Source organism: Canis lupus, chromosome 21 (genome assembly GCF_048164855.1).
Source record: "Canis lupus baileyi chromosome 21, mCanLup2.hap1, whole genome shotgun sequence".
NCBI lineage: Eukaryota > Metazoa > Chordata > Mammalia > Carnivora > Canidae > Canis > Canis lupus.
In genome coordinates this window covers 1,578,680-1,649,810 of record NC_132858.1, presented here as the reverse complement: position 1 = coordinate 1,649,810, position 71,131 = coordinate 1,578,680, and the positions used below count along the sequence as shown (strand labels likewise).

At 43.2% G+C, this 71,131-nt stretch overlaps 3 protein-coding genes across 6 annotated transcripts in view; all 3 read right to left on the bottom strand.

Moving 5' to 3' along the window:
* The window catches only part of ASRGL1 (asparaginase and isoaspartyl peptidase 1), a 19,953-nt gene extending 7,579 nt beyond the window's left edge, over positions 1 to 12,374 (bottom strand). The window contains exons 1-4 of one of the 3 annotated variants that reach the window (XM_072789471.1): positions 12,215 to 12,374; positions 10,842 to 11,089; positions 4,651 to 4,793; positions 3,908 to 4,065 (exon numbers count right to left, since the gene is read on the bottom strand). In XM_072789471.1, coding sequence (XP_072645572.1) covers positions 3,908 to 4,065; positions 4,651 to 4,793; positions 10,842 to 11,067 — 527 coding nt within the window. In that variant the 5' untranslated portion in view covers positions 11,068 to 11,089; positions 12,215 to 12,374. Of the gene's footprint in view, positions 1 to 3,907; positions 4,066 to 4,650; positions 4,794 to 10,841; positions 11,090 to 11,811; positions 12,064 to 12,214 lie in introns of those variants that run through there. The other 2 variants (XM_072789469.1, XM_072789470.1) reach the window with 2 other exon arrangements.
* A 22,025-nt stretch (positions 12,375 to 34,399) lies between these two features.
* LOC140613283 (secretoglobin family 1D member 2-like) lies at positions 34,400 to 66,873 on the bottom strand. Of its 2 annotated transcripts, none has more exons than XM_072791839.1 (3): positions 66,791 to 66,873; positions 35,657 to 35,847; positions 34,400 to 34,525 (listed from the first exon to the last, which is right to left on the bottom strand). In XM_072791839.1, the coding sequence occupies exons 1-3, from the start codon at positions 66,843 to 66,845 to the stop codon at positions 34,499 to 34,501; spliced, it is 273 nt and encodes a 90-aa protein (XP_072647940.1). In that variant the 5' UTR covers positions 66,846 to 66,873; the 3' UTR covers positions 34,400 to 34,498. The 2 variants fall into 2 exon arrangements, with proteins under 2 accessions (XP_072647940.1, XP_072647939.1); XM_072791838.1 differs by lacking the exon at positions 66,791 to 66,873 and adding an exon at positions 37,526 to 37,685.
* LOC140613282 (mammaglobin-A-like) lies at positions 54,290 to 55,402 on the bottom strand. Its single transcript, XM_072791837.1, has 3 exons — positions 55,291 to 55,402; positions 54,737 to 54,924; positions 54,290 to 54,499 (listed from the first exon to the last, which is right to left on the bottom strand). The coding sequence occupies exons 1-3, from the start codon at positions 55,343 to 55,345 to the stop codon at positions 54,461 to 54,463; spliced, it is 282 nt and encodes a 93-aa protein (XP_072647938.1). The 5' UTR covers positions 55,346 to 55,402; the 3' UTR covers positions 54,290 to 54,460.
* Positions 66,874 to 71,131: the final 4,258 nt, after the last annotated feature.

Genomic DNA, 71,131 nt, shown 5'->3' with positions numbered 1-71,131 from the left:
ATTTTTTAAATTGGTGCCTAAGATGAAAAGCTTTCCCCACATCTTCTCTAAATCCAAAAAGCAGGTGTAAACATTCACTGAGTTAGACTTGTTTTTCTTCTTGGGGTAGTACAGTGATACATACAATAAACGTTAGTTGCTCGACATGTCTTATGATCATGGTACAATCTAGTAGAACAAATATTTTGTTAAAAACATTTTATGTATTTGATTTCATCTCCCCCTTATTACTCACTAAATTAATCTGCCTGAATTCTCTATCCTAGATAGTGATCATTAGTTTCATTATTTTTGTCATTACATATTTTATCGAATTTTGAAATAATTTTTATTAAGCCTAGAAATGTCCCACTGTGTTTTATGAACACAGTGCTGATGATAGGAGTGCCATGAAAAGCATTAGGCTAAACACCAGACGTACTGTATTGTTCTTTCAAGAACATTACATCCCTGTTTCCTGTTGTCTTTTTCTTTTTCCGCTGTTATCAACTGCCTGTTCCCCCAATCCTACTGACTGAATGTGTCCTTTTGGTGTGTGATTCTTCTTGATGAATACTTCGATCTTCCCTTGGTAAAGGATGGAAAATTGCTGGGATTTCACTGGAATAGTTCAAACTGAGGATGTGGCAAAAATGGAATTCTTACTAATTTTCACTTTTCTGACAGGTAAATAAATCTTCACTGGACCAAGAATTTGGAATGTTCCACTTGTGAACTTTAGGTGGATCATCCTGCAAAGAAGACTCCTTACTTTACTGTTGTTTTTTAAAATGCACGTGAACTGCGTCCTGGAAGATTATTTTCCTTCTTTTTTCCTCTCAGCTTTTTATTTCCTTTTGTGAGCTTCACTTTTATATTCTTTTTCTATCAAAATCTTGATTTAACATGAATTTTCAATAATCTAGGGATTAAAAAGTAAGATGTAATTGTCTTGAAAGTGTACAAAATTAGGATATATTTTCACCAAAAATGAAGACCAATTATAACTGAATAAATATAAATGAACTACAGATATAACTTCAAAAAGTTAAGTTTTAACTAAACTTATAAATATACTTATAAATATATTAAAATATACCAAATTATCTATTAATATTAAAGTCAAACATGAATTACAATTAGTGAATATAACATTTTAAAATAAAATTACTTAAAAGTTAAAAATTTTAACATATTTTAACAAATAAAACCATTCATAATTCTAACATTCAGTGTCCATTTAGTTGCCAAATAAAGAGCTGGTTCTTCATGCAGGTTCTGCCTAGACCAACACTGTACAATATGGCAAATAACCTGCACCATTGTCCCCTGGAAGTGTGGGCAGCCTCCAGGAGGTGTGCTGCAAGGGTAGCATATGGGTCAGATGTTGAAGATTTAGTGTGATAGAATGGAAAATACGTCAAGTAATTTCTTTTTTTTTTTTTTAAAGATTTTATTTATTTATTCATGAGAATACACAGAGAGAAAGAGAGGTAGAGACACAGGCAGAGGGAGAAGCAGACTCCACGCAGGAAGCCTGATGTGGGACTCGATCCCAGGACTCCAGGATCACGCCCTGGGCTGAAGTCAGGCGTTAAACCACTGAGAGCCACCCAGGAATCCCTCAAATAATTTCTTATATTGATTACATGTTGAAATGATAATATTTTGGACATACTGGGTAAGATATATTAATTTCACCTGTGTGTGTGTGTGTGTATTCAAACATATTTTAATTTCTTTAATTTTTAATGTTTAAAAAAGATTATTTCAAAAAAAAAAAAAAGATTATTTCAGAGAGAGAGAGTACAAGTGGTGGTGGTGGGGACAGGAAGAGGGAGAGGGAGGCAAATGCCAGACTCAATCCCAGGACCCTGATATTATGACCTAAGCCAATATCGAGAGTCAGGTGATTAACCCACTGAGCCACTCAGGAGCCGCTTACCTATTTCTCTTTAATTTTTTAACGTTGCTACTAGAAAATTTTAAATTACATATGCAGCTCTTGTCTTTCTATTGGGCAGTGCTGGTCTAGACCTATGTATACAAACTTAAGGGTAATGGGCATCAGTCCTTATGTGCAAGTCTTGTAGATACTGTGCTTTCATCCATAGCATAGTACATGCAAGGAGGCAAGAAAATGGGATACTTGGCACTACTGGGAAACAATTACTTTGTTACGTGAGAATTTATTTGACAAGTTATTAATTTGTCCTTTTCTCTTACCTAAGTCCTTCTGCTGTTCAATTCTTCCCCCCACTCTGAAGCAGCGTCCACTTCTGGTATCAGCAGTGGCAGAATCCACAAATCTTTAGATTTAGGTGCCTTTCACTTCCAAGACATAGAGCAAGAGATGCAGAGAAGCATTTCCCTGGGGGCTGAATGGTGTTAATCACAAGAGTGGATGATGAGGGTCACGGGTCATGCTATGCCACTGCTGAGTGACAGAGGTGCCCCAGGTGTCTGTAATAAGCCAACAGTTTTGTGTATTTGTGACCTGGGGGTCTTTTAAAGTATAGGACCCATCGCTTCTTGGCCTTTTGGCTAAGATCAAGTGTAAGTGTAGGACCCAGAGAGGAGCCCCCTCTTACTTATATCTAAGGGCAATTCTGGCTGGTAGAGATATGTGCTGTTGCAGAATTTCTGGAAAGGGATGTGGTAACATCTATTAAAACACTCAAGAAGCATTGATAAAGCAGCCCCATTCCTGTGACTCTGGCCTACAGGTACAACAGCACACCTGGTAAGGTTATCTAAAGCTACCAATACGGGCAGCCCCGGTGGCTCAGCGGTTTAGCGCCGCCTACAGCCCAGGGCGTGATCCTGGAGACCCAGGATCGAGTCCCACATCAGGCTCCCCACATGGAGCCTGCTTCTCCCTCTGCCTATGTCTCTGCCTCTCTCTCTCTCTCCTCTCTGTGTATTCTCATGAATAAATAAATAAAATCTTAAAAAAAAAATAAAAAAATAAAGCTACGAATACATGGCCAATTTTGTAAAACAGATTTTTTAAAAATTTTTTTATTTATTTATGATAGTCACACAGAGAGAGAGAGAGAGAGAGAGGCAGAGACACAGGCAGAGGGAGAAGCAGGCTCCATGCACCGGGAGCCTGACGTGGGACTCGATCCCGGGTCTCCAGGATCACGCCCTGGGCCAAAGGCAGGAGCTAAACCGCTGCGCCACCCAGGGATCCCTGTAAAACAGATTCTTAAGCTGGGGATACATGAGAATTACCTGGGAAACTTTTTCCTAATACACCTGCCAGGACTCCTCACCTCAGATCTAGTAGATTCTTTACAGAAGGGACCAGATGTAGATTTTGAAAAAGCTCCCTAGGTGATATTCAAATATACCATTGGTTAAAAATTACAAATCTTAAAGAGTATGCAGAGTTAATAGATTATTTTCTATTATAAACTCCTAGACCATTCTGCAATTTTATTTTTCAAATTCTGCTTTGAATATGGGGCTTTTATTTGGGATTTTGAAATCTGTAACACAGAAAAATGTAATTCAGAATACAGGATTAATTCAAACTTATAAGAACTGTACTGATTTCTCTGCACTAGGACAGCATGTTCAAGTAACTTCAGAGCATACACTAGATCACAGACAACTTGTTTTATCTGCTTAAGAAAACAAACCGATCAAGAGGCATCTGGTATTTAATCCATTAACACAAGGCACTCGACTATTGGAGAAGGAATTCTTAGCTGAATTTGAGTTGTTAGTATAGGAGTAATAAATGAGGTTAAATGTAAGAAACAAAAAAGCAGTTTTCCCATGAGGTATTATGAATTATTTTGTACAAAAACTGAAACTACCAAGTGATTCTGGACTTTTTTGAGAAACGTAGATAATCAGATATTTGTCACACTTCCATGCCTAAATAAGTCCCCAAGCTGTAAGTCAAGATGATACTTACTTTTGACAGTCTGAGTTCGGAGCACCTTTCTCATGCTTCTCTTTTTCTAGGCGTTTTATGTTTCTCTCTGTCACCAGCTGCTCTTTAGGAATCGTGGGAACCCCCATGGCTGCTGCAAATTTTGCTGCGCCTTGGTCAGTCAGAAAGCAATGTGTTGTCTTGAGCCAGAAAGAAACAGAAACATGGTTAGTTTTTGGAAATAGTTAAAATCTTTTTAACTGCTCCAATTGTGAGGACATAATTACTTCTTTCTAGGTGCAAGGCCTCAAAAATGCAAATTCCACTAGCTTGCTTTTCTGAGTGTTGAATAGGGCTTGGCATCCTGAGATCTTGTATTTTCAAAAAACCCCAAGGTGATAGAATATTACTAGAAAGGTATTTACGTGTGATCTTAAGTTTAGAAACATAAATCATTTTTATTTTACACATGCTACTAATACTAAACACTTGGTCTGTTCAGTTTGTAGGTGTTATGTCAGACATGTTGAGAGAAGACTGAAGAAAATACAGGAAGACAACATGAAAAAACAAAGTAGTCACTAGACCAGGCCTTACCAGTCAAATTCCACTGTTTACAGAATCAGTCTTGGCTTATCTGAGAAATGTAAATAGCAGTGCTTCTGTTCTTTTATATGATTTTAGGAGAACAGCGCCCACAGTGTTTCCCTACAGTTAGACCGCTTTTAGTTGCTAAAGTGCAGTGGTTAACAATTTCTTATGAAAAGGATGCTTTAGTCATATACCTTTTCCATAACAAGCCGTGCAAGTTTAATGGGATTTGCTATGCAACGGACTGCAGACACAGCTCCTGCAGACAAGTCTTTTCCATTCATGATACTAGCATCCATTTCAACATCACCATTTGCATTCAAGACAGATCCACAGCCTAAACCAAAGAGAAGTTGAAAAGCAAGAATTAAGAACTTAGAAATGGCTCCCAAATTTCCTCTAAGCTGCCAACTTTAATTCATCCTCTGTTCCATTGCCAGAGAAACATGTTTGGAAACACAAATCTGGCTTGGCACCCCGTGATCTACAAAAAAAAAAAAGTATGACACTTTTCCCAATCTGGCCTCCTGATCTCCCTTATGAGCTTTATCCCCATTCCGTGGCTCCACTATCCTGAAATACTAGGTTTCCATGCAAGTACCATAAATTCTCATTGCTCTGTGCCCTTATGAATGTTGCTCTCTGTAAAGCACAGCATCCTTTCTCTAACTTCTTTTGTCTAGATGATGCCTGTAAGTCTAGCTATGCTCATCCTTTGTGCCTGTTCCCTCATCTGTAAAATGGGATAAGAACAAAGTTCAAGAATATCTAAAGGATTATAAAACTATCCTGTACCTATCAAGGTAAAATTCACAATGTTTGATATCAAATAAGAAATTTCCAGGCACACAAAGATACAAGAAAATATAACCCATAATAAGGAGGGGAAAAACTGTACTCAATAGTAACATATCATAAATGATATAAACGACAGAATTAGTAGACAAGAATGTTAATAAAACAGCTATTTTAACTATATTCTACATGCACCAGAACATGGAGGAAAACATAAACAGGACCCACACAGAACTTTTAGAGATAAAGAAAAATGTCTGAAGTCGAAAATACACTGGATGGGATTAAAACAAGGTTAGACACTACAGCAGAAAGGATTAATCAACACGAAGATATAGCAATAGAAACTATCCAAAATGAAAAATAAAAAAAGATTAAAAAAACTCCAAATTGGGCACCTGGGTGGCTCAGTTGGTTGAGCATCTGCCTTTGGCTCAGGTCATGATCCCAGGATCCTGGGATTGAGTTCTACATTTGGCTCCCTGCTCAGTGGGGAGTTTCTCCCTCTACCCCTCTTCTCTGCTCATGCTCTCTCTTCCTCTCAAGTAAATAAATAAAATCTTAAAAAAAAAAAAAATTAACAGAGGATCATTGAGCTCAGGGACAATTTCAAGCAACCCAGTCTAGAATGCAATTGGAATCTCTAAAAGGAGATAGGAGACAGAGGGACAATCAAGGATAAAAGGATAAAAAGGATAGCTCAAGAAGAGTAAGACAGAATCATAAAAACACTCAATTATCCCAAAAGATGACAGAAAAAGAGGAAAAAAAGGAACAATGAATGGATTGGACAAATAGAAGACAAAAGGAAAGATGACAGATTTATACCCAACCATATCAGTAATCACATTAAATATAAATGGTAAACACTCCAATAAAAAGCAGAGATGGTTAGATTGTATAAAAAGGAAGATATAACTACATGCTGCCTAAAAGAAATCCACTTTAAATAGAAAGATACAAATAGGTTAAAAGTAAAAGAATAGAAAAAGTTATAACATGCTGAAGTGAATTAAATGAAAGCTGGAACAGCTATATTAGTATCAGGTAAAGTAGACTTCAGAACAAGGAACATTAAATAATAATGACATTACATAATGATAAAGGAGTTGGTTCACACAGAAGACAGCAATCTATGTACCCAACAACAATTTATAAATATACAAAGCAAAACTGATATAAGTCAAAGGAGAAATAGAGACACAGGTACAATTAAGACTTCAACACACTCAGGAATCAACAAATAGAAAATCAAGGTATAAAAGATTTGAACAATATTATCAACTAACTTGACCTTATTGAGATTTATAGAACTTTCCATACAACAATAGCAGAGTACATATTCTTTTTAAATGCAACGAGGATATTTACCTACAGAGACCATATTCTGGGCCAAAATCCAAACCTTACAAAGTTCAAAAGAATGTAAATCACAGAGTATGTCCTTTGATTATAACCGAATTAAAATAAAAATCAGAGATCTTTGGCAAATTCACAAATATTTGGAAATTACTGCACTTCTAAATAGCCCATGGTACAATGAGGAAGTCACAAGTGAAATTATAACATGTTTTGAACAGAATGAAAACAAGAAGACAACATGTTAAAAACTTGTAGGATGCAATCAAAGCAGGGCTTAGAGGAAAATTTAAAGCATTACACGCTTGTATTAGAGAAGACTGGTCTCAAATTAATGATCTAAAAAGAGGGCAGCCCAGGTAGCTCAGTGGTTTAGCACCACCTTTAGCCCAGGGTGTGATCCTGGAGACCCGGGATCGAGCCCCACATCGGGCTCCCTGCATGGAGCCTGCTTCTCCCTCTGCCTGTGTTTCTGCCTCTCTCTCTCTATCTCTCTGTCTCCATGAATAAATAAATAAAATCTTAAAAAAAAAAATCTAAAAAGAATAGTAAGTTATTCCCAAAGTTAAAGAAAGGAAATAATAGAGATAAATCAATGAAATTTAAAAGAGAAAAACAGTAAAAGAAAAAACAAACAAACAAAAAAATCCATAAAACCCTTCTAAAACCAAAAGCTACTATTCTTTGAAATAAAAAAAATCAAACTTGATAAACTATAATTAGGACTGACCAAGAAAAAAAAGGCAGAAATTCAAATATCAATAATGAAAGACGGGACCTCTCTGCAGACTTTACAGACATTAAAAAATAATAAAGAATATATTTTGCAAATAACTTTTTTTTTTTTTTTTTTTTTGCAAATAACTTTTAAGCCAATAAATTCAAGATTTTTTTTTTAAGATTTATTTTAGGGGCACATGAGTGGCTCAGCTGGCTGTGGCTGTCTTTGGCTCAGGTCATGATCTCAGGGTCCTAAGATTGAGCCCCATGTCAGGCTCCCTGCTCAGTGGGGAGTCTGCTTCTTCCTCTCTCTCTGCTGTTCCCCCTGCTTGTGTCCTCTCACTTGTGCTCTCTCTCAAATAAATAAATAAATAAATAAATACATAAAATCTTAAAAAAGTACATTTATTTGAGAGAGAGAGAGTACAGGGGGGAGGAGAGAGGGAGAGAGAAACACAAACAGGCTCTATGCTGAGCACAGAGCCCAAATCGGGGCTTGATCTCATGACCCTGAGATCAGACCTGAGCTAAAAACTCAGGTCTAACTCTAAAAGTTAGAATTGAACATTCAACTATACCACTCAGGTGCCCTTATAAATTCAGCATCTGGGATGCCTGGGTGGTTCAGCCATTAAGTGTCTGCCTTTGGCTCAGGGTGTGATCCTGGAGTCCCCGGATCGAGTCCCACATCGGGCTCACTGCATGGAGCCTGTTTCTCCTCCCTCTGCCCATGTCTCTGCCTCTATTTCTGTGTCTCTAGTGAATAAATAAATAAATCTTTTTTTTAAGAAAAATAAAGTTCCTTACAAAACAATAAATTCAGCATCTTTTCTTTTTATTTATTTATGATAGTCACACACAGAGAGAGAGAGAGGCAGAGACACAGGCAGAGGGAGAAGCAGGCTCCATGCACCGGGAGCCCAACGTGGGATTCGATCCCGGGTCTCCAGGATCGCGCCCTGGGCCAAAGGCAGGCGCTAAACCACTGTGCCACCCAGGGATCCCCAGCATCTTTTCTTAAAAAGATTATTTGTTTGTTTGTTTGTTTGTTTGTTTATTTATTTATTTATTTACAGTCAGTAGGTCAGAAGCACAGGTAACAACCTGGATTTATAGTTGGCATCTGAAGTGGAGGGTAGTCTTGCGGAACTGAGCCCTTCACCTGTGGAATCTGATGCTACCTCCAGGTAAATGGTATCAGAAGTGAGCTAAATTGTAGGACATCCAGTTGGTGTAGGAGAAGTGCTTGGTGTGCAAAAACCTACATATGCACTGGAATTGGGTTCAGAATCTTCAGAGAAAACAACCCAGTGGAGCAAAGTTAAGTCTTTGCAACAAACAGCGCTGAAACAACCGGACCTCCATATGCAGAAAAAAATGAATCTAGACACAGACCATATACCCTTCACAAAAATTAACTCAAAATGGATCACAGACCTAAATGTAAAATGCAAAACTACAAAACTCCTAGAAGATAACATAGGAGAAAATCCAGATGACCTTGGGTTTGGGTTTTTAGATATCACCTGGGGATAGAAGCAAGTCACTTAGAAGGTGCGGGCTCTGGTAGAGAGCAAAGATGGGAACTAGCCACTCCAGTTCTGAGTCCATACTCCCTGGTTCGTGCAGATGACTGATCTCGGTAGTTCAGAGAGGGTGGGAGACCAGAAGGTCTGTTTCAAATCAAAGTCCTTGTGAAGGGATCCCTGGGTGGCGCAGCGGTTTGGCGCCTGCCTTTGGCCCAGGGCGCGATCCTGGAGATCCGGGATCGAATCTCACGTCAGGCTCCCGGTGCATGGAGCCTGCTTCTCCCTCTGCCTGTGTCTCTGCCTCTTTCTCTCTCTCTCTGTGACTATCATAAATTAAAAAAAAAAAAAAGTCCTTGTGAAAAAGTGGGTGTTTGTCAGCCAGAGGGTCCCAACTGCTATCAGCAGGTAACTGAGCAAGTCTCCCACTGAAACAGCAGGCCACCCTCCCTGCTGGCAAGGGGGATCATCTAGTAAATTCTGGCTCAAACAACATAGCACCATAACGATGCACTTCTGCTTCATTCTATGGTCAGCTGACTTTTAAAATTTTGCAGAAGAAAGAGGGCGAAACAAATCCTAAGTATTTCATGACTAATTGGTTCAGATTTCCTGATACTCTTTTCCCTGACAGATGTTGGATGGGTGGTATCATCCCAAGAAGTATTTTAATCCCTAGATTTTAGGTTCTCTATTTTAAAATAAACGAACACAAGAACTACCTAACTCATAATGCAGATTAAATGAGTCAATCATGCAAATTTCTCAGACCACTGCTTGATACATAGTAGATACTCATAGTAGTTATGATTACTCTAAAAAGGATCAATTGAGAGGAAGAAGATAAACACAAAAAAAACTCGACATGATTCCATTTATATGGAATTCTAGAGAATGCAAATTAATCTATAGTGACAGAAGAAGAGCAGTGGATACCTGGTACTGGAGATGAGGGTGCATTAAATGCAAAGAGGCATGAAGGAACTTCTGGGAATGACGGAAATGTTTTAAATACTGTGGTGTGGTCACACAGGTGTATACACTTTTCAGAACTTAAAATGGGTGCACTTTATAGTATATAGTCTGCCCCCACACCTCCGCAAAAAGATGTAATAAAAAATCCTCTTGGTATGTGAATTCTAGGAAGCAAGTTAAAAAAGGTGAACCAATGGATTTAAAAATTCTTTTTTTTTTTTTTTAAGATTTTATTTATTTATTCATGAGAGACACAGAGAGAGAGGCAGAGACACAGGCAGAGGGAGAAGCAGGCTCCATGCAGGGAGCCTGAGGTGGGACTCAATCCCAGGTCTCCAGGATCAGGCCCTGGGCCGAAGGTCGCACTAAACCGCTGAGTCACCCGGGCTGCCCGGATTTAAAAATTCTTTTCTCTTTTTATTTTTTTTTTAAGATTTATTTATTTATTTATTCATGATAGACACAGAGAGAGAGAGAGGCAGAGACACAGAAGGAGGGAAAAGCAGGCTCCATGCCGGGAGCCCGACGCGGAACTCGATCCCGGGACTCCAGGATCGCACTCTGGGCCAAAGGCAGGCGCCAAACCACTGAGCCACCCAGGGATTCCCCCCGGATTTAAAAATTCTTAAAGCGGGATCCCTGGGTGGCGCAGCGGTTTGGCGCCTGCCTTTGGCCCAGGGTGCGATCCTGGAGACCCGGGATCGAATCCCACGTTGGGCTCCCGGTGCATGGAGCCTGCTTCTCCCTCTGCCTATGTCTCTGCCTCTCTCTCTCTCTGTGTGACTATCATAAATAAATAAATTATTAAAAAAAAAAAATTAAAAAAATAAAAATTCTTAAAGCCACCTGGTCAACAGGTAAAAAGAAAAGTTAAATCTTTTTAGGATATTAAGTTTTACAAAAAAAAAGCTTACTAGATTCATGGACATTCATTCATCCATTCTATTTGTTTCAATTTCAGTAAGTTTAACCTGATTTGGCATCAGATATTAACTGCACTGCAAACATACCTGCGTTGAACTCAGGATGATCTTCCAGGATGGTCACAGCTCCTTCCACAGCGTCAACTGCGCTCCCTCCCTCTGTTAGGATTTTGTAACCTGCTTGGGCGGCTTTCATGATGCCCTGGCGCACGCGCTCTTTCCGGTCTTTAGAGATCTTGCTGGCTCCGCCACCGTGGACCACGATGACCGGATTCACGTCGGGATTCACGTCGGGATTCACGTCGGGATTCATGTCACAGTTCAAGGCGACGGATCTTAGGGATCAGGAAGATGAAAGTGTCACTTCCAACAGGCCCAAGAACACTACCCTGGGCACAATCGCCTGGGGGAGATTTCACCGTTGGGAGACTAGGTCCCCGGGAGGGAGGCAAAGGTTACAGCCTCAAGAAATGTCCTGACACGGAGGAGAGTGGAAGGCAGACACAGATCCGTCTGAACTTTGCACGGATGCCCAGAGTGTCCCCTGGCCTTCCGCCTTCCCCGTTTCCCACCCACCCTCACCTCCCCGCACTTTTGGGCCTTGGGGCGGGGCTTCGTGACCCAGAGCCCGCGCCGCCTCCCCACTGGGCAGGGGTGGGAACTGTCTCCAGGGCCAGAGATGGGGCCCTCCGCCTTGGCTCTCTCTGGCCTTGGGTTTCCCCTGCGATGGTCCCTTTTCCAAGCCTGTAGGTCCTGGATCTCTGAAGGCAGGCACCACACTGACTAGGCATCCAGGATCCCTGGTATTGAATGCTCCGGGGTCCGGCCCAGGCAGGGAGAGCACACTCTGCTTGGTAAACAGATAGTCCCGGACACAGGTGGGGCCTCTGGGAAGGACACCAGGCTCCTGGGGTCCATTCAGCTTCAAAGCAGTTACTCTCTGAAGCCAGATGTTGCAGGGTCTCAGATGCCTTTCTGGGGCTATCAGAGTTTAGGAATGGGGATCATGAACGCCGGACAAGCCCCAAGGGAAAAGGGTATGGGGGACTGCGCGTACCCACGATTCCAACCTCATTATTATTGCAGTGGGAGTTAACGCTGGCCTCAGGACTATTCCCGGTTGAGGTCAGACAGGCCCCATCCATCCAGAGGCCTGCAGAGCTGCGGTCCGAGGGCAGGGCGCGGTGTCAACTGCGCAGGCGCTTGCTAGCACACCGAGCATCCAGGCTCCCTGGGATCCTTCAGTCCAGGCCGTTAGGGACTGGGGGACGCCCCGCGCTGCTGAGGCCCACGTGCCCCTTCCAGCGTCCCCCAGAAGAGATGCGCCGCATCACCGGAGTCCCTTGGCCTCGCGTTCCCCAGCAGCGCGGTTCGTCGGGGAGCCACTCCCCCTCCTCCACCTCGTCCCGGGCTCCCAACACCGGTCTCCGGCGGCTGCTCCGGCAGGGCCGTCTACTCACCGAGGACGCCGCAGGAGGCGGACGCCGGGGCTTCAGGCTGGGCCGAGTCGCCCGGCCGCGGCCTCCGAACCTGCGCGGCTCAGCGCGGGGACCGGCGGGTCCTGCAACCCCGCGGGCTCACAACCGCCCGGCGGGCAGCGGCTCTGCGCTTGCGCAGGGGGGCGGGGCCAGCGCGCCTCTCAGTTACCGTAAAGCCCCGACTTCGGGCCGCCGCGCAGCTCCTCCTCCTCCGGGGCCGGCTCCACCGCAGCGGGCGGGCTCCGGGCCCCGGGACGCGGCTGGCCCTCCGCGCACCCGAGCGCACCCGAGCGCACCCGAGCTTCCCTTCTCGGGGGGCTGGGGGCGGGGTGTCGGCGGCGAAACGCGTCAAGTGCTGTGCCAAGGTTTTGTCGTTGAAAATTAAAAAGCAGGGATCCCTGGGTGGCGCAGCGGTTTGGCGCCTGCCTTTGGCCCAGGGCGCGATCCTGGAGACCCGGGATCGAGTCCCACATCGGGCTCCCGGTGCATGGAGCCTGCTTCTCCCTCTGCCTGTGTCTCTGCCTCTCTCTCTCTCTGTGACTATCATAAATAAATAAAAATTAAAAAAAAATTAAAAAGCAACGCTGCGCGCACGAATTGCTCTGCTCGAGATGTTTCTCAGTCTTGTTCATTATCCGTTTTAATCCACGTTTCTCTCCCTTAAGGTCTCTCTCCTTAACCTTTTGTAAAGAACAGAAAGATAAAAACTCTAATTGGCCTAGTTCTGTGCCGGGGGTGCACCGGAGAGTCCTGAGATCTCCAGCGTACTCCCTCCGAGCTTGCAGGAGCCCAGCTCTAAATTCTTTAAACCACACGTGCCCTTAGTTTTTTGTGGTTGTTGACACATTTTCTCCAGCCTGCCCTTAAGGCTCCGACTCCATTCGCGTTGCCATAGCGCCCCTCCAGTAGTAGGAATTTGCATTTCTATCCAGTAAGGCAACTGGACCGATACTAGATTAGTGGCATGAACCAAAGGATACATTATTCCAATATGCAAAGTAGCCTTTTGAATTATAATTTTATTTTCATTAGTAATTTGCTTTGAACTTTTTATTGGTTGGATAAGCCAATGTCAAAGATACATTTTGGGGGCACACGGGTGGCTCAGTGGTTGAGCATCTGCCTTTGGCTCAGGTCATCATCCTGGGGTCCTAGGATTGAGTCCTGCAAGGTGCTCCCTGCAAGGAGCCTGATTCTTCCTCTATCTATGTCTCTGCTTCTCTGTGCGTATCTCTCGTGAATAAATACAATCTTAAAAAAAGAAAAACAAATTTTCACTGTCCGGTAATAGCATCACACACCTCCCCAATTTAGATACTGACAATGTAGTTGCTGATTCTGATAGAATACCCAGTTAGTTAGACAGGAGCTGGAGACAAATGCAGTGATAAATAGATAACACATGAGAAGCTTGACTGTGGCTTACAACACTCTCCTCTTCAACCTCTGCCTCAGGGTAACCTATAGCTTCATTGTAATATATTTACATTGTGATTTCACCCCTCCCACTCTTCATCCCACCCTCCTGGGGAGTCGATGGCCTTGACAATTCTGGCAAGAACCTTGTAAAGCCAAAAACTCCCCCTCCCAAACAGTAGGAGTCCCTTAGATAATTGGAAACCTCAGTGGGAGATCTCCCTAGCTAAGAGCCAGGACCTCTGCAAACATTAAAAGGAAAAAAAAAAAAAAGACAACCCTGGTGCAATTGCCAACTCTGGGCCTACCTATTCTCCCTTCTAGAGTGCTTACATGTATAGTGTGCTTAGTAAACTGTTGTGTGCTTGCTATTTTCCTTCTGCTTGTCTTTATTCCAGTGCCAATCCTCAAATAAATCTTTCCTAAGGAATCTAAGCATGGAGACCTCCAAGCACACAACACAGACTCTTTCACTGGTAGCAGTTCCTTCCTGAGAGACTGATTTTAAAGGGCAATGGCCAGCCCTTATAGAAAAATTGAACCCTGAACCACAACTTCTCTAGCAACTGTTGTGCCCAAGATTACGTATCCGAGAAACCACCGAGGAGCCGACACCGATGCAAACGCACGAGGGCTTACTTACAAGCTCGAGCTTGGGTTCAAGTATAGTCCACACAGCAGAGCAGGGGCTTGGAGGCATTCTGAGCTCTGTTGTCTTTCTGATATGGGATTCCCTGCCGAGGACATTGAGGACATTCTGCAGTTTTTCCTGTAAAGTTCAGCTCTTATTCCCAGGGGCCTAAGATGGCTGTACTTGTGCTAATGCTAAACTTGAGGTGGAATGGCCTTAATTTTCTTGGCCTCCACAGCAACCAGTCCAGGAAACTAAGTTTGTTGCACAGATTAAATGAGAAAATGTATGCAAAGCCCTTAGCATTAGCTTGGTGCATAGTAAATGCGTAATACAGGGTTGCTGTTGTTATGCTATTATTATTATTAATATATTTATTATTCCCTCATCTCCACTTCCCCAGGGAAGAGCTCTCTCTCTTTCATCATTAGGAATTTTTTTTTTTTAAGATTTTGTTTATTTATTCAAGAGAGACACAGAAAGAGAGGCTGAGACATAGGCAGAGGGAGGAGAAGCAGGCTCCATGCAAGGAGCCTGATGTGGGACTCGATGGCCAAGAAAATGGCCGAGAAAAATCAAGGCCATTCCACCTCAAGTTTAGCATTAGCACAAGTACAGCCATCTTAGGTCCCTGTGAATAAGAGCTAACTTTACAGGAGAAACAGCAGAATGTCCTTGGCAGGGAATCCCATATCAGAAAGACAACAGAGCCCACGACCCTGATAGAAAGTCCCATATTAGAATGAGAACAGAACTTGAGAAATTCCTCCACCCCTTCTGAAAATCCCCTAGACCAGCCCATAAAAAAACCCAGCTGTAACCCACTTCGGGGTCCAAGTGCCCCGCTCCGCTGTGTTGCTGTGTCGGGTATACTTGGATCCAAGCTCCAGTTTACAAATAAACCCTCGTGCGCTTGCATCCGTGCCGGCTCCTTGGTGGTTTCTCGGATTCGCAATCTTGGGCACAACAGATCCTGGGAATCCGGGATCATGCCCTGAGCCAAAGACAGACGCTCAACTGCTGAGCCACCCAGGGACCCCCCATTAGGAATTTCTTAGTGAAAAAGTTTGAAAACCACTGTAGATGAAATGCATGCACAAGGCAGAGCAGCTTCTTTCAGAGCTGTGTCAAAAGGAAGTTGCTACTCTTGAAGATTAAGAATACAAGCTTTTCTTCTGGCACCTGGCTAGCTCAGTTGGTGGAGCATGCAGCTCTTAATCTCAGGGTTGAGTTCAAGGCCCATGTTGGGCATGGAGCCCATTGTAAAAAAAATAAATAAATAAAAGCTTTTCTTAAAATCTACAGTAGATTCAATCATCCCATAATGAAGTTACTCCCAAACACTCATATTCTGACTTTATGTTCCTCAGAAGAAGAGAGAGAAGTGAGATTGTCACTAGCCTAAAGGAACCGCACACCCCTGGGGATAGGTGGATGGGCAGTCAACAGAAGCAAAAGCCTGAGGTTAAGGTTTGGCCTGATGCTCTGATTTCCAGAGCTGAAGAAGGCCAGCATCTGCTGTAGGGTCCCTTTTAATTCAGAGCATGCTGTAGCTAAGAAATGAGCTACCATCACTTATATTTGGAAGAGACTCAATGACAGAAAGGGAGAAAACTTCAGGTGTGCTCTGACTGGAAGTTATTGGTGTAAAGCTGAAGGCAGGCTGACGGGAAGTGGTTGTTCTATGTGATTGCTTAGGGGACATATTTGGCCTTCTCTGGTTGGTCTTAAGTTGGAAGTGATGACAAAAATTGAGGAAACTGGCATTTATAGACCAAGTGCTGACCATTTCCATCCCCTTTTTTTCTGGTTATAGACCTTCAATCCATAGCCATAGACATGGACACAAAAACCCAACCTGGCCAATCATGGTATTCCATTTGTTTGGCAATCATAATTGGCTCAAAAAGTGACTGTGTGATCCAAGCAGGGTCAACTATATAACTTCTCTGGAATTGATGTTGACATTAAAAGAAAGAAGTTTTGCCTATTGTAGTTGCTAATTAGAGAGACTGTCGATTTGGGGCTGTCGGTGGTCATCTTTTCCAGTATGTGGAGAGTCTGTTTACAGAATGAAGCTGTGTAGTAAAGGATTAACCTTAGCCAAAGAAAGATCTGGACATTGTCGTTTGCTCCTGGAGGGTGATCTGTTTAAAAAAAAAAAGATTTTTAAAAAGAATTTATTTTAAAAAGAGTTTATTCATGAGGGACACAGAGAGATGCAGAGACATAGGCAGGGAGAGGCAGGCTCCCTGCGGGACTTGATGCAGGGATTCTGGGATCATGAACTGAGCCAAAGGCAGATGCTCAACCACTGAGCCACCAAGATGCCCCTGGAAGATGATCTTTAAACCACTGGCATATCCTATCTGATAAGAGGGCCTTTGTTTATCTGCGGGACTTGGGCCACAACAGGTGGTCTAACAATGTGATTATAAGAAGGAAATTTGGGAAAAAAAAAGAAGGAAATTTGGATATAGAGAGGGAGAAAACCATGTGAAGGTGGAGGCAGAGATCAGAGTGAGGCATCTACAAGCCAAGAAACTCAAGGATTGTCAGCAATTATCCAGAAGCTAGGAAGAGGCAAGGAAGGATCCTCCCTTAGAGTCTTCAGAGAGAACCTGGCCCTACCAACACCTTGATTTTGGACTTCTAGCCTCAAGAACTGTGAAGGAATACATTTCTTTTGATTTAAGCTGGGAAGTTGGTGGCTCTTTGCTTCAGCAGCCATAGTAATTAGTTGTAACTAATACAACTACCTAGCTCTCATCTGATTCTGCACTCTTGGGAAGCAGGTGGGCTCCTTGTCACCACAGACCTGGAAGATGTTACAGAAGCTTCTCATGATGCCTTTCCATGAGTCAGCCACATTGCAATGCTTTATTTCAGTCAGAAGCTCATCTCACCCAGCCTGAAGCGTTGAATCAGGAGACAATAAGCACCAGGCATTGTAGAGAGTACCACATTCTTTCCTCAGTGCTGCCTTTTCTTAGAGATTAGACCACGGAAATAGGGCCCAGAAGATATCAGCAACCAAATTATCTTATTTACTTTCTGACCACTCTGGCTGACATAGGCCCACATCTGGCAATCATTATTGATGAATTTTCCCTTAGATAACTATGAAGGTTTTTTTTCACTGGACTCTTGTATATAAAAGGCACTCTAGAAACATTTTCTTACCTCTTCTCCACGTAGTTGAATCTGTATGTCTGTCACGTGTTGTGGCTTATCTGCAAACAATTGAAGTTGACATTAAAAGATAAGAAGTTGTCTGTGAATCCTAGCCAACATTCCCCTGTTGCTGGCAAACCTCTTGCGGACCCAGCTAGATAGTGCAAGCCAGGGCACATAGATAAATTCAGCACCCACGCCCAAGGCAAAGGCCACAGAAAGAAAGATGACTGCTGGAGGGACCCTACTTTTCCCTCCTGGTGTCTAACTGCCACTCTTATGTGTTAAATTCACCATTAAAGGGATGCCTGGGTGGCTCAGAGGTTGAGCATCTGCTTCAAGGGGTGATCCCGGGGTGCTCGGATAGAGTCCTGTATTGGGGTCCCCACAGGGAGCCTGCTTCTCCCTCTATCTGTCTCTGCCTCTTTCTGTGTCTCTCATGAATAAATAAATAAAATCTTAAAAAAAGAACACTCCTAAAGAGTGAACCCTAGACACCCTACCCTCAACTCCAATAAAGGCAGAACCTCAGGTCAGAACTCACTCTCTCTTGCTGGTTACCTCCAAGTGTGGTCCTCTAGCATGCAGTATACCCTCCAGGACTCCAGGTGAGTAATGAACCTTGCTTTTTAAAATTCTGATGATTATTGTCAGGTGTTCCTTGCAATCCTAACAAGAACCACAGGCCTAGTCTAGCCACAAAATAAGCTCCAGTTGGAATGTGTCTATGGGGGATCAATACAAGTGGTGCACGCCCGGGTGAGTGCCTCCAGACATTGCTAGCTGATACCATCACTACTAATAGGCTCAGACCAACACAAAGCAGGTAGACCGGAAAGGACTCACTGAGGACATAATGTTTCAGCCCAGATCTGAAGGAGATGAGGGAGAGAGTGTGAAGTGTCCAGGAGATGAGCATTCCTGGCCGAAGGACTCTCTAGAGTCTGGTCAGACAGTTCTCTTAGTTTTTGTATAAACGTGAATTGTCCTCAATTATTCTAGAGACACATTCCAGAAAATAACATATTTAGGTTCTGTTGACCAGTCTTTGAAACAATCATCACCCTGGAGACCCTGGAGAGTGACTGTTTACTTTTTTACTTTCTATTAATTCCTCACCCCTACGTAATCTGGCTGCCAGACATGTGATGTTGCAACATTTAAGACTGAAGCAAAATGTAAAACCAGCTATCTTCTATTGAGACTTGTAAAAAATCTAAAAATGCTATTCTTCTCACTGAGAAAGTGACATTTGAGTAAAGATCAAAGAGGTGACAGAAACCGAAGAGAGGGGAAAAAGGATTTAAGAATTGCTACACTCAGTGGATGCCTGCCTGGCTCATTTGTTTAACTGATGAACTCTTGGTTTCAGCTCAAGTCAATATCTCAGGGTCGTGAGATGGAGCCCCGAGTCAGGCTCCACGGTGGGCATGGAGCATCCTTAGGATTCTCTCTCCCTCTCCCTCTGCCCCTGCTGTACCACCCCCTTAAAAAGAATCACTACATACTACATATTCTTCTGTGTTAAAAATGCAATTAAAAGTAATTCTTTAAAAACCATTTTTCAGATATTGGACCGTGTATTTCTGGATAATAAACTGCTCAAAGATAGGGCCAAGTGGCAATCTATTCCATTTGGTTGCAGAAGTCATTTCTGAGTCCAAAATACATATATCTCTCAATTTTTCAACTTATTTTTTATTCTAAGTGGTTTAAAAGATAATGGCTTATTACTAGCAAATCTCAGTGCAACACACTTGGCCAGGACTGGGGAGATGCTCCTTGAGGAGCTGGAGGTTGAGGGTGGTGCCAGGGGACCTGGAGTGTTCCCACAGGGTATGGAGAATGAATGGGTGTTTGTTTATGGAGGATTTAAAAATGACAATGAAATGGAATAAAAGTCAACTGCTTTTAATGATCACCATGAGCTTGTTTTCCTAGACAATATCATGGATAACATGCCCCTCCTTGCTAGATGTCCTAAAAAAATTTTTTTGGAGGGGGAGAGGGAGCAGGGGAGAAGGGACAGAGAGATTTTTTTTTTTTAAGATTTTATTTATTTATTTGAGAGAGAAAGCAAGAGAGAGCAAGAGAGAGCATGAGCATTTGCACATATCGGAGTCAGGATGGGGAAGAAGAGGAGGGAAACGGACAAGCAGACTCCAAGCTGAACAAGGAGCCAGCTACGGAGCTCAATCTCATCAGCTTGAGATCATGATCGGAGCTGAAACCAAGAGTCAGATATTTAGCCAACTGAGACATCCAGGGGCCTGATTGCTGGACATCCTAAATAATTGTGACACAGACCTGGAGCAGGGTGCTCCCAGTGCCCTGCCCATGACACATCCTGACCACATCCAGTCGTTTAGGAGCCCAGGCTGTTCCCACTGAATGGCTCCGGTGTCTCAAGGATGTTGTGCTCAAGATTAGTATCCGAGAAACCACCAAGGAGCTGACACCGATGCAAGTACACAAGGGTTTATTAACAAGCTCAAGCTTGGATCCAAGTGCACCCCACACAGTGGAGCTGGGACTTGGACCCCGAGGCTAAGAGGCCTAGCAGTTTTACAGGGGCCAGTGGCCAATGAGATTGTAACACACCTAGAAAGTTGCACAGTCATGTGGGCCCGCACGCAGGTGGCCAATTGAATTACAATTTACCCTATAGTGACCATTTGAACTAGCCTATCACTCTGGTTAGAATTGGCCCGCAAGTTTGGCGGGCAAAAGCCGGGTTTACATTCTTAGGAGCCGGTTTCCGGTAAGGGTGTGCCCAGGGGCTTGACTAGGGTGGGGGAGCGCCCTAAGCAAAAAGCAGGTCATGTGGGGGTCATACAGGAGATGGTGGGTGTAGCACAAAATGGAATCAGTCCTGCTCTGCTTGTCCAGGGGTAGGGGATTTTTGTTAAATTCCTTGGGTCTCACAAAAGGTACTTAGGGCTCTACTGGATCTCTGCATTCAGTGGTAGACGTTCTGGAAAAGTAAAAACAAGGGGGACAAAAAGAGCATTGGGTTATCAGCAGTTGGGAATAGGAAGGAACAATAGACAGAGCTCGGATGATTTTCAGTACAACAAAACTGGGACTCCTGGGTGGTTCAGTGGTTGAATGTCTGCTTTCTGCTTCGGGTGTGATCCTGGGGTCCTGGGATCGAGAACTGAGTATGGTCCATGCATTCTTCTTCTTCTTCTTTTTTTTTTCACCTTTGAATTGTATCTTTTATTATTTTTTATGATCATAAAACTAATACAAGATTACTGTAGATATTGTGGAAAATACAGAAAAATATAAAGATGAAAATAGAATCAGCACCACCCAACAATAACTACCAATATAATTTACTATCTTTCAGTATTTACCTTATGTCTTAACATTATATTAGCAGGATCATAATCAAGAAAGCATTAAAGCTTAATTTTTTTACTCATGACCGCTTCTCATTTTGGGTATACTAATATATTTTTCTGATATGCTTTTTAATTGCTGCATAACATTCTTCCATACAAAGATCATACTTTATTCTTATTGTGGGACACTTAGAGTTTTTCCACCAAATTTTCTCTATTTTTTCCTTTTTTAAAAAAATTAAATTCAATTAATTAACATAGAGTGTATTATTAGGTTCAGAGGTAGAGTTCAGTGATTCATCAGTTTTTTCTTTTTTAAAGATTCTATTTATTTACTTGACACAGAGAGAGAGAGCATAAGCAGGGGGAGTGGCAGAGGGAGAGGGAGAAGCAGGCTCCCTCACTGAGCAGGGAGATCGACTTGGGGCTCGATTCCAGAACCCTGGGATCTTGGGGCTCAATCCCAGAACCCTGGGATTATGACCTGAGCCGAAGGCAGACACTTAACTGACTGAGCCACCCGGGCACCCCCAGTGATTCATCAGTTGTAAATAACACCCAGTGCTCATTACATCTTGTGTGCCCTCCTTAATGCCTATCACCCTGTTGCCTCATCCCCCCCAATCCCACCCCCCCCCCCCCCCCACTCCAGCAACCTTCAGTTCATTTCCTATGATTAATGATCTCTTCTGGTTTGTCTTCCTCTCTGATTATGTCTTGTTTTATTTTCCTCCCTTCCTCTATGCTCCTCTGTTTTGTTCCTAAATTCCACATATGAGTGAAACAACCCAGCGATTGCACTCTTAGGTATATACTCCAAAGATGTAGTGATCTGAAGATATTATGCAAAGTGAAATGGCCTATGAATTCTTAATAAATAATTGTGTGAAAGCCTGGTCACAAATGTTTATAGCAGTTTTACACAAATTCGCCAAACACTGGAAACAACCCAGGTGTCCTTCAAGGGGTAAAAAGTTAAACAAATTGCAGTACATTCAGGACTACTACTCAGTAACAAAAAGGAGCTATTGATACACAAAGGTGAAAAATTCTACCTGAGTGAAAAGAGCCAGCTTCAAAAGATTACACAGTGTAAAATAGTGACATAACATTCTAGAGTATTCTTAAAATCACAAAATTATAATGCTTGCCAAGGATTAGGAAGAGGGGGTGACAGAAAAAGTGTGACGACAAAAGAAGTGGCACAAGGAAGACTTTCAGTGAGGAAATAATTCTGTATCTTTTTTTTTTTAAGATTTATTTATTTATTTATTCATGATAGAGAGAGAGAGAGATTGAGAAAGAGAGTGAGAGAGAGAGAGAGGGAGAGAGAGAGAGAGAGACAGGAGGAGGGAGAAGCAGGCTCCATGCCGGCAGCCCAATGTGGGACTCGATCCCGGGACTCCAGGATCGCGCCCTGGGCCAAAGGCAAGCGCTAAACCGCTGAGCCACCCAGGGATCCCCCAATAATTCTGTATCTTGATTACGGTGGTGATTCCATGAAGCTACACGTGTAATAAAGTTGCATGAAACTATACATACATGCAAATGAACAGATGTGAAACTGCAGAAATCTGAGTAAGTGCTTTGCATCAATGACGATTTCTGGGCTTTGATATTGTACTATAGGTATTTAAACATGTTACCGTTGAGAGACCATGGCTGAAGGGTGCACAGAACATCCCTGTACAGGTTTGTTGCAACTTCTTTGAATCCATAGTTATTTTAAAATAAGAGGATTAAGAGATTAAAGTTAATTAATTAATTAATTAATTAATCAATCAACTGTGGTGTGTGTGTGTGTGTGTGTGTGTGTGATAGTGGAGAACTTTTAAGATGTGGGTCCTGGGCAAGGGTCCTTTTGCCTGGGCCTAAATGGTGTCACAGATCCTGAGGTATTTGGGCGAAGGAGGAGGGGAAGGACTCATCACTTTTGTGTCTTAGGTTCTTTGGGGCCATTTTCTTAAAAAGCCTATTAAGTATGTATCTTACAACTGCCATCAGTAAAATATCAAATCCCACATATGTCCTCTGGAGGGCAGTCTTCCCTCATCCATAGATATTTTAATAAGGTGCTTGACTTTTGGGAAGTACAATGTCTAATTTTCACTGAAGGCAGTTTTTACAAAGAATATCTCATTTAGGGGCACCTGGGTGGTTGAGTCGGTTAAATGTCTGTCTTTGGTTCAGGTCGTGATCCCAGGATCCTGAGATTGAATCCTGAGTTGGGATGCATGCTCAGGAGCCTGTTTCTCCCTCTGCCTCTGTAGCTTTTCCTGTTTGTGCTCTCTCTCTCTGTCAAATAAATAAATAAAATCTTAAAAAGAGAATATCTCATTTAATTAACTCAATTTCATAAGTTCAGGCTATTATCTATAAAATCTATGAATTCTTTTAGCTGCTTGAGATTTCCCCCCCATGGATTCAAAGGATGATGTGAAGCAGTAGAGCAAGAAGTCGTAGGCAGAGCAGTACTGAATGGTGGGTCCGTGTAGAGGTCTGATCTCAAGCAGATGTGGATTTAAATCTTGGATGCAACAAATAATCACGAAGTGTCCTTGGGCAAGTGAAACTGCTGGTCATTTCATTTCAAGCTTCCCTTTCTTCATTTCTAAAATAAGCAGAAATAATCCAATGCCTGGTTTTGCAAGGATGACAGACATTATGTAAAGAGCTTATCTAGGGCTTCAAAAAGGTAATCATAAATAAATGGGAGGTTTCATCCATCCATCCATCCATCCATCCATCCATCCATCCATCCATCGACTATTCAACAGTAACCACCGGCTTCCCCCAGCACTGGGCTTGTGCTCTGTACTCCAGATTCAGTGGTTCACCAGGATTTCTACCCTGTGGACTTACATCTCATAAGGAAGGCAAAAAACAAGCCCATAACTGAATGATTGACACAAAAAGTGATTGCTGTACAGAAAAACAAAACAACCTCGAGGGGCAGTGTCCCAAACAGAGGTCCAGGAAGGCTACAGGAGGGGGAACTGTAAAGCCTGGGTGAGGGGCACCTGGGTGGCTCAGTGATTGAGCGTCTGCCTTTGGCTCAGGTCATGATCCCGGACTCCTGGGATCAAGTCCTGCATTGGGCTCCCACAGAGAGCCTGCTTCTCCCTCTGCCTATGTCTCCGCCTCTCTCTGTGTGTCTCTCATAAATAAATAAATAAGATCTTTAAAATATACATATATATATATAAAACCTTGGATGAGTGGACAACGATATCAAGAGGAAGATTTGGGAAAGAGTATTCTAGGAAGAGGGAAGAGCACATACAGAGGCTCTGGAGCACTTCGAATTTGGCAAGATAAGGAAGCAAACAGTGTGCCTCTTGGTGTCAAGAGAGACACAGGATGGCCTCATACTGTAGAAAGAGAAAAACTGCATCAGTTGAAGCAGGGACAACCTGAGGGCAATAGGAACACGAGAAACAAAGTAGGCTCAAGGTAACAAAAAGAAAAAGAAATTGATTAGAGAGCCAGAGAAATGAGTAGATTAATCGTGAATGCAGTATTTGTGTTTGGATTATTTGGAACTTATTTCTCTCCATCCTTCTGCTAGATCATGAGTTTCCAGGAACAACATTAGTTTAGGGAGAGGCTAGAAATAGAGAAGAAGGTGATGTTCTTATGTGTACATTTTCCCCCAGTTGATCATTGCTGCCAATCTCCATTCCAAAGGCAAACAAAAGACTTTAGTGATGAGAATAGACTTTTTGGCTAAATCTTAATGGGGAGTCACCCAGGTGCCCCAGATATTATGGACTTACTCTGTTACCTGCTGTGACACAAGTCTCTGCAGAGGTTTCTTACTCAGCAAAAAATCAAATCGAATCAAATCAAATCAAATCAAATCAAATCCCACATCATGTACATGGTGCCCATAACGAAGAGGTCTATTTTTTTATTCTTCATGTTTTTTCTGTTGCAAATGATGATCATTCTCAGGTGAATGAACACTTAATTCAGCACATAAAGGACTCATTGGCAAGCCAGTGTTGATCAGGAGAAATGAAAGAAACTGAAAACTCAGAAAGTATGTGTAGCTAGCTTGATGTTTTCTCTTTCCAAAAGGAGCTTTAGGTCAGGTCCCCAAATGATGCTCAGAAACTAGAAGAATGAAGGAACCTTTATTTTTAATGTTTACGTGACCCTTATTTATCCTCTAATATGACAAACCATGATGTACAGGTGAATTTGTACAGGTACAGATTTTACCCTGAATACCTTGTGTCATGGGAGAGAGAGAGAAAGTATTTGGCAAGAGGGAGTTATATTTGGCCTGTCCTCAGGCTCATGCAGGACCTGAGATCTACTGACACCAATATTTTGGTCTTTTGAGGCCTTCCCATACTTCACACATTGATACAAAGCCTATGAAAGAGTTAGTTTGAAATTTAGATGATCTTTAAGTGTTTTTAAATTGTAAGTACTAGGGCAGCCTGGGTGGCTCAGCGGTTTAGCACCTGCTTTCAGCCCAGGGCATGATCCTGGAGACCTGGGATCGGGTCCCACGGGTCCCATGTTGGGCTCCCTGCATGGAACCTGCTTCTCCCTCTGCCTGTGTCTCTGCCTCTCTCTCTGTGTCTCTCATGAATAAACAAATAAAATCTTAAAAAAAATAGTAAGTACTAATATGGATCAACTTTACAGTGTTTGGGGAGAAGATGTCCCACTTTTTTTTCACTCATTCTATGAAATCAGTTCTTCCCCTCCCCCTCAGGGCTGTTGGGACCATGATCTCAGGCATGTTCTTTGGAAGTAAACCTCTTCCTCATTCAGATCATGCCAAAGTCTAGAACTTGGGGAGGAAGGGACTTACCTAGGCAAGAAACATTAGGAGAGACTCTGGCTTTGGATACATCTTGAAGGCAGTGAGATGTTGGTTGTTCCCAGTCTCTAGACCATTCCTAGACCAGGCTCACTAGTTGCCATGGACCAAGACTGCAGTGGAAATTTCACGGCTGCATGTCTTTGTACACGGGGAATAGTCCTGGGTTATTATAAGTCCTGTGGTTAGGGTGGGTAAAACGCAGGTGTGCTGTACATTGTAGCTGGAAGTGATTCATTTAATAAAATTTAGAAAGATCTTATGATAAACTCTGAAGGACTTCTAAGACCATCAGAGACCACTGGAAACTTGATTCAACATCACATTCTCTGAAAGATCTAGAAAATGTCATGCACATCTGAAGTAAAAGTCCTGTGTTTGAATATAAAGCCCTGAATTTTTTTTTTTAAATTAAAAAAAAATTTTTTTTTTTAAATTTTATTTATTTATGATAGGCACACAGTGAGAGAGAGAGAGAGAGGCAGAGACACAGGCAGAGGGAGAAGCAGGCTCCATGCACCGGGAGCCCGACATGGGATTCGATCCCGGGTCTCCAGGATCGCGCCCTGGGCCAAAGGCAGGCGCTAAACCGCTGCGCCACCCAGGGATCCCTAAAGCCCTGAATTTTGATCTATGCTTACTTCATACAGTTCTGACTTCTTTTTGGAAGAGATTTATTGAGATATAATTTACATAGAAATTCTCTGTCAAAAATATTCCACATACTGTTGGTTTGCTAATCTTTTCAAAGCCCTGGAGCAATGGGTGTTTACCTGTTTTCGAAATTCAATAAAACATGAATGGCAAACAGTAAGAGAGCACTCTCAATGTACCTAAGGCACTGGAGTAAACCTCCTTTAATGTTGACAACAACAATCCAACCACAGGATGATGATGACATTTATTCGCCCAAAGTAGGTACTTACAGTGTGAAAGAGGTCACAAAATGGATGGCAGGCCAGGAGAGCAGCAGAAAGCAGGATTCTCCTGACAAAACTGAGATGTGTGGTCCCACTCCCTTGGTTCGGAACCTCTTCTGCAGTTTCCCAGGTGTAATCTGAACGCAGCCTCTGTCCATAGAGGGTAGGGAGAGAGTGAAGAAAAGGCAGGTCACTCTGGGTTGGTATGTAGCAGGTTGAATGAGCAAGTAAAGTTACATTAGAGTGCTGTCCTGGGTAGCCACAAGATGGAGATTTCTACACTTACCAGCCAGAATCAGGATCATTACAGAGAGGCCTTAGGTGTGATCAGTCACCTAGGTTCAACCTAAGTTCAGGTGGTCTCATGACCATATCACTATCTCAAGGCATTGTGCTTGGGCAGCTTCTGGGAGTGCAGCAAGCAAATGGAACCTACATTCCAAGAACAGGGAGGGGGATGAGGAGCCTCCCATTGCCTGGGTCCAGCTCATGGTTCAGCTGGAGGTTGCATCCTCTTCCCCAAGGTGCCCGTGAGGTGAGCACATCATTTCTCTCCAGATGCACACAATGGCATAAGAGAGGTCAAGTAGGTTGACCAACAACCCATGCTTGTGGGTGGCAGCCAGGTAAGGAGACTGGTGTTCTGGCTGAGAGACAGCTGTCGATACTACTGACCTTAGTGTAATCCTTATGGACTTTCCTGTTAAGGCTCAAGTGGATTTTTGTGACCCGGACTCTTACCACTGCTCTATGTGAATGCCAGGGTGATTTCTATGGAAGCCCCTGAGTTTTCTGCCAAGGCCTTTGCTCTCTGTGGAATCCCCTACCATGGTCCTTCCCTCCGTCCCACTGGGATTTAACTCCTCATTCCTTCCCAATGGTACATCAAAGACAGCCCTCATCCTGTGCCCTTTCCAGACCCCAAATCTCTAGGGATCTCCCTTGCCAAAACTCCTTGGCTCTCTGTGTGCAGCTCTCTCTTGACATCCCAGGATCCTTATCTCATGGTCCTTCCTTCCTGTTATGCTCCCACAAGGTTGTGCCTGTGTACCTCTGGTCTTTGAGTGATGGCTGTGAAACAGTAGGAGCTTAGTTAATTGTTGTGTAACTGTTTTTTGGGGACAGATTTTGTATTTATCCAAAGGTTTCATGATTATATTACATGTTTTATTATTAGGTCTATTAGTAAGAGATCACATTCAAGTTTGAATTTTGTTTTTATAAATTTATTTTTTTATTGGTGTTCAATTTGCCAACATATAGCATAACACCCAGTGCTCATCCCATCAAGTGCCCCCCTCAGTGCCCATCACCCAGTCACCCCCACCCCCTGCCCACCTCCCTTTCTACCACCCCTTGTTTGTTTCCCAGAGTTAGGAGTCTCTCATGTTCTGTTTCCCTTTCTGATATTTCCCACTCATTTTTTCTCCTTTCCCCTTTATTCTTTTTCACTATTATTTATATTCCCCAAATGAATGAGACCATATAATATTTGTCCTCCTCCGATTGACTTATTTCACTCAGCATAATATCCTCCAGTTCCATCCACATCGAAGCAAATGGTGGGTATTTGTCGTTTCTAATGGCTGAGGAATATTCCATTGTATACATAGACCACAGCTTCTTTATCCATCATCTTTCGATGGACACCGAGGCTCCTTCCACAGTTTGGCTATTGTGGACATTGCTGCTAGAAACATGGGGGTGCAGGTGTCCCGGCGTTTCACTGCATCTGTATCTTTGGGGTAAATCCCCAGCAGTGCAATTGCTGGGTCATAGGGCAGGTCTATTTTTAACTCTTTGAGGATCCTCCACACAGTTTTCCAGAGTGGCTGCACCAGTTCACATTCCCACCAACAGTGCAAGAGGGTTCCCCTTTCTCCGCATCCTCTCCAACATTTGTGGTTTCCTGCCTTGTTAATTTTCCCCATTCTCACTGGTGTGAGGTGGTATCTCAAAAATTTTCATTTTAAAATAGTGATATGGAAACACTGTTGAAAAAAGAAACGATTGAAAAACAGTTTCTAATGATAAGCACTGGAGTGGTCTCTATTCTTATCCACACCATGTAGTCTCATACTCGTCTATGATTTCTTCCACTGTGTCTCCTGGTTTTGTCATGTTCTCAATACTTTTTTTTTTAACTTTTTTTATTTTTAAAAGATTTTATTTATTTATTCATGAGACACACACAGAGAGAGAGAGAGAGAGAGGCAGAGACACAGGCAGAGGGAGAAGCAGGCTCCATGCAGGGAGCCCAATGTGGGACTTGATCCTGGGTCTCCAGGATCACACCCTGGGCCTAAGGGAGGCGCTCAACTGCTGAGCCACTCAGAGACCCCTGTTCTCAATACTCTTTAAATCGGTTCTTGGGACATCTGGGTGTCTCAGGGCTTGAGTGTCTGCCTTCGGCTTATGTCGTGATCCTGGGGTCCTGGGGTCGAGTGCTGTATCAGGCTCCCCTTAGGGAGCCTCCTTCTCCCTCTGCCTATGTCTCTTCTTCTCTCTGTGTCTCAAATGAATAAGTAACAAAATCTTTTTTAAAAAATAAAACCGTTCTCTATTGATTCATCCATAAGAACCTATGTTATATCCTGCATTGACTAAGTTCCGTGTCTTATCTTCCTCATCTATTCCTTCTCTTTGGTAAAGCATAACCTCCCATAGTTTCTGAGGAAAAGCTCGCTGGAGAGAAAACTTTTAAGGACTTGTATTTTGCAAATCTCCATTTATCTTCTTGCTTAAGTGATACTTGATTTCATATAGAATTCCATTCATATACAATTATAGATTGTAACCTCTGAATTTTTAATCTAACTCTCGTGTCTTCCCCTCTAGTGTTGGATCCATTTTCCCTCCTCCTTTATATGTCCCAGTGTTTTCTCCTGAAAGAAATACCTTTCTTCTGAGGATGTTCAAAAGGATCACAGAAATGTGTTTTTATGTGAAGAGTGAGTGGGAGATGCAATTTTGTATTCTTCATTGCTAGGAAATGTTCTTGAGATTTTTCTTTGATAATTTTCTTTCCATCATGGTCTGTCTCATTCTAGAATCTTTTTAGTTGGGTGTTATGGATTGATGCTTTAAGATGCTTTTGCTTTCTCTCATATTTATGTTCTTTATCCTTTCCACTTCATATACATTACTTTTGTTCCACAGTTTGCTTTGTCTTCCAACTTATTATTCTTTTTCAGTGGTCAGACTTTTAATTTTTTCCAGAGCTTTCTTTTACTCTGAATGTTTTTAAGTCTTGAGGAATTGAAGAGATCCTGGTAATCTGGGCTTTCTGAAGACCCATGAAAAGATTCTCAGGAGAAAGAGCTGCCTGTCTCACAGTATCTGGACTAATTGCAAAAGAGTATGAATCAATTAAGAAGTTTCTTGTCCTTTTGTCTCTCCTCATTTTAGGCCCCAACTCTGTCAGAAATTATGGTTAGTAGTGGGGAGAGAAAAAAAATAGTAGCAAAGGAGAGAAAGAAAGGAGAAGTCTTAAGTGTGAAATGGTGTGAGATTTTGATTACTTTACAGGCCTGAATATGCTAATTTCAGAAAGGAGACATTAGACTTCATATCCTAGGACATGGAGAACCTTTGAAAGTTTGCTGGAAATAAGCCATGGCAAAAGTAGAGCTTCGTGTTTAGAGTCTTGACCTTGTCCTAGGGAGTAAGATGTATGTAGGGAGAAGCCATTGGAGGAGGAGTCCCCGGGCAGAGAGTATTAATCTGGGAACAGTTAGAGGCCTGAGTCAAAATCGAGAAACTCCGAATACATCCATCCTTCATACTTGGTTATTCACTGTTGTGCCTTAGATCCAGAGTTTCTAGAAAAATAGGTTTATGTCAACATAGAAAAATCCAGGAAGCAAATCAAACAGTGAGTTGACACCAGACGTAATTTAGGTTGAGGTGTTAGCAACAGTGGAGGATTATGTCCAATGGAGATTGAACTACAGGTCCTCCTCCATATAGTTCTCTTTCTGCTGCCTCAGAGAGCTATAGCCTATGGAGTATGTGTGTTTTGCGTGCACACCAGTGTGTATGTGTTGGTGTTTGGTAATATATACAGAAGATAACATTTACCACTTAAACCATATTTAAATGTACAGTTCTACTGCATTAAGTACATTCCCAGTGTTGTCACGGCTACCCATTTGCAGAGGTGAACTCAGTCAGAAACTGCACACAGTAAACAATCACTCTGTGAACATTTCTCCTCTCAGCCCCAGCCTTTGCAGTCCTGCTTTATCTTACCTCACATTCTCTAGGAGCAGCTCATGAAGGAAAATGTCCTTCATGAATCCCTAAGTTTGTTACTTTTATAACAGTGAAACTAATGAATACCCTGAAATTATTGGGCTTGAAGGTTTACAGAAATAGCTAAGGAAAAGTCTTAGGCCCTGGGTGGCTAGCTGCTCAATGGGAAGAGCATGGGACTCTTCATCTCCTGATCTAGAGTCTGAGCCCCATGTTGGGTGCAGAGACTACTTAAATAAAAATAGTAAGGTCAAGGTGATCACCATGGTGATGCTGGGGGTTCTCTGAATCTTATGGAGAATCTTGTCCTCCTCCACTTGTCAACAGGTGGCACATGTTCCCCAGTCACTGGGCTGCTGGCACCTAAAGGGGTTGGAGATGAAGAAATGAGGACTTAATGGGTTCTACCTGCAGAGATATCTGTATGTTTGTCCTGGCAGAAGTGGGACCAGTCTAAGCATCAGCTGCTTTTGAAATCTTCACAGTTGGTTCCAACACAGAGGCAGCGTAGAGGAACATGAGGAAGACATTTTTCATCTCCACATTCAATGGTAGTAATAATCTTTTACCTTCCTGGCTACCAGTCGGGATAAGTGAGAGAACATGTGAACTTTTCGGGTAATGACCAGCCCATAAGACTGCTCAATGAATATAAATGCTAGTATTTTAGAGACAACAATAGTGATAGAAATTTGTTGTTTTATATTATTAAATTACTGCAAACAACTCTGACATAGGAATATTCTATCACAGAAAGGCAAAATGATAATGAAAGAATGGGCGTGTATGTATGTGTGTGTTTGTCAGTGTATGAGTGTCTCTGGGTTTGTCTGTGTGTGATTGTAAAACTGTGTATCTGTGTGCATGTTCCTGAGGGTGAAATATGTGTCTGTGTATAAAGATTTGTTTTAGGGTGTGTGACTCAGAGAAAGCTTCCCAGAGGAGGAGACATGAAATAGACTTTACAGGTGAGATGGTAGGCTGTCCTATTCAGGGAAGATATTAGAGGCAAAGAGAACCCCACCTGTCCTGGTACTGAGGTAGTGTGACTGAGTAGGATACATGAGGGAATGGTATGTAGATGACTGTGGCTGAGTATAGAGTCCCTGTGATCAGGGAGAGAGGCTGAGGGGCTGCCCAGGGGTGGAGCCATGGATGTCCTTGTGTATAGTGTAAATGATGGGCCTTGCTCCTCCCAGCAGTTATCTGCAGTCTGAGTATCTCAGGGTTTGCAAGAGATCCATAATCCTTGTGCCCGCTGCACATAGTGTGTAGGCTGAATACGGGATGTATTTCATAAAAGGGGGCCAGTTTGAGTGTACATATTCCCTGATATGTTAAATACATATTTATTATTAAGGCATTGCTAATAATTGATAATGGTAGATAGCTGTCACCTTCTGTTTCTCTGTCAAGAGGTAGTATCAATTGCTGACTATAATTTTATTTTATTTTATTTTATTTATTTATTTAAAAGATTTTATTTATTTATTCATGATAGATATAGAGAGAGAGAGGCAGAGACACAGGCAGAGGGAGAAGCAGGCTCCATGCCAGGAGCCCGACGCGGGACTCGATCCCAGGACTCGCGCTCTGGGCCGAAGGCAGGCGCCAAACCACTGAGCCACCCAGGGATCCCAATTTTAGAGTTGGGTTTAAGATTGAAAGTGTCCTCTTACTGAAAAGGTTTGGAAACACATAACTTTTTGTAATTCATGGTTCTAGGAGTGAGGTCAGATTCATAGTTAGGTGAGAAGGTCACTTTAGCATTGATGAGGAGGAGGTATTGCAGGAAAGGTACCAGAGAGTTCAGGGAACCTTGTAGGTGACTTTGACCCAAGCTGGGCAGGATAGGACTGGACTGTGATAACAGCTGTGGGGAAGGTTGGGAGGGGAAGCTCAGAGTGAGACTGTGGGATTGGAGGGGGCAGAACTCAGTGAAATTTTAGAGGTCAGTGGGGAAGGTGATTGTGTTAAACTTATCAAGTTTCTCCAAAAGACACCCACATCTTAATGTCTGCAACTTGCAATGTTACCCTTCATGGTAGAAAAAGATTTTGTCCATGTGATAAAACTAGATTCTGACATGGACAGGTTATCCTGAATTTTGGGGATTATCCTCTAAATGCAATCGAATCTATTTTAAAGAATTTATGGGATCCCTGGGTGGCTCAGCGGTTTCGTGCCTGCCTTTGGCCCAGGGCGCAATCCTGGAGTCCTGGGATCGAGTCCCACATCGGGCTCCCAGCGTGGAGCCTGCTTCTCCCTCTGCCTGTGTCTCTGCCTCTCTCTCTCTCTCTCTCTCCATGTCTATCATAAATAAATAAAAATAAATCTTTAAAAAAGAAGAATTTATTTATGAGAGAGAGAGAATGACTGAGAGCATGAGTAGGAGGATGGGTGAAGGAGAGGGAGAAGCAGAACCCCTGCTGTGCAGGGAGCCTGAAACTGGGCTTGATTCCAGGACTCCAAGACCACTACCTGAGCTGAAGGCAGATACTTAACTATCTGAGCCACCCAGGTGCCATGAAAACCCATATATTTTATATAAGGGAGACAGAGGAAGATTGACAGGCATGGAAAAGAGAAGGCAGTGTGACCTCATAGAGCAGAGATCAGAGTGAGGGGACACAAGACAAGGAATGATGATTTCCAGCCATTAAAACTGTAAGTAGCCATAAATAGATTTTCACCTCAACCTTCCAGGAGTGTGGCCCTTCCGACACAATGATTTCTGCAAAGTGTTACAGATTTTGGGCCGCTGTCATCCCAACTTGAGAAAATAATTGGTGTAAACCACCAAGTGTGTGGTAGTGTTTTGCAGCAGTCACTGGAAATTAATCCAGATTTTCCGCATCAGGTGCCTCATGTCTTGGGGCCTTAAGTAGAACGCGGGGCTTGTGGAAGGAAGAGCAGGTAGCAAGGCAGTATATACAACTTCATACATTTATCCTGAAGAAACTGTGGAGTCTTGAATGAAGTTGTCCAGATGGCAGCTGGATGCTGTTTCTGGAGCTCTCAGGAAAATATGAGGGAAAAAGCATTAGCCTGAGGTGTTGATGAGTGGTCTAGAGGTCACAGAGCAATGTGCATGTGCAGAGTCAAAAAGAGTTAACTAAAGGGTGAACCCTGGAGATGCACTAAAAACTGAGAAGGAGACGGAAAACAAATTGTACCAGAGAATCATAGGATTGAAATCAGAGTGAAGTTGTGAGGACCAAGCAGGTTGGTTGTGGTTGTGATAAGGACACAATAGTAGAGATGCTCCTGGTTGAGAACCGTGTGACTGACCAGACAAGCTGTGGGTATCCCTCATACAAAACTACAGCAGTAACATTTTAATTGTGCATCATTCTGAAACCTCATTTACGATCATGGCCATGTGAGTGGGAAATCTATAAAGTGGTGCAGGATTATTCCTGAGCAAATATTCCCTCTTGTGGTCCTGCTCTTCAGGCTGCCATGAGTAACTGGACATTAGGTCTCTGAAATTTACTGTTGACAGCACCCAATGGGCACTTCATGACAAAGACCACCCCAACTCAAGGCTGGAGACTGTGGAGTAATAAGAAGACAAATAGAGTAGTGCAGGGAGAGTGATTTATTGAAGCAAGATGTTGAAACCTTTACATTTTCTACAAGATCAGGTGACCATTGGGAGACAGGGATACTAGTACGTAAGATTCGTTATATACAGGACTCCATGATTCTCACCTGAAATAGATAAAGAAAGAGAGATCAGTCATGCTGCTCCTGGGGAGGACATCTTAACACAGACTGTCACTCACAAAAACTTGTCAGTGAAGTTTTGACCAACAAAAGGCAAGTAGAATGGGCACAAGACAGGAAACCAGAGAGGATGGTAAGCTAAATACATCTGACACAATTACAACAAGCCATGCAGTTCAGGAACAATCTATTTCCATAGTCTGGCAAATAAATCCTGAGATGAGCCAAGAGTAAGACCCAGGTTTCTAATGCAAGGAGGAGCAGCCTGGGAGTTTTTTCTCTACTATCTCAAGGCAGAGGACTCTAAATTTTCATTGCAGTGGGGATATGAGAGTGAGAGACTAGAAAAAGGGTGGGAGGGGATTTGGGGAATATGGCTTTCAGGAGAGTCCCAGGGTCATGGTGTGGAAATTCAACTCAGCCCCTGTGACATTTGTGACTGAATCTCATGACCCAAAGCCAGCACCTGATGGGCTGAGAGGCACTGTTAAATATCTGATTTCTCGACAAAGATGTAATTGAAGTGTTTCACCCTCACAGGTGGCTATAGGAGACAGAGGAAGGAGGGTCTCTGGACATGGGCATAATAAGGGAGAGAATAGTAGGCAGGGAGTGGTGAAGTGGGCTGAGGTATGGAGGGTAGGCCTTGGCTCTGCAGCAGCTGACAGAATGCCCCGCCGGCTGCTCTTCATGCTGACAGAGGGCTGGGTTTCCTCTCTTCCAGCTGTCTCTCTGTTCAACCCCAAGACCTCCATGGGATTCCCCTGTGACTGTGTCCAATCTGAGGGGGGAGCTCGCCCACAGTAGAGCTCCCTGATAAGGAGGCCGCCAGGCTTTGGCCCTTCGACATCACTGCTTGTCCTCCTCAGGACACTTTGGGGAACCTAGAGCCCAGGGAAGTGGCCTAAGAAGGAAGAATGTGCCCAGAGCTCCTTGCAGCCTCAGTGTAGTTCCCCAGGTATAACGTCATCTGCCCTGTGGCCATCTTTAAGCCTATCACAGCGAAGGGAGACAGGTACCTCCACCACCTGTGTCCCCAGTGGAGCAGCACCCTGACTGCCTTCCTGGCTGCTCAGCTGAGCAGAAGTCTCTATGCACAAAGAAGAAAGGAATTACCATTGTCCTTGCAATTAGCATTCTGTTCTCAAGGGATATATCATCTGTGCAGTTCTTCACTTTCAACTTGGCCTGAATGACTTCTTGAGGTGGGTCACATAGTATCCGAAGTATAGTCTTGTAGCTAGCTGTGTCTAGAACGAGGAAGCTCTTCAATTCAAGTGCAAAGCCTGGACAGGTGATTGCATTGCCTGGGGAAGAAAAAGATATACAACCTATGTAAGGAAAATCACATTTTCCCGTGGCTCCCTGAAGTCAGAACTAGACAGGAACCCAAGAGGTTTTAGGATCTCATGGCATAATAGTGCCAATGATGATGCCTGACCCTGGAAGCTGTGACTTCCTCACATCAGGCAGGGAGCAAACAGCAGAGCCAGGACTAGACTATAGACTTAGTGATCCCTAGTTCAGTTTTTGTCCTTTTTAAGGCACATTCCCTCCTTTACAAGATTTCCTGGTGCAGAAGTTTACTTTCTTTTTATTTCAAACAATTAAGTCTGCCTGAACAGAGTGATGCCTTATTTTTGTCTTGGATATCAGAGAAGAGGAGATTTTGGTAATCATTTTTTTAAGTGAATGGTAGAACCAGATCTTTCCAGAGAGCAGAGAAGGGGGGAGTAATCTGGAGAAGAGCAGGTCACATTATTTATATGTTGGAATATGCCACTTTCAGACTAAAGAATAATATTATGTCATTGGACACCGACAGGTCAAAAAGCTAACCACATGCATACAAACACAACCTCCTAGGTAATCAGTTTGAACACATTTGAAGCTTATCTACAAAACTATGATAGGCTCTCTTATTTGTTCAGTGATGTGCAGAATATCTTAGAGAGGGTGAGAGGCAGGGAATGGGGCTCTTTCCTGATCCCATGAAACTGTGTGGAGGCCTGAAGTGACCACTTTTCCTAGTGTGGATTCTCTATCTCCCCAAGTTTTTGTAACCGCACTGTAGTTAGGTTCTGACCTGACCCCTGATTGGATGTGAAACTATGCAAGGAATTTGAGAGGTTCATACCACAGTCAGCAGAGGGAAAGACCAGGACATTTAATCAGATGAAATAGAAAGACTGAAGAAGACTTGGGTCAATATCAAGGGTAAGAAGACAGGCCAAAATATTGTGAATGGATGGCCACAGTTCATCTAGATAAACAGAAATCCTACCCCTCCAAGTGTACTTGGTGTATTACAAAATACTGGTAGCACTCTTAGAAAACCAGGAGGACTGGTAGATACAGTGAGGTCTACTCATTAGTAGATGTAGTGATTGCTGCTTGTTATCAGAGCCTCCTTGAAGATTTATGATCAGAGACTAAGAGAACACAGGCTCTTCTGGAAGTGAGAACTCTCCCAAACCCTTCCAGCTGTAACATTTTATGAGTCTGAATCCGTGAGTTAAAAAGCTGTGGACTACACTGACACCTGAAAAACTCTGGGAAGGGGAATGTCTGGGAACTAGTAGACAAAAGTTAGACCCTTAACAGACTTAATCTCATCCATTGCTGTAGCTACTCTTGTGGTATCTGCCAAATCCAAGGATGAGAAGATATTAAGCATCTTGCTCAAGCTCAAAACACTGGTAAGTGGCAGAGCCATGTATCAAACCTAAATCTTTCTCCTCTTGCTTCTGAAACACAGATCACAAATGAGGAGGCTCCCATGGAAAACTCTTAAAATTTGCCTGCAACAATTTCTTGTAAAACTCTAGAGTGTTGGGAACTGATAAAACAAGCCCTGAGGTTGGGAGAAGGGGTTGGGGACTAGTTCACAAGTAGAAGAAAAAGAGAAAAGCCACTTAGGTTCACCTAGCTCAGAGAAGGGTACTCACCAGGGCTGGTGCCTGTCTGATGAGTAATGATACTCACCCTCATAGCAGCAAAGAGCCAGAGTGACCAGCAGGACACTCAAGGACAGCCTCATGGTTTATTTTGCTTTGAGTTTTCAGCTTAGTGAATGGTGAGCAATTTAGGAGCTGAACTCAGGAGCCCAGGGAGCCCAGGGCTACTTATAGCTAGAGAGCCTCTCTGGTGCTGCCCAAATAAATATGTGGTCAGGTTAAGGGGTTGGCTTCCAGCCCTCTGTTCCTCTCTCATGTCATCAATTGATGTCACAGACCCCAATGGCAGGGTCAGAGTTCCTGTTCATGGTCGTTGCTGGCACCATGCACCTCTCCTTTGTAGCAAACACTGAGGATGTGATTTCACAAATGTGTAGTCAATTAATTGATGCAGGCCCCCCCTGGATGTTAGCTCCTGAAGTGCAGGGGCAACCTCTGGTTTTGCTCATGTTTATTTAGCATAGTGTCTGGCACACAGGAGAGGAATAGCAAATATTCTTAGAATAAATGAGTGACTATGAGTCAACAAACCCCTAAACTTAGGGTGTATCTTCAGTATGAAATGATGCCTGCTATGCCAAGTTTCCCTTTGGGCAGGTGAGGGAGAAAGGTTAGTAGCCTGGTGACCCCAGTGAGAGGAATGAGTGGTTTACGGTATCCCAAAAGAAGACAATGTCAAGAGGAAGGCTATATCCCCAATAATAACTTACTAATTTAAGCTAATGTTTAATATATAATAGTACATAGTGGCAGAGGGAAAGTTGTGTGACTGGAGATACTGGACTGGCCAAATCAAGGAGAGTTTCCACTGTACTCCGTGGGATGTGGGGGCAGAATGGTGGGTGGGATGAGACACATGTAGGTTTATTTGCACTAGTGCTTTCCTGCTGGGATTTAGTCAAAATCACATGGGCTTTTCACACCCATTATGATAACTATTGTAAAAAAAAATAACAGGAGAGAACAAGTGTAGGCAGGGATTTGGAGTAATAGGAATTCTTGTGCTTTTTTTGGTGGGAGTGTAAAATGGTGCAGCCTGTGAGGAAAAGAGCCTGGATATCCCTCCAAAAATTAAAAGGAAAGTTAATATGATCAATTGAGTCACCTCTGAGTACCTGTGCAAAAGAATTGAAGCAGGGTGTGAAACACGTATTTGCATACTGATGTTCATAGCATCATTATCCACAATAACCAAGAGGTGGAAAGAACACAGTGTTCATGGGCAGATGGATAGATAAAGAAAATGTGGTACATATATATAACGTAGTACTATTCACATTCAGCCTTATAAATCAAGGAAAACCTGTCACATGCTACAACATGGGGGAACCTTGAGGATAGTACACTAAAGGAAATAAGCCAGTAAAAAGAAAAAAACACGACATGATTCCACCAATATAAGGTTCCTAGAGTAGTCAGTTTCATAGACATAGAGAGCAAATGCTGGTTGCCAGAGGCTGGGGCAGGTGAAATATCATGTTCAATAAAAATCATGTAATCACAGGAACAGTGGGCTGATTATATCCGGCAACATACCGTTATAATCCTCTGTACAGTTCCTTTGGGTTTCAAAACCTCCCGTAGCCAATAATAATTGTGCAATAAAAAGAGTAGCACTAATTTTTGCTTGCTAGCTATGGCCAGACAATGTGCAAACATAATTTATCATCTTCAATCATTGCTACAAATCTACGAACAATTCTATTTCCTATTTTAAAAGTTGAGTCAGCTAACTTGCAGAAAGTAAGAAACTTGCTCAAACTTGTTCGGGTTGGAAGCCAGTAGGTCTAGCTCAGGCATGATAGTGTATGAATTGTACAGTAACAAAGTGGTACTTTCAGTCAAGATGGCTAGAGGTGGTGCCAAGTCAGGTGGAAGAGGGCTGATGACAATGAAGTTCTCTGCTTGCATCTCAGTTTCTGACTCAATTGAATTCTTCTGGATGATGATCCTCAAACTAGTTTCTTCATCTCTCTCTCTCCCGTTCTCTTCTTCTTTTCTTGCTTTTGAAAAAATATAATTTATTGACAACACCAAATGCAGGTGATGTGGAGCAGTGGGAGCACTCATTCATTGCTGGTGGGAATGCACAATGGTACAGCCATTGTGGAAATTCTCATAAAAGTAAACAAAGTCTTACCATATTATCCAGCAATTGTGTCCTTGGTATTTATGCAAAGGAGCTATATCCATGTCTATATGAAACCTGCACATGATGTTTATGGCATTCTTAATCATAATTTCCAAATTGTGTAAGCAATTAAGATGTCCTTCAATAGGTCGATGGATGGAGAAACTGTGGTACCTTCAGACAGTGAAATACAGTTGTAAAATTCTATGGAATTGAGCTCTTATAGATGAGCTGTAGGGCATGAGAAGGCACGAAAGAACCTTACACACATATTACCAAATAAGAGTCGCCAATCTGAAGAGCTGCATAGTGTATGGTTACAACTCTATGACATCCTGGAAAGGCAAAATTACGGCGACTGTAAAAGATCCATGGTTTCTGTAAGTTGGGGAGGAAAGAAGGATGAATATGCAGAGTGCAGAGGATTTGCAGGCTGGGACACTACTCTGTATGAGATGATGACGCCAGATACCTGTCACCATGTATCTGTCAAAACCCATCAAATGTAGAAACCTGAGTGAAATGTGATTTAAATTACTGACTGAGTGATAAGGATGTGGCAGTATAAGTTCACCAATTGTGACAAATGTACCATCAGGTGTGGCGTGAGGAAGATTGTGCACGTGTGGAGGTGAGGGGCACATTGGGACTCTGTGTGCTCTGCTTAATTTTTCTGTGAACCTAACACTTCTGTATCCCAATAAAAGCTATTAGGAAAGAAAGAAACTTCCTGTTAAAAAAACATTCTCTTTTGGGTGCTTGGGGATCAGTTAGTTAGCTGAGTCTCTGCCTTCGGCTTGGGTCATGATCCAAGGGTCCCAGGATGGAGCCCCATGTCTGGCTCCCTGCTCACTGGGGAGCCTGCTTCTCTCTCTCCCTCTGCCTGCTGTTCCCCCTGCTTGTTCTCTGTCTCCCCCACTCTCTCTCTTGTCAAATAAGTAAATAAAATAGTTAAACAAACAAAACACATATTCTCTATCAGCAAGAAAACAATAAAAAAAACCCTGAATCAATGGAATTATCACTACGTATAGATAGTTGATCAACTGTCAGGAAAACTTAAAATAATCTACTAAAAAAAAGTATTACAGGTGATAAAAGTTTCCTGTGTAGCTGAAAACATGTAAACATCAATCACTTTCCTATCAACCTGCTATTACCTGCTACAACACGGAAGGAAAGATGCCATTGGCCACTGAACAATAGCAGCAACAAAATTATGTTGGGATATATATAAATGGAAATACATAAAACTTTAAGGATAAAATCATGAAGTTTTACTTACTGATAAAAGTAAGTAAGTAAAAGTAAGTAAAAAGTACTTTTACTTACTTTACTTACTGATGAAGGAATCTGAAAAAATAGAGGGACACATTTTGCTCCTGATGGAAATAGAAGAACATTCAGGACATCCACTCTTCTCAAATTATTTTGCAAATCCAACCCAGCTCACATCAGAATCTTTACTGAACAGTTTTACACTTTGTTTTGAATTCTGAAGTGCTGGATCTTTCAAAGTAGAATATATTCATTCCTTGAGTAGTGAGACCAGTGTATAAGGGTCCAACTGTAGGGCCAGACTCTGGGTTGCTCAAGCTCAGCTCTCACACTTTCTACTTGTGGGCACAGCAGCAAGATGTTGACCTTCTTAGCCTGGTGCCTCATCTGTAAAAGAAGGTGATAACAATGTTTACCTCATACAATCTATGTGAGCATAAATGAATTAATACAGGAAACACGCTCAGCAGAGTTTCTGGTAGTAATGTCAGCTATCACCCAGGTAACAAAAAGGAAATTATACCAGTAAAATGTCACACAAAATAAATTTGCTCACTCTCAAATCAAATCTCAAACTGAATCTGACTCCACCAACAAGGAATGTTTATGTGAATAACATATGCTTCAGAATTTGTCTTTGATTCCTTTGAGATTTCTCTCAAGTTAAAATGGAATTTTCCTCAGTTAAAATTTCTCCCACATTACATTTCAGTCATTTAATTTTTTTTATTTTGCTGATCACATTGAAATGACTGTTGTGATTTTAAATTCCTAATCACTGAGTACTGGAATTAGAGTTATAGGAGATTGGTGGGTGGCTATAGATATTAGTTATCCCCAAGGCACAAAGAGTCTCTGGGCTCCTGTTCACATCAGGAGGCACTGGGAACACGTGTCTGTTTGGTTGTGGTTGAAACCCCAGGGATTCTCTAGGGCTTAAGTCTTTAAGTGCTTAACATAGACATGGGGCATGCAAAGATTTAAGATTTTACTTCTGGATCATAAGGTCCACAAATGGTGTTACAACAGATATATCCTGTGGTGACACTGGTTGTCATGTCACATTTTCCCTGCAACAAATATTCTTGCTCCAGTTTTTAAAGACAGAAGCATGCATGTCACCCATCAGATCTTACACAGCATTGACTCTGTGTGTACAAATCTCTAAACTAAAAAAAAATAACTAAAAGTAATACTTTGTATTACATAATTTTTTTCTATAGGAAGTGGTTTTTGACTCCTTGCTTAGATCACATCAAAGGACCTGATTTAGCTGGGGATGATAAATCATTAAAAGTAATTCAGAATGACAGATCACAATGTCATTTTTAGCTGGTATCTAGGGGAAGTCAAAGGATGGAGTGACATCACTGCCATAGATTCACTCTTTTCCCATCTTCACATTCATGTGAGGAGTCTTTTCAGGATTTACATCTCTAAAGATGAAAAACATGAATAAACCTGACACACTTTTAGCAATACATGATATTTATGGACACACAAAACTAAAAAGCGTCTCATTCAGCTCTTTATGAAATGTATCAATAATATTTTGCATCACGCATTTAAGAAGTATCAAAAATTGAAACATACATATGTCCTTAGCCAAAGCTACAAGCATCTTTTTTTTAATTTTTTTTCAATTTTTATTTATTTATGATAGTCACACAGAGAGAGAGAGAGAGAGAGAGAGAGAGAGAGGCAGAGACATAGGCAGAGGGAGAAGCAGGCTCCATGCACCGGGAGCCCGACGTGGGATTCAATCCCAGGTCTCCAGGATCGCGCCCTGGACCAAAGGCAGGCGCCAAACCGCTGCGCCACCCAGCATCTTTGATGACATCCAAATCACCAGTGTGTCTCATCGTACTCACTCCATATGTAGCCATTTTATTGTTTCTTCCCTTGTCATTCTGTACTACTGAGCCTCTACCCTGAGATTTTTGCCATGAGGTTCCTTAGGGAAATGTGTGAGCCGACCGAGCCATCTACTACTCCCACACATCATCTGCAGCGAACCTCACACCCTATGCGTGCTCAAACTTCTTGCTACAAGCTGTGAGCTGCAGAAAGAAGCCCATGATGTGGAAATTGTCCTTGGGCATCAGAGATTGTTTCTGACACGTGTTTGCCAACTGTTGTCATAAAACAATGATCCTAAGGTGTCTAAATCTTTTTTTCTGGGTCATACATAGGGAAAAGAATGAAGAAAAAAGTCAGAAATGCTTGGTTGCTTCAGAATTTTTCATAACAGGTTCTCATTGTGTGCCTTGTCCCATTCTTGCATTTAATAATGCTGGGAATGCAGTCCAGGTGCCTTTTCAGACACAACCTGGAGTTTGAGGATTTTTCATCCAACTGCACGTTGACTTAATGCACCATCACCCATCACTGGGATCCTCCTGTGGCCCGACTGTATCAGGTACTCTCCTCGGATGGTCTGACCCTTCCTTCTCGGGAAGACAGAAGTTTGTTCATCTCATTTTCCTGGAGCAATACAATTGTTAACTTTGTATTTGAAAATAGCTAGAGGGGCACCTGGGTGGCTCAGTGGTTGAGCATTGATCTACCTTTGGCTCAGGTCGTGACCCCAGGGTCCCGGAATTGAGTCCTGCATCAGGCTCCCTGTAGGGAGCCAGCTTCTCTCTCTGCCTATGTCTCTGCCTCTCTTCCTTTTCTCTCATGAATTAATACATAAAATCATTTTTTAAAAATTTTTTTTTAGAGAAAAGAACTAGAGGCTTTTGGGAATTATGCAATGTTATGTACCCTAGAAGAACATTGTTTGCATTTACCCAGATCCACCTATTATTGACGAGTTACTCCATTTGCTTCATGTAGACTCTTTGTGGGAATTCTGCTCAAAAATAGAAAGAGTCTCAAGTTTTGAAACAAAGTTTCCCACACATCCCAATGTTTTAAACATCAAATTACAACCACATATGATACCCCAACACCAGAATCCCAGATCTCTAGAAAGGTCATATATAAGTTAGTGACAAATTGTGGACTAAATAAATCACAAATAACAAGCCTACAGTGAACTAAAGTCCTCTCAATAATACAATAAATATACAGGTTGCATTAAAATGGGCTGCAATCAACTGCGCATATGAAATTATCATGGCCCCAGAGATTTCCAGGTGGAACTCCTAGCAATTTTGTTCTGCCATGAGAAGACACTTGAAGGTCAAGGACTCTCTTCTCATCCCAAGCTCCTTTTAAGGTGGAATCAGGGCTGCCAGACCAAGGTGAGACTCTGTAACAATATATGAGCTCTGTCTGAGGAATAGATGTTACAGAGAGCAATTCCAGAGAGGCTGCCTTGTGGTGCTCAAGGCCAGGTGCTAACAACTCTTGTTGACCATCCCCACAGTAGGCAGATGTGCTGGTTCATCCTGAGGTCCATGTTGCTTATTGTAAGTCGGCCCCACGTGGGAAGAACCTTGAGGACAGCAAGTCACAGCCTCATCAAAGAAAGGTACCTTCCAAACAGGGGGAGTTGGAGTCCTGTACAATCACTTAAGTAAATCTCACTCAGATGCCACTTAGATTTTCAACATTGTTAGCCTGGGCAGGAAAGCAGTGACCCTGTGGCATCAACAATAGGTTAGGCAAAATTGTTTCTAAATTTTGGAAGAACTGCATAAAGAAGAGGCCAAATAACCTCAGGAGTTGTGAGGTTGCCAAGGAACCGATGAATTTACTGTAGGATTACAAGACTGTTTACTTGCTGACCTTTCTACTTTGCTTACCAGAAAACCTTTCTCCTTGAAAAGTCCTTTGAGGTGAAGTGGACAATAAAACTCATTTGTGCCTTGAGGGTACTGATCCTCTTTAATCTCCACTGTACTCTAATATCTATGTACATGTAGCTTTAGCATCTTCCCCAAATCTCAGATTGTAGCTCTGCCATTCTGGGTTTGAGACATAAGACATAAGACCTCAAGGACTTTTCTTATCCCAGCATTACCTAGTACAACAGGTATTGACCAATAAAATATGGTTGTGTTAGTTGATATATTTATTATGCCAGTAAGTCATGTTTATTATGTTGTAGGCAACGAACACACCAGCTATTAACATTTCTATAGGTCACACAAGAGGTCTCCATCATGTTGGAAAATAATACCCAGGCTCTGTAGATTAAATCTCTGTGTACCAGATAGGCTCTGTGTCTTCTCAGTTCTAGAGTTACTTATCTTACTCACATCTCTATCACTAGAACTGAAGGCCTGTGAGTTACATATCCCAGACTCTCTTGCCAGTGCTGCCTTGTGTGGTTTTCCAGTAGAAGGCACTGATGGGAGTTTAAAGGTGGGAAGAAGACAGAAGTCATGTTTTCTCAGTTTTTGACATCATCTCTTATAGGGGTTGTAGAAATAGTGTCTCCAGGATCCACAGAAGCCCTTTTGGGGCTGTCCTTTTGGACAGTACTTTATGAATTATGGGAGCATGGAAAATGACCACCGAACCAGGGGACATTGAGGGAGGCTTCATCATATGTGGAATTTAAGAAACAAAACAGATGAACATAGAGGAAGAGAAGGAAAAATAAAATAAGATAAAAACAGAAAGGGCAGCAAGCCATAAGAGACTCTTAATTAACTACGGATAACAAAGTGAGGGCTGCTGGAGGGGAGGTGGGTAGAAATGGGCATTAAGGAGGGCATTTGTGATGAGCACAGGGTATTATATGAAGGGATGAATCCCTAAATTCTTTTTTTTTGTATATATTTTTTTATTGGAGTTTGATTTGCCAACATATAACATAACATATAGCATAGCACCTGGTGCTCATCCGGTCAAGTGCCCCCCTCAGCGCCCATCATCCAGTCATCCCAATCCCTGCCCACCTCCCTTTGCACCACCCCTTGAACGTTTCCCAGAGTTAGGTGTGTCTCATGTTCTGTCACCCTCACTGATATTTTCACTCATTTTCTCTCCTTTTCCCTTTATTGCCTTTCACTATTTTTTATATTCCCCAAATGAATGAGACCATATAATGTTTGTTCTTCTCTGATTGACTTACTTCACTCACCATACTACCCTCCAAATCCACCCATGTTGAAGCAAATGGTGGGTATTTGTCGTTTCTAATGGCTGAGTAATATTCCATTGTATACATAAACCACATCTTCTTGATCCATTCATCTTTCGATGGATACCAAGGCTCCTTCCACAGTCTGGCTATCGTGGCCATTGCTGCTAGAAACATCGGGGTGCAGGTGTCCTGCCATTTCACTGCATCTCTATCTTTGGGGTAAATCCCCAGCAGTGCAACTGCTGGTCGTAAGGCAGATCTATTTTTAACTCTTTGAGGAACCTCCACACAATTTTCTAGAGGGGCTGCACCAGGTCACATTGTGCAGGAGGGTCCCCCTTTCTCCACATCCTCTCCAACATCTGTTGTTTCCTGTCTTGTTAATTTGCCCATTCTCACTGGGGTGAGTTGGTATCTCATTGTGGTTTTGATTTGTATTTCCCTGATGGCCAGTGAAGTGGAGCATTTTCTCATATGCATGTGGCCATGTCTATGTCTTCCTCTGTGAGATTTCTGTTCGTCTTTTGCCCATTTCATGATTGGATTGTTTGTTTCTTTGCAGTTGAGTTTAATAAGCTCTTTATAGATCTTGGATACTAGCCCTTTATCTGATACGTCATTTGCAATTATTTTCTCCCATTCTGTAGGTTGTCTTTTAGTTTGGTTGACTGTTTCTTTTGCTGTGCAGAAGTTTTTTTTTTTTTTATCTTGATGAAGTCCCAATAATTCATTTTGCTTTTGTCTCCCTTGCCTTCATAGATGTATCTTGCAAGAAGTTGCTGGGGCCAAGTTCAAAAGGATGTTGCAAAAAAAAAAAACAAAAAAAAAACAAAACCAAAAAGAAAACAAAAGGATGTTGCCTGTGTTCTCTTCTAGGATTTTGGTGGAATCTTGTCTCACATTTAGATCTTTCATCCATTTTGAGTTTATCTTTGTGTATGGTGCAAGATATGGGTGGTCTAGTTTCATTCTTTTGCACGTGGCTGTCCAATTTTCCCAGCACCATTTATTGAAGAGACTGTCCTTTTTCCAATGGATAGCCTTTTCTGCTTTGTCGAATATTAGTTGACCATAGAGCTGAGGGCCCATTTCTGGGTTCTCTATTCTGTTCCATTGATCTATGTGTCTGTTTTTGTGCCAGTACCACACTGTCTTGATGACCACAGCTTTGTAGTACAACCTGAAATCTGGCATTGTGATGCCGCCAGCTACGGTTTTCTTTTTCAATATTTCCTTGGCTATTCAGGGTCTTTTCTAATTCTACAGAAATCTTTTTTTAAAGATTTTATTTATTTATCCACGAGAGACACACACAGAGAGAGGCAGAGACACAGGCAGAGGGAGAAGCAGGCTCCATGCAGGGAGCCCGATGCGGGACTCGATCCTGGGTCACCAGGATCACGCCCTGGGCCAAAGGCGGTGCTAAACCACTGAGCCACCCAGGCTGCCCTGATTCCACGCAAATCTTAAGATGATTTGTTCCAACTCTCTGAAGAAAGTCCATAGTATTTTGATAGGGATTGCATTGAATGTGTAAATTGCCCTGGGTAGCATTGACATTTTCACAATATTAATTCTGCCAATCCATGAGCATGGAATATTTTTCCATCTCTTTGTGTCTTCCTCAATTTCTTTCAGAAGTGTTCTGTAGTTTTTAGGGTATAGATCCTTTACCTCTTTGATTAGGTTTATTCCGAGGTATCTTATGTTTTTGGGTGCAATTGTAAATGGGATTTGACTCCTTAATTTCTCTTTCTTCAGTCTCATCGTTGGTGTATAGAAATGCCACTGATTTCTGGGCATTGATTTTGTATCCTGCCACACTGCCTAATTGCTGTATGAGTTCTTGCAATCTTGGGGGTGGAGTCTTTTGGGTTTTCTATGTACAGTATCATGTCATCTGCAAAGAGGGAGAGTTTGACTTCTTTGCCAGTTTGAATATTGGCTAGTATCTTGTTGAGAATTTTTGCATCTGTGTTCATCAGGGATATTGGTTTACAATTCTTCTTTTTGGTGGGGTCTTTGTCTGGTTTTGGAATTAAGGTGATGGTGGCCTCATAAAATGAGTTTGGAAGTATTTCATTCCTTTCTACCTTTTTTTTTTTAAGGATTCTTTTTTTCTAAGATTTTATTTATTTATAGAGACACAGAGAGAGAGAGAACGAGATGCAGAGACACAGGCAGAGGGAGAAGCAGGCTCCATGCATGAAGCCTGACGTGGGACTCAATCCAGGGTCTCCAGGATCACGCCCTGGGCTGCAGGCAGTGCCAAACTGCTGTGCCACCAGGGCTGCCCCCCTTTCTATCTTTTGGAACAGCTTTAGTAGAATAGGTATTGTTTCTTCTTTAAACGTTTGATAGAATTCCCCTGGGAAGTCATCTGGTCTTGGACTTTTGTGTCTTGGGAGGTTTTTGATGACTGCTTCAATTTCCTCCTTGGTTATTGGCCTGCTCAGGTTTTCTATTTCTTCCTGTTCCAGTTTTGGTAGTTTGTGGTTTTCCAGAAATGCATCCATTTCTTCTAGATTGCCTAATTTATTGGTGTATAGCTGCTCATAATATGTTTTAAAAATCATTTCTATTTCCTTGGTATTGGTTGTGATCTCTCCTTTTTCATTTGTGATTTTATTAAATAGAGTCTTTTCTCTTTTGTTTTTAATAAGGCTGGCTAATGGTTTCTCGATCTTATCAATTCTTTCAAAGAACCATCTTCTGGTTTTGTTAATCTGTTCCACAGTTCTTCTGGTCTCTATTTCATGGAGTTGTGTTCGAATCTTTATTAACTCTCTTCTTCTGCTTGGTGTAGGTTGTATTTGCTGTTCTTTCTCCAGTTCCTTTAGGTGCAAGGTTAGCTTTTGTATTTGAGTTTTTCAATTTTTTGAGAGATGCTTGTATTGCGATATATTTCCCCCTCAGGACTGCTTTTGCTGTATCCCACAGATTTTGAATGGTTGTATCTTCATTCTCATTAGTTTCCATGAATCTTTTTAATTCTTCTCTAATTTCCTGGCTGGCCCTTTCATCTTTTAGCAGGATGCTCTTTAAACTCCACGTGTTTGAAATCCTTCCAAATTTCTTCTTGTGATTGAGTTCAAGTGTCAAGGCCTTATGGTCTGAAAATATGCAGGGGACGATCCCAGTCTTTTGGAATCAGTGAAAACCTGATTTGAGACCCAGTATGTGGTCTATTCTGGAGAAGGTCCATGTGCACTTGAGAAGAATGTGTATTCAGTTGCGTTTGGATGTAAAGTTCTGTAAATATCTGTGAAATCCATCTGGTCCAGCGTATCATTTAAAGCTCTTCTCTCTTTGGAGATGTTGTGCTGAAGATCTGTCATTTGCAGAAAGTGACGTGTTGAAGTCTCCCAGTATTAGCGTATTATTATCTAAGTATGTCTTAACTTTGGTTATTAATTGATTGATATATTTGGCAGCTCCCACATTCGGGGCATAAATATTCATGATTGTTAGTCCTCTTGCTGGATGGATCCTTTAAGTATGATAAAATGTCCCCCTTCATCTCTTACTACAGTCTTTGTGATAAACTTTAATTTATCTGATATGAGGATGGCTACCCCTGCTTTCTTCTGAGGACCATTTGAATGGTACATGGTTCTCCAACCTTTTATTTTCAGGCTGTAAGTGTCCTTATGTCTAAAATGAGACTCTTGTAGACAGCAAATAGCTGGGCCTTGCTTCTTTATCCAGTCTGAAACCCTGCGCCTTTTGATGGGGTCATTAAGCCCATTCACGTTCAGAGTTACTATCGAAAGATATGAATTTAGTGTCATCATGATACCTATTCAGTCCCTGCTTTTGTGGATTATTTCTTGGGCATCCTCTTTCTTTTACAGAGTCCCCCTTAATATTTCTTGCAGAGCTGGTTTGGTGGTCACATATTCTTTCAGTGTCTGCCTATCTTGGAAGCTCTTTATCTCTCCTTCTATTCTGAATGAGAGCCTTGCTGGATCACGTATTCTTGGCTGCATGTTCTTCTCATTTAGGACCCTGAATATATCCTGCCAGCTGCTTCTGTCTTGCCAGGTCTCTGTGGAGAGGTCTGCTGTTAATCTAATGTTTCTCCCCATATAAGTTAGGGATCTCTTGTCTCGTGCTGCTTTAAGGATTTTCTCTTTATCTTTGGGATTTATAAGTTTCACTATTAAATGTCAAGGTGTCAAACCGTTTTTATTGACTTTAGGGGGGACCTCTCTATCTCCTGGGTCTGAATGCCTGTTTCCCTCCCCAAGTTAGGGAAGTTCTCAGCTATGGTTTGTTCAAATATGTTTTCTTGTCCTCTGTCCCTGTCGGTGCCCTCTGGAACCCCAATTAAATGTAGATTTTTCCTTCTGAGGCTGTCATTTATTTCCCTTAACCTTTCCTCATGGTCTTCTCTTTCTTCCTCAGTTTGTTTCCCTGCCATCAACGCGTCTTCTATGTCACTCACTCGTTCTTCTACTTCATTAACCCTCGTCATTAGGACCTCCAGTTCGGATTGCATCCCATTTAATTGATTCTTAATTTCGGCCTGATTAGATCTAAATTCTGCAGTCATGAAGTCTCTTGAATCCCTTATGCTTTTTTTCCAGAGCCACCAGCAGCTTTATAATTGTGCTTCTGAATTGGCTCTCTGACATCAAATTGTAATCCAAATTCTGTCACTCTGTGGGAGAGAGGACTGTTTCTGATTCTTTCTTTTGTGGTGAGTTCTCTTTTCTAGTAATTTTGCTCAGTGCAGAGTGGCTGAAAATGAGTTGTACTGGAAAAAAGGAAGGCAGAAGAAAAGAGGGGTATCATCTGGTTCTATGTACTGTAAATCCCTCGACTTTCCCTGGAGTTGTCCAGCGCTGCTCAGTCAAGAACTTGCTCTTCCCCTGTCCTTCAGCTGGTCTTCTGGGGGAGGGGCCTGCTGTGCTGATTCTCTGGTGTGTGCACCTGGGGGAGCTGCCCTGCGCCCCCCGCCCCCCTGCCAGGTGCCGGGCTCAGTGGGAGCTGTTTACCCCGTGAGGCCCCGGTTCCCTGGCGGCCCCGCTCCATCCCAGGCACAGGGTGACACCAGGAGGAACAACCACACTGGCGGCAGCCGGCCTTCCAGCTCTGGAGTCAGCTCCCGCAGTCACTGCCGCCGCAGTCTCCCAGTCTGCACTGGCCTGGATGCAACGGGGGCGGGGTGCTGATCTGCACGGCTCGGGGGCGCCCGGCGGCAGGAGGGTCCTCGTTGCCCTGTGTCCTCCCTCCTGTGCCTCCGCCTGCCCCAGGGGTGAGCATAGGATCCTGGGCTGTGTCTGCTCGAGCCCTGGGATCCGGGGCCTGCGCTGCTGGAATCGCGCTCCCGGGCGCATGGCTCCCGAAGGCAGCAGGGCGCAGCCCCCTCCGCCCTGAGCCGCCGCCTGAGCTGCTCCCGGGGCCCCGCCGGGCGCGCGCTCCAGCCCTTTACCGCGCTCGGCCGGGTGTGTGGGGCGCTCCCCTCCCGGGGTGCACTTCCTCTGTTAGTGATCCCGGGAGACTGGAGGCTCCCCTGCCCCTCCTGCAGTTCTGCCCAGTTTCCCTGCTAAGCGCCCTTCCCTCCAGGAAGAATCCGGTCTGGGGATCCCTGGGTGGGGCAGCAGTTCAGCGCCTGCCTTTGGCCCAGGGCGCGGTCCTGGAGACCTGGGATCGAATCCCACGTTGGGCTCCCAGTGCATGGAGCCTGCTTCTCTCTCTGCCTGTGTCTGCCTCTCTCTCTCTCTCTCTCTCTCTCTCTCTCTCTCTCCCCCTCTGTGTGACTATCATAAATAAATAAAATTTAAAAATTAAAAAAAAAAAAACAAAACGAATCCGGTCTGGATTTTTAGGTTCCTGTTCCTCCGGGACTGCGCTTCCCTGTCCCCAGGGGCTTTCACCGCGGACCTTAGCTCGGCTCCTCGGCCCCCCCCCGCCTTCTACCTTGTTAGAAGCGCAGACTCCTCTCTGTAGCGTTCCAGCTGTTCTCTCTTTAAATCTCAGGGCGAATTTGTTGGTTTTTAAGGATGATTTGAAAGTTATCTAGGAAAGTTGGTGGGGACAGGTGACTTGGGGACCCTACTCCACCATCCTGCAATGCCCCCAATCCCTAAATACTACCCTGACAGCAATACCACACTCTTAATTAACCATTTTGAATTCAGGTGAAATCTTGGTTGGAAACAAAAACCAAAAACCACTCCTACAAGGGTACAGAATGACGCAGTCCTAGGGGCAGGAGAAGAACACCCCTATACCTTTATTCATAGGCACTTTTGCTGATGTGCCACTATATTTACTTTATTATACAATCTCCTTTTATTTCCAGTTCTAGAGTCCGTAGTGTCCTTCCAAATGATCCATCTTTGCACGTCCTTCATCTTCCCTTTTTACTGCTCCCATCCTGCAATACCCTCTATTACCAATTCTTGCATGAAATTTGCTCTGTTTAACATGTAGACACCTTCATCAGATGGACCGGGCTCATCTCAACAGATACAAAGTTCTGCATGGCTGTGTGTCCTCTCCATTTCCTGCAGCTGAATCTCTTCCTGTTCCTCTCCTGTTATGGTCCAAGAGGGAGAGAGGGTGGATGGAGATCCCCGTATGTGAGAGGCAGATAGAGATGGTGCCCCCCAGTCGCCAGTGAGGGTGCACCCAGAACACTCAGAACTGAGTATGGTCCATGCGTTCTTAATAAATAAATGGTTTGGTGTGTGTATGTGTGTGTGTGTATGTGTTGTGTGTAATAGCGGGGATCTTTTAAAATGTGGGTTCTGGGCAAGGGTCCTTTTGCCCAAGTCTAATAGCACTACAGGCCCTGAGGTGTTTGGGAGAAAAAAGAAAGGTGAGACTCATTATGACTTTTCTGAGTCTTATTTATTTTGGGCCAGTTTCCATGAAAAGCACAATAAATATGATATCTTACAACTGCATTAGAATAAAGAAGAATATACCCCACACTGGTACGTTGGTATATATTCATTAATACTTCAGTCACTTTTGGTTAATATATTTAAAAAAATTTTTTTTATTTATTTATGATAGTCACACACAGAGAGAGAGAGGCAGAGACATAGGCAGAAGGAGAAGCAGGCTCCATGCAGGCTCCATGCAGGCTCCATGCACCAGGAGCCTGACGTGGGACTCGATCCCGGGTCTCTAGGATCGTGCCCTGGGCCAAATGCAGGCGCTAAACTGCTGCGCCACCCAGGTATCCCTAATATATTTTTTAAGGATTTTATTTATTTCTTCATGAGAGACACACACAGAGAGAGAGGGGGGCAGAGACACAGGCAGAGGGGGAAGCAGAATCCTGGCAGGGAGCCTGATCCAGGACTCCATCCCCTGACCTTGGGATCGTGACCTGAGCCAAAGCAGATGCTCAGCCACTGAGCCACCCAGGTGTCCATTGGTTATGTTTTCAAGGAGAGTATAGCATTCATGTGGAATCCTGAGTATCATGTGTCTAATTCTCTGGATGGGTTATGCCTGGAGAAGGTCAGCCCTGGTGGAAACTGAGAAACAGTCCTGAGGAAAAGTCAAGGGGCTTCTGGGGTGACAGGATAGCCTGTGAAGGAAGAGAGGTTCTGTGAGTTGTGAGCAGAGGGGTGGCATTAAACTATCCCTGGTGACCGGAATGAGGGGACAGGGAAAAGCAAGGGTAGCTATGGTTCAGTATAAAAACTGCTGGCTTTGCCTCATTCCTAAAGAACACACATATTTCCCTCAACCTACGTGCCTTTGTAGGGCATCATGGTGAAGAGACTGGGCCACATTGCCACTTGAGGGGACGGGAGTCGGGCACTCACACTATTTCAAAGGGCCCTGCCCAACCTCAGGAATGAGGGCACATCAGATTTTAAAGATATTTCAAAAAGCAAAATGAATGCCACATTAATTAAAGTTTAACATCAAGACAGGAGTCACTACTGATTTGTATGAGTCTCGTCTCTCCCTGGCTCTGGTCCTGGCCCCGCACTCTTGGGTCCGGGGCAGAGAGTGGAGAGGGACCGAGCCGCGGGAGCTTGGCTCGCAGCACAGGCATGACTGCGGTGGCTCAGGAACTGCCAGCCTCACAAACACCAGAACCTAAGTCTTGAGGACTTCCCAGATAGTCCGAGGGAAATGGGGGTCAGGAGGGTGGAAGAGCACATTGACGGAGAGAGGACCATGTTGGGCTACACATGGGGCGGAACAAAGTGCTTTTCAGACTCCCCACTCCTTCACGCAGGTGTTCTCCAATGAGAAACTATGCGTGTGTGTGTGTGTGTGTGTGCGCGCACACGGGCACATGCACCGGTGATAGAAGAGCCCCTCTAAAGCCTCCAGTTTGATCAGATAACATAAGAAAAACGAACTTCCATTTGCAGATACTTTATTGAAATGAAAATGTACTCAAGGTTTCAACACTTATCTTGCAGTTGATAGATCAAAAGACAAAAAGGAGAAGAATGTTGTGGTTTGTATTAATCAGCAGTCGGCGTCCAACCATTCTCTGCAGTCCTCAGAGCCCCAGATCACGTGGAAGGTTAAAACAGAGCACACAAAAGACTATTAATAATTATGTCCTAGAAAATAAAAGCAGAGACATCGCTCAGATTTTCAGCTCTCTGTGACAAAGGAAAATCTTGAAAGACAAACATGTCTTCTCCTATGCTTCCTGGGTTTGTCCACATACATCTGGTATCCATGAAAGTCAGTGTTTGATTTAAGGTCAGAATAATGTGGCATAATGAGTGACAAGCTTAGAGCCTGCTCGTCCCTGTCCACTGGTTTGAAAGCACATCAGGAGAAACCATAGTTACCATCATCAATGCAAAATTGCTCAGAGTTTCATCCGACTGCTGGAGAAAACATTGCTTCAGCTCTGCTATGGCTTCGTTAGTTTCAAGACCATATGTGAAAGGTTGAAGGAAGTTTTGGTATTCATCTATGCTCACTTGAGAATCGATTGCTTTGTTAATCGCTTCTTCTAAGAGTAAGCATCCAGAACCTGAAAGAAAACATGGAAAAGTGGTCTCAGTTATGTAGGGATGTAGCCTTTTCGGGAGTCTCTAAGATGGTGGTCATCTGCTTACATTCCAGTGGACACATACATTCAGGAAGATTAGGGTGAATGGTCTTGAGTTCTCGATTCTAGCATAGAATTTCCTTTAAGCCCGCGAACATGTGTGCCCCCTCCTCCCCGATCCCTCTCACATTCCCTGCATAGTCCAGAGAAGCTAGACACTAGTAACCATGAAGTAGGAAGACACCAGAGAAATGGGATCTCTACACTGGAGTTTGGGGAACAGGAGATCTTCCAGAAAGCGCTGACAGATCTTCAGGCCAAAGCCTGTCCTCCCCACCCAGAACTCACCTGCAAGGCAGTAAAGGGGGAGGGCAACCAGCACGAGGACTCTCAGCAGCTTCATGGTTGAAGTCAGCTCTTGCTAGCTCGTCTGACAGGGAGGAAGGAACTCACGTTGGATGGGAGGACCTAGGAGTCCTCCCTTTATTCTCCTGGTCACCACCTTAATCCCTCCCATAAATGAGGGAATGAGTCACACTATGAACCTGGCTTCAGACCAGGAAATGGCAGCAAGAATCATCTGCAACCCAGCTAGTCCTCTCTGTGTTTGTAGAAACCAAGGAGACAGAGCTTGGAACTCCATAATGATACATGACTTTAGATGAAATTAATGCAGACGTGCTTGCTACCTAGTCATATTACAGCCAACTGAACCTGTGTTGTCACCCAGTTGTTTTATTATTAGTGTGGTCTTCATACCCTCCTCGCTCCCCTCCTATTTCTTTTTTTTAATAATAAATTTATTTTTTATTGGTGTTCAATTTGCCAACATACAGATAACACCCAGTGCTCATCCTGTCAAGTGCCCCCCTCAGTGCACGTCACCCATTCACCCCCCCCACTTTCCCCCCCTTCCACTACCCCTAGTTCATTTCCCAGAGTTAGGAGTCTTCATGTTCTGTCTCCCTTTCTGATATTTCTTTTTTTTTAAATTTTTTTTTCATTTATTTATGATAGTCACACACAGAGAGAGAGAGAGAGAGACAGAGACACAGGCAGAGGGAGAAGCAGGCCCATGCACCGGGAGCCTGATGTGGGATTCGATCCCGGGTCTCCAGGATCGCGCCCTGGGCCAAAGGCAGGCGCTAAACCGCTGCGCCACCCAGGGATCCCCCTTTCTGATATTTCCTACCCATTTCTTCTCCCTTCCCTTCTATTCCCTTTCACTATTATTTATATTCCCCAAATGAATGAGACCATATAACGTTTGTCCTTCTCCAATTGACTTATTTCACTCAGCATAATAGCCTCCAGTTCCATCCACGTTGAAGCAAATGGTGGGTATTTGTCATTTCTTTCTTTCTTTCTTTTTTTTTTGTATTTGTCATTTCTAATGGCTGAGTAATATGCCATTATATACATAAACCACATCTCCATTATCCATTCATCTTTCGATGGACACCGAGGCTCCTTCCACAGTTTGGCTATTGTGGACATTGCTGTTATAAACATCGGGGTGCAAATAGAAAACCTGAGCAGGCCAATAACCAGGGAGGAAATTGAAGCAGTCATCAAAAACCTCCCAAGACACAAAAGTCCAGGGCCAGATGGCTTCCCTGGGCAATTCTATCAAACGTTTAAAGAAGAAACCATACCTATCCTACTAAAGCTGTTTGGAAAGATAGAAAGAGATGGAGTACTTCCAAATTTGTTCTAAGAGGCCAGCATCACCTTAATTCCAAAACCAGACAAAGACCCCACCAAAAAGGAGAATTACAGACCAATATCCCTGATGAACATGGATGCAAAAATTCTCAACAAGATACTAGCCAATAGGATACAACAGTACATTAAGAAAATTATTCACCATGACCAAGTAGGATTTATTCCTGGGACACAAGGCTGGTTCAACACTCGTAGAACAATGAATGTGATCCATTGTATCAGCAAGAGAAAAACCAAGAACCATATGATCCTCTGAATAGATGCAGAGAAAGTATTTGACAAAATACAGCATCCATTCCTGATCAAAACTCTTCAGAGTGTAGGGATAGAGGAAACATTCCTCAGCATCTTAAAAGCCATCTACGAAAAACCCACAGCAAATATCATTCTCAATGGGGAAGCACTGCGAGCCTTTCCCCTAAGATCAGGAACAAGACAGGGATGTCCACTCTCACCACTGCTATTCAACATAGTACTGCAAGTCCTAGCCTCAGCAATCAGACAACAAAAAGGCATTAAAGGCATTCAAATTGGCAAAGAAGAAGTCAAACTCTCCCTCTTCGCCAATGACATGATACTGTACATAGAAAACCCAAAAGCCTCCACCCCAAGATTGCTAGAACTCATACAGCAATTCGGCAGTGTGGCAGGATACAAAATCAATGCCCAGAAGTCAGTGGCATTTCTATACACTAACAAGGAGACTGAAGAAAGAGAAATTAAGGAGTCAATCCCATTTACAATTGCACCCAAAAGCAGAAGATACCTCGGAATAAACCTAGCCAAAGAGGTAAAGGATCTATACCCTAAAAACTACAGAACACTTTTGAAAGAAATTGAGGAAGACACAAAGAGATGGAAAAATATTCCATGCTCATGGATTGGCAGAATTAATATTGTGAAAATGTCAATGTTACCCTCCTCCTTCTTCAAGGTCCATAAAGCTTCCCATCCCCTGTTTCTGCTCCTGCTGGCTTACCAACCTCTGGGCTCAATGCAATACCACAAACATCCTCTGGAGGTCAGACTTCCCTCCCCCTCAGTCACTTTAGTAAGGACTTGTCATTTGGGAACTACTAGGTCTCATTTTTGGTGAAAGCCTCTTTTGACAAGAATATCTCACTTAATTAAATCGATTTCATAAATTCAGACTATTACAAATGTATAAATATTTTTTAGCTCTTGAGGATTTTTCCGCCACAGATTCAAAGGATGATGTGCAGCAGTAGAGCAAGAGGTTGGTTGCTCAGCAGAGGCAGTGCTGAGTGGTGGGCCGGTGAAGAGTGTGGTCAAGCAGATATGGATTTAAACCTTGGATGGAACACCTAATCACGAAGTGTCCTTGGGCAAGTGAAACTGCTGGTCGTTTCATTTCAAGCTTCCCTTTCCTCATTTCTGAAATGAGCAGGAATAATATCAGGCCTGATTTTGCAAGTTGACAGACATTCTGTAAAGAGCTTATCTAGGGCTTCAAAAAGGTAATCACGAATAAATGGAAGGTTCATCCATCCTTTCATCCGTCCGTCCATCCATCCATGCATCCATGCATCCATCCATCCACGACAGACTGACAAAAGGTAACCATGGGCTTTCCCCATCACGGGGGTCTGTGCTCTGTGGCCCAGATTCAGTGGTTCAGCCAGGACTTGGCCCTGTGGAGCTTACATCTACAAGAGAAGCAACAAACAAGCCCATAAGTGAATGAGACACAGAAAGTGATGGCTACAGAACAACACTGAGGGGCAGTGTCCAGGACAGAGGTCCAGTCTGGCTACGGGAAGGGGGACTTTAAGCCTGGATGAGTGGACAATGAGATCAAGAGGAAGATCTGGGAAAGAGTGTTCTAGGAAGAGAGAACAGCACACACAGAGGCTCTGGAGCACTTGGTATTTGGCAAGATAAGGAAAGCAAACACAGTGTGTCTCGTGGTGTCAAGAGAGACACAGGACGGCCTCATACTGTAGAAATAGAAAAACCACATCAGTTGAAGCGGGGACAGCCTGAGGGCAATAGGAACATGAGAAAGAAAGTTGGCTCAAGGTAACACAAAGAAAGGGAAATTGATGAGAGAGCCAGAGAGATGAGTTAATTACTCGTGAATACAGTATTTGTGTTTGGATTATTTAATATTGGATTATTTCCTCCCATTATTCAGCTGGAGCCTAAGTTGCCAAGAACAATGCTAATTTAGGGAGAGGCTAGAAATAGGAAGGAAGGTTGATGTTCCTATGTGCGTACGTTCCCCGGGTTGATCATTGCTGCCAATATCCATTCCAAAGTCAAATGAAGGTCTTCAGTGATGAAAGGAGAGACTTCTTGGCTAAGTCTTAATGGGCAGTCACCCTGGGTGATTTGGACTTGCTGTGTTACCTGCTGGGACACAGTTCCCTGTGTCAGAACACAAATAAAATAAAGTAAAATAAAAAAGAAATAAAGCAAAACAAAACACAATAATACCTCACGTCATGTACATGGTGTCCACAATAAAGAGTATATTTTTTTCCCCTCACGTTTTCTCCGCTGAAGATGATGATCATTCCCGCTGAACGAACACAGTGAACTCAGCTCACAAAGGACTCATTGGCAAGCCAGTGTCGACCAGGAGAAATAGAAGAAACCAAAAGTTTAGATTGCATGTGCAGCTAGCCTGATGTTCCTCCTCCCAAAAGGAGCTTTAAGTCAGGTTCCCAACGATGCTAAGAAACTAGGGGAATGGAGGCCTCAGTTTCCCTGTTGGTAGAACATTACTGTTCCCCTATCATTGCAAACCATGATGTACAGGTGAGTTTGTACAGGTACATATTTTACCCTGAATACCCTGTGTCATGGGAGAGAGACAAAGTATTCGTCAAGAGGGAGTTATATTTGGCCTGTCCTCAGTCCTACGCAAGACCTGAGATCTACTCACACTGATATTATGGCCATTTGAGGCCTTGCCATACTGCCTATAAGTAAAAACCATCTGTGAGCGCCATCTTTTCTCAGTGATTCATGCGTTGGTACAAAAGCCTATGAAGGAGTTCTTTTGAAATTTAGATGATTTTTAAGTGCTTTTAAAGTGTGAGTTACTAATATGGATCAGCTTTGCAGTATTGAGGGACAAGATATCCCACATGTTTTTTCACTCATTGTTTAAAGCCAGTTCTGCCCTCACCTGCAGAGCTGTTGGGACATTAACCTCAGGCATGTTCTATCAAAGTAAACCTCTTCCTCATTAAGATCCTGCCAAAGTCTAGGTCTTGGGGACAGAGGGACTTACCCAGGCCAGCAAGCTTAGGAGAGACTCTGGCTTTGAAGACATGTTGAAGGCAGTGAGATGGTTGTTCACAGTATCTAGAGTGTTCCTAGACCAGGCTCACTAGTTGCCATGGGCCAAGCCTGCTGTGGAGATTTCACAGCTGCGTCCCCTTGTACCCTGGGATTGTCATAAGTCCTCGGTACAGTGTTGGCACATAGCCGGCACTGTGTGCGTGTCACCTGCTAGTGAATAATATTATAAAACTGAGAAGGTCTTATGCTAAACCCAGAAGGACTACTGGACCATCAGAGACCACTGGAAATTTGCTTCAACATTATATTTTGTGAAAAATCTAGAGAAGGCCATGTTCACACCTGAGGTAAAAGTCCCATGTTTGAATATGAAGCGCTGAATTTGGATCCATGCTTACTTGATATTGCTCTGACTTCTTTTTGCAAGAGGTTTATTGAGATTTAATTTACATAGAAACTCTCCGTCAAACATATTCCTCATACTGTTGGCTTTTTAATCTTTTCAAAGCTCCCAAGCAATGAGTGTTTACCTGTTTTCGAAATTCAATAAAACACAATTGCCAAACAAGAATAATGCACTCACTGGACCCACGGCACTGAAGCAAACCTCCTTTAATTTGATGCAAAAAAAAAAAAAAAAAGAAAAGAAAAGAAAACCCAAAGCATAGGATGATGATCGTATCTCTTATTCCAAAGTAAGTAGTCTAGAGTGTGAAAGTGGTCACAAAATGGATGGCAGGCCAGGAGAGCAGCACAAAGCAGGATTCTCCTGAGAAAACTGCGATATGTGGGCACCCCCCCTTAGTTGGGAACCTCCTCTGCAACTTCCCAGGTATAATCTGAAGGCACCCCTGTCCACAGAGGGTAGGGAGAGACTGAAGAAAGACAGGCCACTCTGGGTTGGTATGTGGCAGGTTTAACGAGCAAGTAAAGTTACATTAGAGCGTTGCCCTGGGTAGCCACGGAGGAGTAGATTTCTAAACCCACCTGCCAGAATCAGAAGGTTCCCAGAGGAGCCTTAAGTGAGTTTGATCACATACCCAATTCAAGTGGTCTCAACACCACATCACTATCTCAAGACATTGTCTTGGGACAGCTTCTGGGAGTGGAGCACTACATTCCAAGGACAGGGGTGGTGGGTGAGGAGCCTCCCATTGCCTGGGTCCAGCTCATGGTTCACCTGGAGGTCACGTCCTCTTCCCCAACACCTGCCCGTAAGGTGAGCATATCATTTCTCTCCAGATGCAGACAATGGCACAAAAGAAGTCAAGCGGGTGGATCAACAGCCCACCCTTATGGGTGGCAGCCAGGGCAAGGAGCCTGGTGTTCTGGCTGAGAAACAGCTCTCAACACTATTGACCTCCTTAGATGACCCCTATGGACTTCCACCTTATGGCTCAAATGGATTCTCGTGATCTGGACTCACACTGCCCTATGTGAACTCCAGGGTGATCACTATGGAGGCCCCTGAGTGTTCTGCTGAGGCTTTTGCTCCCTGTGGATTCCATATGCCTGGGCCTTGCCTCAATCGCACTGAGGTGAAACTCCTTATCCTTTCCCAGTGGCACATGACATACAGCCCTCTTCTCGCGCCTTTTCCTGACCAGAGAATCCATGGATGTCTCTTTCAAGACACTGGGTGCAGCTCTCTCCTGACATCTCCAGGATTCAGATCCCATGGTCCTTCCTCCCTGTTATGCTCCTACAAGGTAGTGTCTGTCTGTAGTGTGTGTGTATCTCTGGTCTTTGTATTGATGACAGGGATACAGTGGGTTTTTAATTAATTGCTGTGAAACTACTCTTCAGGACAGATTTTGTATTTGTCCAGAGATTTCACTGATTATATTACACGTTTTATTATTGGGTCTATTAGTAAGAGAAACACATTTAAATTTGAATCTTTCGTGAGGTCAGGGATCAAAACCAAACTGGAAGCAGTCCCCAGCCTGTCATTATGGTGCTAACACCACCTTGTTTCTGTTCCTGGATGAAGACTTTGGTGTCAGAATAGGGAGAGGGCTGGTGAGGACAGGAGGAAGTGGGAGCCTGTGCCATACATGGACAGGCCACCTCAGTCTCCCTGTTCCACAGAAATGACCATGACCTTGGGCCAATGTAACTTTGATCTAATCAATCCTGGATCCATCTGATGACTTGGGGCTGCAAGTCGGATTTGGAAGCCAAGCCAGGATCAAGGTCATCTCCAGTGAATTCTCCTTGGCTCATTCACCAAAACCCTGAACTTTACACAACGTGTGACATTGCCAAGAAATATGTGTTTAGGTATTTAATCCCCATTGACATGTGACATTTCATATGGGTCATTAGATATCTACACCATTATCTTCTGTGTTGAGTTAGTAATTTTCCCTCCAGTTCGTGCCCAGCTTTTCTTGCTACCCGTAGGCATGCACAGTTGTGAACCTCACAGGGGGTTCACAGGGGACATTTCGAAGGCTAATTGGGAGAACTGATATAATAAAGTATCTGCACTGTGAGAACAGTGATTTTCTACTGAAGTTCATGACTCTCTCCTTCCACCCATACCTGCGGGGACTCGTCAATGATGGAGATGTTTTGGGTGTCCTCACAGAATGGTTGGCATGCTAACGGTATCAAGTGGATAGAGACCAGGGCTGCTCCTAAACAGTCTGCCATGCTCATGATATTTCCTCAAAAAGGACTTATTCTTTGTCAAATGTCAATAAAGCCTTGGTTGAGAACCCCACTGCTGGAGAAATAAGTAAATACATTGGCCCTTGTGGCAAAAGATCGGTAGTTCCAGGTAGCCTCCCACTAAGTGGACAGTGTGAGTGGAGCCCCACTCGCTGTGCAGATAGATGTTGGCAAGATGTGGGCATCTGAGTCATTTGGTGCACAGAGCTCATCTTGTTCTCGCTCACGGAGGGCCGTGGCCTCTCCATTGTGTCATCCCCATCCTCTTTGTCCTTCAAAATCCAATTCAGTCATCTCCTCCTCCCGTAGTCTTCCTTCAGAGAGAATGTCCAGCTCATACGGCTTTGTTCTTGGTTGAATGTCTTTTGGCTTTTGAATTCCGGGGTAGAATCTCATTCTCAGGGGTATATTGATGTCTTTTTCATGTCTCTTATGTCCTGTCATTTGACATGATAATTAATTCCTTAAGGAAAATCATTACTTCTTCCAATAAATACATAGGTTGCTCCTAAGTTTGGTGCAGTATAGATTCCAAGTTGTCCTGAGATACTTTGCCACCTCCTAACATAATTTTGGCCAAATGTTTCCCTGACCATTTGTTCTTGCCCCTCCTCTTCTATCTAGTCCTTCCTTTCCGTTTCTAACAACTTCTTGTACTTTTCAAAAATTTTCATTTCACTTAATTTTTGTTAAGTTTCATTATTTTTAGTAATCTCTATACCCCCACGCAGGGCTCGACTTCTGGATCTCGAGATCTAGTGTCGCAAATACTCTTGTGACTAAGACAGCCAGGCACCCCTTAAATTTTTCATTTTAAAATAGTGATATAGATGCATTGCTGAAAAAGGAAAGTAATAAATACTGTTTCCAATGTGAAGCACTGAAGCTGTGTCAATTCTTACTCCACCGAATTGCTTCATAGTATTCTATTGCTTCTTTCGCTGTGTCTCCTGGTTTTGTTGTGATCTCAATATTGTTTAAAACTGTTCTCCACTGATTCATTCATAAAAACCTGTGTTATATCCTGCATTGACTGGATTCCATCACCTTATCGTTCCTCCTCTATTACTGTTTTTTTTTTGGTAAAGCCCATCATCCCAAACCTTCTGAGGATGAGTTCACTGGAGGTAAAGCTTTTGAAGATTTGCACTACCAAAATCCCCATTTATCTTCATGATAGTTGACTTCATATAGAATTCTATTCATATGTAACTAGAGGTTGAAGCCTCTGAATTTTTAATCTAACTTTCGTGTCTTTTAGTCTTGTGTTGACTCTATTTTTATTCTCCATCTTGGTTATGACCTAGTGTTTCCTTCTGAAAGAAACACCTTTCTTCTAGCGATGTTCAAAGTTTTCAGCTTTCAGGTGTGAGGAGTGAGGAGGATATGCAATATCATATTCTTCATTTCTAGGACATTTTCTTGAGGTATTTCTTTGATGACTTTCTTCCCACCATGGTCTGTCTGATTCTGGAATCTTACTATTACGTGGGTAATGGATTGATGCTTTAACATGCTTTTGTTCTCTCTCATAAATGTGTTCTTTATCCTTTCCAATGCACATATGCCACTTTTGTTCCATGATTTTGCTTTGTATTCCAACTCGTGTTTCCAGCAGTCATATTTTTAATTTTTCCGGAGCCGTTTGTTTTACTTTGAATGTTTTAAAGCTATGAGGAGATAAAGAGATCTTGGTAATCGGGGCTTTTTGAAGACCCATGAAAGGATCCACATGAGAAAGAGCTGCCGGGCCCAGAATCCACACTAACTGTAAAGGAATATGAGTCAGTTAAGAACTTTCTTATCTCTTCTCTCACCTCATTTTAGGCCCCAACTCAGTGTGAATTTATGGTTAGTAGGTAGAAGAGGAATAGTAGTAGCAAAGGAGTGAAAGAAAGGAGGTCTCAATGTTGAAGCAATGTGAGGTTTTGCTCGTTATAACAGGCCTGAATATACTGACTTCAGAGTGGAGACATTGGACTTCATATCCTAGGAAATGAGGAGCCTTTGAAGGTTCGCTTGAAATAAGCCATGAGAAAAGCCAAGCTTTGTGTTCAGAGTGTTGACTTTTCATAAGGAGTAACATGGATGGAGAGAGAAGCCATTGGAGGAGAAGTCCCTGGGCAGAGAGAGTTAATCTGTGTCCAGGGGAACAATTAGAGACCCGGAAGACAAATTCAAAAGACTCTGCATACACCTCATCCTTTGTGACTGGTTGAACACAGTTGTGAGTTTGAGCTGGAGTTTCTAGAAAAGTAGGCATATGTCAACAAAGAAAAATCTAGGAGGCAAATCAAAAATGAGTTGACACCAGATGTAATTTGATTTTGAGTTGTTGACAACTCTGGAGGAGTATGTCCAGTAGAGACTGAACTACAGGCCATGCTCCCATTTAGTTATTTTTCCCCTTGCCACAGAGAGCTGTAGCCTAAGGAGTCTGCGTTTGTGTGTATGTGTGTGTGCATGTGTGTATGTGTGCTTGATAAAATATACAGAAGAGAAAATTTAGCATTTAAACCTTATTTATTCATTTATTAGTTTATTTAACCTTCGACATCACTGCTTGGGGCCCTAGTTTTCCTCCTCCCCAGTTCACTCTGGGTAACCTAGCCCCCAGGAAAGTGACCTGAGACGAAGGAAGGTGCCCAGATGTTCTGTGCAGCCTAAGTATAGCTCCTCGGGTGTAATGTCATCCACCCTGTGGCCAGCTCTCACCCTGTCAGGGGCCAGCAGGGAAACAGGTACCCCCGCCTCTTGTGCTCCCACAGAGCAGCACCTTGACTGCCTTCCTGGCTGCTCAGCTGAGCAGAAGTCTCTATGAACAGAGAAAGAATGAATTACCAATACGCCTGCAATTAGCTTTCTTTGCACAATGGGCATCTTATCTGTGCAGCTCTTCACTTGCAACTTGGCATTCGGGCTGCTTCAGGTGGGAATATGCAAGCTGAAGGTGAGGCTTGTATAAAGCTTCATGTTCAAAGAGGAAGGCAATCATTTCCTTTCCAAGGGATGGACATATGATCGCATTGGCTGGTGAAGAAAAAGAAATACAATCAATGTAAGGAAAATCACATTTTCCCGTGGATCCCCGAGGTCAGAACTAGACAGGAACCCAAGAGGTTCTAGGATCTCATTCCATAAGAGTGCCAGTGACAATGTGAGACAGTAGAACTGTGACTTCCTTATATCTTGGAGTGAGCATCAGAGCCAGGACTGGAATACAGGCTTACTGATCCCCAATTCAGTTTTTATTCTTGTTAAAGCGTGTCCCCTCCTTTCCAAGACCCTCCTGTCTGCTCAACAGAGGGAAAGAGGAAGGGAAGAGGATGTTTAGGAAGTCATATGAAGTAGAAGGACAAAGAAGACTGGGTTAGTATCCTGGGTAAGAAGATATGCAAAAATATTGTGGAATGGGTGGCCGGAATTCATCTATATAAACAGAAATCCCAACCCTCTGAGCGTACTTGTTCTATCACAAAATACTGGCAGCACTCCTAGAAAACCAGGAAGATTGGTGGATACAGTGAGATCTACTCAGGACTAGATGTAGTGAGTACCTCTTACTCCCAGAGCCCCCTTGAAGATTTATTATCAGAGACTAAGACAACACAGGCTCTTCTGAAAGTGAGAACTCTCCCCAAGCCCTTCCAGTTGTAACATTTTATGAGCCTGAATCCCTGAGTTTAAAAGCTGTGGACTACACTGGCACCTGGAAAACTCTGGAAAGGGGAACGTCTGGGAACAGTAGATATCAGCTTGATGGCCAAAGTTAGACCCTTGATAGACTTAATCTCATCCATTGCTGTAGCTATTCTTGTGGTATCTGTCAGACCCAACGACGAGGAGAGACTTGGAGACATCAAGCATTTTGTTCAAGTTCAAAGCACTGGCAAATGAGAGCCATGATTCAGACCTAAATCTTAAGTCCTCTGCTTCTGAAACACAGCTCACAGATAAGGAGGGAAGTTTCAGTGGAAGCTCTTGAAAATTGCCTGCAACGTTTTGTTATAGAACTTCCAGGGTGTTGGGAACTGATAAAATGAGCGCTGAGGTTGGGAGTGGGGTGGAGGGCTAGTGTACAAGCAGAGGGAAAAAGAGAAAAGCCACTTAGGTTCACCTAGCTCAGAGAAGGGTACTCACCAGGGCTGGTGCCTGTCTGATGAGTAGTGATACTCACCCTCATAGCAGCAAAGAGCCAGAGTGACCAGCAGGACACTCAGGGACAGCCTCATGGTTTATTTTGCTTTGAGTTTTCAGCTTTAGTGAATGGTGAGCAATTAGCAGCTGAACAAAGCAGCCTGGGGAGCCCAGGGCTACTTATAGCTAGAGAGCCTCTCTGGTGTTGCCCAAATAAACATGTGGTCAGGTCATGGGCCTGGCTTCCAGCCCTCCGTTCCTCTCTCAGGGCTCATGCCATCCACCATCCATCCATCCATTTCCAATATGAAAGTTCCTATTCATAGGCATTGCTAGCAGCAGGCACCTCTCCTTTGTAGCAAACACTGAGGTTGTAGTTTTACAAATGTGTAGTCAATTAGTAGATGCAGGCCCCCTCCCCTGGACAGTAGCTCACAAACTGTACAGGAAGCCTCTGGTTTTGCTCAGTCTTACTTAGCATAGTGCCTGGCATACAGGAGTGGAAAAGTAAATACCCTTGGAAGAATGAATGGATATGAATCAACAAAGCACTAAATTGATTAGGGTGTATCTTCAGTATGAAATGATGCCTGCTATGCCAAGTTTCCCCTTGAGCAGGTGAGGGAGAAAGGTTAGCATGGTGACCATAGTGAAAGGATTGAGTGGTTTTAGAGTCCCAAGAAAAGGCAATGCCAAGAGGAAGACTACCTCTTCAATACTAATCTCCTATTCTAATCTAATATTTTTAAAAATATCAAAGACATCTGAAATCAAATCAGGCTCTAATGGAGACAGACAAGCTCCTTATTAGTTTTATTTTATTTTTTTTAATAATAAACTTATTTTTTATTGGTGTTCAATTTGCCAACATACAGAATAACACCCAGTGCTCATCCCGTCAAGTGCCCCCCTCAGTGCCCGTCACCCATTCACCCCCACCCCCCTGCCCTCCTCCCCTTCCACCACCCCTACTTCGTTTCCCAGAGTGAGGAGTCTTCATGTTCTGTCTCCCTTTCTGATATTTCCTACTCATTTCTTCTCCCTTCCCTTCTATTCCCTTTCACTATTATATATATTCCCCAAATGAACGAGACCATATAATGTTTGTCCTTCTCTGATTGACTTATTTCACTCAGCATAATACCCTCCAGTTCCACCCACGTTGAAGCAAATGGTGGGTATTTGTCATTTCTCTCTTTTTTCTTTTTTCTTTTCTTTTTTGTATTTGTCATTTCTAATGGCTGAGTAATATTCCATTGTATACATAAACCACATCTTCTTTATCCATTCATCTTTCGATGGACACCGAGGCTTTTCCACAGTTTGGCTATTGTGGACAGCGCCGCTATAAACATCGGGGTGCACCAGTGAGAATGGGGAAAATTAACAAGGCTGGAAACCACAAATGTTGGAGAGGATGCGGAGAAAAGGGAACCCTCCTGCACTGTTGGTGGGAATGTGAAATGGTGCAACCACTCTGGAAAACTGTGTGGAGGTTCCTCATTAGTTTTAGTTGCCAACTAGAAGGGTCACACCTCAGTCATCATGGTCTGGGCATAGAGCGCCCCTACCGGAGCTCTCCCTCTGTCTCTCCCCAGGCATGAGCAGCGTGTTGTATGGAAACACAGAGGAGGTGTGGAAAATTCTTACAAAAGGCATTGGGAGGTCAGTCTGGTTATCCAGAGGAGCATATAGGAGAGCCATTCAAAGGTATAGAGTATTCTGACTTGAAGAGATGACTGGAGGAGGGACCCTGAAAGAACAGCATGAGGGGAGATGAGAGGGCATAAACCACGTTCCTTGCGCACATCAGGTACCTAGGTTACCCTGGAACATGTAATACATACAACAGTGCATGGTGGCCAAGGGAAGGCTTTGCAACTGGAGAGACACGATGGGCCAAATCAAGGAGAGTTTCCATTGTACTCTGTGGGATGTCAGGGCAGAATGGTGGGTGGGACGAGACACACCTAGGTTTATTTGCACTAGTGCTTTCCTGCTGGATTTCAGATCTAGTCAAAATCACATGGGCTTATCACACCCATTATGAAGGCTCTTGCATGGTAACAGGAAAGAAGGATGGAGGAAGGGAGGGAGGGAGGGAGGAAGGAAGGAAGGAAGGAAGGAAGGAAGGAAGGAAGGAAGGAAGGAAGGAAGGAAGGAAGGAAGAAAAAGCAAGAACAAGTATTGGCAAGGGATGTGGAGCTTTAAGGAACCCTTGTGCATTTGGTGGGGAATGTAAAATGGTGCAGCCTCTGAGGAAAAGAGCCTGAAGGTCACTCCGGAAATTACAAGGAGAGTTAATACGATCAATTGAGTTCACCTCTCAGTACCTGTGCAAAAGATTTTAAAGTAGGAGGTCAAACATATTTGCATATCCATGTTTATAGCAGCATTATCCATAGTAGCCAAGAGGTAGGAAGAACCCAGGGTTCATGTACCTGAAGAGATGCAGGGTATGCAGTACATGCATATAATGTAATATTATTTACATTCAGACTTATAAAGCAAGGAAACCAGTCACGTGCTACAAATGGGTGAAGCTTGAGGACAGTACACTAAGGGAAATAAGCCAGTTAAAAGAGACAAATGCTGTGTGATTCCGTTAAGAGGGGGTTCCTATAGTAGTCAAATTCATAGAAATAGAGAGTAGAATGGTGGTTGCCAGGGGCTGGGGCAGGTAAATTATCTGTTCAAAACAATGTGTCCTCACAAAAACAGTGAGCTGATTATACCTGGAAACATGCCACTGTAATCCTCTACAACTGGTCCTTATGGTGAAAACCTCCTGTAGACAATGCTAATTGCGGTAATAAAAAGAGTAGCACTAATTTGTGCTTACTAGCTATGGCCAGACAATGCGCAAACATATGGCCAGACAATTGCGCATCTACAATCATTGCTACACATCTACAAGCCGTTACATTTCCTATTTTATATTATTATTATTATTATTATTATTATTTCTAAAAAGATTTTATTTATTTATTCACGAGAGACAGAGAAAGAGGCAGAGACATAGGCAGAGAGAGAAGCAGGCTCCCTGCGTGGAGCCCGATGTGGGACTTGATCCCAGGACCCCAGGACCACGACCTGAGCCAAAGGCAGATGCTCAACCACTGAGCCACCCAGGTGTTCCATGTTTCCTATTTTAACAGTTAAGTCAACTAACTAGCAGAAGAGAGTAGGAACTTGCTCAAACTTGTTCAGTTTGGAAGCCAGTAGGTCTAGCTTAGGCATGACGATATGTGAATTGTAAAGTAACAAAATGGTACTTTCAGTCGGAGTAGCTGGAGGTGGTGACATGTCAGATGGAAGAGGGGTGATGATAGTGAAGTTCTCTGCTTGCATTTCAGTTTCTGCCTCAGTTGGATTCTTCTGGGTGATGATCCTCAAGCTAGTTTCTTCATCTCTCTCTCCAATTCACTTCTTCTTTTACTTTTGTTTTTTAAAGAATCATCCATTTATTTTAGGGGAGAGGAGCAAAGACAGAGGGAGAGAGACTCTCCAGCAGTCTCCCGGATGAAAGCATAATCTGACCCAAGGCTGATCTCATGACCCCAGTATCATGACGTGAGGTAAAAACAAGAGTTCGCCTCTTCACCGACTGAGCCATCGAGGCACAATTGCTCCTTTTACTTTTAAAAAGATAGTTTACTGACAATGCCAAATGCGGATGGGGATGTAGAGCAATAGAAGCTCTCATTCGTTGCCTGTGGGAATGCAAAAGGGTATGGCTACACTGAAGGAAAGTTTGAAATTTCTTTCTTTTTTTTTTTTTTTTTAAAGATTTTATTTGTTGATCTAGGAGAGACACAGATACATAGGCAGAGGGAAAAGCAGGCTCTCCACGGGGAGCCCGGTGCGGGCCTTGATCCCAGGTCCCCAGGACCATGACCCAAGCCAAAGGCAGACGCTCAAACCACTGAGCCATCCAGGTGCCCTGTAATTTCTTTTAAAAGTACACATAGTCTTACCATATGATCCAGCAATTGCATTTCTTGGTATTTATGCAAAGGAGTTAAAGATATGTCTACTTGAAACTCGCACATGATATTTATGGCACTTTCATTCATATTTGCCAAAATCTGGAAGCAATCAAGATGTCCTTCAGTAGGCCAGTGGATGAAGAAACTGTGGTGCCTTCAGACAACAGGATATATTTCTAAGGTTCTGTCTCTCTTAAGGATGAGCTTTATGGTGTGAGAAAGCACAGAACCTTACATACATATTACCAAATAAGAGAAGCCAACCTGAAGAGCTGCATAGTGTATGGTTACAGCTCTATGACATCCTTGAAAGGCAAAATTATGGCGACTGTAAAAGATCCGTAGTGTCTGTGGGCTGGGGAGGAAAGAGGGATGAATATGCAGAGTGCAGA

What these genes read in the sequence shown, in the direction of transcription:
- LOC140613282 (XM_072791837.1), bottom strand. Translation starts at nt 55,345, where the DNA reads ATGAAGCTGCTGAGAGTCCTCGTGCTGGTTGCCCTCCCCCTTTACTGC. An exon ending in CCCCCTTTACTGCCTTGCAG is followed by an intron (nt 54,925 to 55,290) that starts GTGAGTTCTGGG and finishes GTTTTCTTTCAG; the next exon opens with GTTCTGGATGCTTACTCTTA. An exon ending in GCAATTTTGCATTGATGATG is followed by an intron (nt 54,500 to 54,736) that starts GTAACTATGGTT and finishes TTTATTTTCTAG; the next exon opens with GACATAATTATTAATAGTCT.
- LOC140613283 (XM_072791839.1), bottom strand. Translation starts at nt 66,845, where the DNA reads ATGAGGCTGTCCCTGAGTGTCCTGCTGGTCACTCTGGCTCTTTGCTGC. An exon ending in GGCTCTTTGCTGCTATGAGG is followed by an intron (nt 35,848 to 66,790) that starts GTGAGTATCACT and finishes TTTCTTCCCCAG; the next exon opens with GCAATGCAATCACCTGTCCA. An exon ending in TGCTAATTGCAAGGACAATG is followed by an intron (nt 34,526 to 35,656) that starts GTAATTCCTTTC and finishes TATCTATTTCAG; the next exon opens with GTGAGAATCATGGAGTCCTG.